Raw genomic sequence first — 72,089 nt, forward strand, 5'->3', positions numbered from 1 at the left:
GGGACCTCCCCTATCAACCAGAACCCACGGAAATTATTCAGACTATCCAATTCTGAGTCTGTTCCACTTGCTTACCTTGCCTCGCCCATTCCTTCCCTCAAAAACCGCAATAAAGTCTCCAGGCTGCAGTTCCCCTATCCGCCTGCTCATCTGGTTTTGGTGCTTCCCCGGGGGCGCGGTGTGGCCCTGTGGGGCATGCAGTACTTCCAGTGCCTCCTGTTCCCAGGGGACTATGAATATAAAAAAGTAACTTCTTCCTTCATGGCAGTGCTTTTTGTGTGTCTGTGTGTCAAACGCACCCATTCACAACAAATCTCAGCACAGTTTTAGAACATACCCTAAAAGAGCAACAGTAAATAAGGTAGACCAAATCCTCACCTCGAAGTTTATATTTTAATCTAGGGTTTCCAAGTTTGTGTGGGGAGGAGGACTATAAAGTAAATTGAGCCTGGGTATGACCAGGCCCCATTCTTTTCTTCTTCAACTGGTTATTTCGTGCTAATCTATGGAGTAAAGGTGGCCGATGAGATTTGGGGAATCAGAGAATTGAATTCTATTTCTCTTCTGCCTGGACAAAGGCCAGATTCTGTCCGGATGAGGCTCCACCTACTAATGTCTGGGCTGAAAAGGTAGGGCCAGAGTAGGATCATTGTAATTTTATTTTGCCAGATGATTAGGAGAAGGCAAGATGATTAGAAAGAGTTACTAATCCCTTTTCCAAGGGCTTCCTGCCTCACCAAACTCCCAAAACTCTCATGGGATGATGATGGAAGCAATTTTAAAAATTAAATGAAGGGTCAGTTAGATCTTACAGAGCAGTATAGAGTGGGCGAACAAAAGTACTGCCTTGATCTGACCAACACCCCTCCCAACCCTGCAGGGGGAAGAGGCCCTTATTGAGTTAGGCCTTTTGATTGGGCACCTCTTAAGGTGCTTTCCTCACTTCCTCTGTTCTCCCCAGACATCTTCCTCTTCTTGTGTCAGCTTCCCAGGCTGGTGTACCATTCTGTTCCCTCAGGAAAAGAGCTACTTTCTACCTCTCCCCAAACTGGGGTTCCTGAAATGAAGTCTGTCTTTACTTCAGCTCTGCCCTCTTGGGGCAGGTAGATTCTGAGAGCCTCTTGAGTTAGAGAGATAATAGAGGCCGATTCCTCCACCAGTCTCCCTACAGCCAGAGCTGGAGCTAATCTCCTCACCAGTTCCCTTAGAGGAGAAACATCTCAGCAAAGCAGACATTCGTTTTTTTCCACAAAGACAACACAGTCTAGCCTCACATCGGGAAGTATATTCCTCTCATTAACATGGGTTTTTGTTCTTTTCAAAGTCATAATCCTTGCTTTATTTCTCTAAGGAGCCTTTGACCACTGCCTGAGCTTGGTTTACATCATGGGTCAGGGTATCAGCTGTGAGTCACTGAGACAGCTTTCTGATCCCCAAATCTCTTGTCTAATAGAAGGGAGAACAGGAAGATGTTTGAGCTCATTCCTCCTGCTTGTGGTTTTTTTCTTGTTTCATATATTCCTCCTTTCATAATATGTCCTAAGAAGGCATAGACAATTAGGTGGAGCTAGGGGAACAGTAGTATTGGGTGAGATAAGTTTTCTACTTGTCTGTCAGGGTCCTGGAGGAAACAGCTGGTTTGCTTCAAACCAACTGTTTGAAGATAGTGTAATAAAGGGAGTATTTACAGAGGTGCAAACAGACTTAAGAAAACCCAACAAGGAACGGTGAAGACAAGGGACAAGCAACACGTGGGCCTGTATAAGCAAGTGGGCATGGTGTTACCTGACCCTGGGAGAGTTACAGCTGTGGAAGAGGGGTCACTCAAACATTGTTGTGGCAAAGGAATGCAACCACTGCAAAAACCACGGCCTGGGAAGGAGGCAGGGAGAGATAAAAAGGTTGACCTCTCTTTCTTCCTGCCCTCTAATCTCCTTCTTCAGCACGTTGGCCAAAGCCCATTGGAAGCCAATGGGCAAGGAACCTGCCAGGGCAGAAGGCAAGACAAAGAAGGATAGAGAATGGAGGGACAAACAGAGTAACCAACACACAGTCAGTATTTGAAAATTTAAATAATGGTCCACTTATCTCACAAAGCAAACCACTAGGCACAACTTACACTTTACATTAGAATAGTGGACTTCTGTATGCACCAAAAGAAATGCAACAAAACCTCATGGAAGTTCAATAGATAAATGGCATATAGGACACCTGGTTCCTAATCTCATGGTGAGTGGGGATTGGATTTTCTTTCCCTGTCCCTTCAGGTCCTATCTCCTTACTCTGCATTCTGTGTCTGCCAGGGACAAAACAAAACAATTCTATGCCAACATGTGCATGCATGAAGCATCACAGGTTTTTAGGAAGGCTATCCTCTGGTGTTCATTGCCCCACCCCACCCCCCATTTTCCCCACAAACATCAGGAATCCCTTTGATAGCATTGCTGACAGATTATCTAGTCTGACTTTGGTGACAAATTGTTTACCATCTCCCAAAGGAAACTTCTAGTATTGAACAACTCTTGTTTAAAAAAGTTGTTAAAACTAAGCCACAACAATATTTATTAAAAATGTTCCTCTTTCAAGTGACAAGTTTTATCAGTTAGGTCCTTAAAGGATGTTAAGAAACAAATGGAGACCAGGCTTGAAAATTACCTGAGCAGAAAAAACCAGTTTAGTCATACAAGCAAAGCTTAATTGAGCTCATTTTGTAAGATTAATTTGACAAAGGTCATTTCTGGCTTACGCCTCTGGAAATCATAACCAAAACTTGGACTGTTTCTCAGGATTGATAGGAAATAACCACTAATCTTTTAGTGAAAATCTAATATTAAAACCAATCACTATGAGGGGCGCCTGGGTGGCTCAGTCGTTAAGTGTGTCTGCCTTTGTCTCAGATCATGATCCCAGGATCCTGGGATTGAGCCCTGCATTGGGCTCCCTGCTCAGCTCCCTCTCCCTGCCTCTCCCCCTGCTTGTGCTCTCTCTGTCAGATAAATAAATTTAAAAATCTTAAAAAAAAATCACTGTGCAAAACGAATAGTCACTGCTTTCTCACCACATAAGCTGCTTTATAACAATACACTTGTACCCTTGAACCTCATTCCATGTTTTGGTCTGAATGCTCCTGGCTTGCACTGTCTTTTTGCTGTGTGCACAATAAATAAACTTTTACTAATGACTACTTCCATGATTCCCTGGTTTTCTATTCTTTCCGAACTTTTTACAAGAACAACTTAAAAGTTGAAATCCTTTCAGTTTAGCTTGTTAAATTCAAGATAATTCAACACCATCTGTACCATTTGGCCATGTTTTCATTCTCCTGAGATGTTTTGTTAAATGGAATCTGGAATCCCAGAGATTCTTATTTGCTGCTTCTGTGGAGCAAAATAAACTCAGGAGTGGAGAACAGGTGTTAAGGAGGTGAAGAAGTTAACTGGGGACAAGGAATAGCTACTTTAAGGGAGAAGAATAGGGACACAATGACATCGTTAAAGAAATACTAGTGGAAGATCACAAAGGAGGAGAAACAGTATAAAATTAAACAGGGTAAGTTTGCAGCACTCAGGAACCAAAAAAGTAAAACTGCAAGATTTGGTGATAGTTTCTGTTCATTCCTACGGGTTTACTTGTACCCTTTTCCACCCTGCTGTGTGTCCTGGAAGGCTGACCTATATAGACTACATCAACTACCCTCTGGCTTCTGATAAGCGTCAGCCACCTGGGACCCTGGACAGGAGATTGGAGGGAAAGAGAGTAAGACAGGAATATTCATCCTGCCTCTCATTCTTCCTCCCTGTGAGGTCGCTGCAGGCTGGCTGCAGCCCCAACTCAAGGCCAGAACCTCAGTCAGACTGCCCTCTTTACACAGTTCTCTCTCTCCAGATTCCAGTAACCCTCTTCCCTTCAGGCCTGGGCACTGCCAAACCCTTGTGGTTTCCTACACCCTGCCCACAACTTTGCAAATAGTCCTGTTCATTATTAAATTGCCCAGTTGGAATGTGCCATCTATTTCTGGCCAGGACCCTTACACACTCAGTCCGATTCATTTGAGTAACTACTATATGCCAAGGAAGAATAAAATGATAAATCAGTTAATACTCTCAAGGGGGCAGTCTGGGGAGTGGAGACATCCACAGGAACAGAAGATTATATCGCAGCTTGATAAAAATGAAGCAGAGAGGCATTGGATGGGGAGGTGGGTGAGTGGAGGCATAAAACAGAGGCAAGGGCAGATTCAGAGAGGATGTCTTGGTGGAGATGGGGTCAGGAAAATTCAGAGGCAAGGATGTGAGTAGAGGGGTCAGGAGCTAGGTGAGAAGTTTACAGCCATGAAAATCAGGGCCTGTCAGGGTGTGAAAGAATGAGAGTGGAGGGTGAGGCTCGGCCAGGCCATAGAAAGCCTTGTACTGCGGGGAGGGGTCCTTCTTTTCCATGTGCTTATTCTCCCTCTCCTTCTCTCTCCGCCAAGGAAAAAATAATGACACAGGTGAAGTCTGCAGCTTCCAACTCTTAACCCTTAATCCTGCCCTACTATCAGGGCTTGACACCTACTTCCTTGGCTTAAAACCGGTATTTTCTGTTCAGGATCACTTCCATACACCACCTGCACATCCAAAGGTCTTTCAAAATGGCAACAAGACAATATGGTGCGCCAGTCCTTGGAGATGAGCTACAGGAGAGGGCTAGAAGTGAACGTTCCCAAACGCATTCTAGATGCCCTAACAGCCAGAGCCACGTTTTCTTTAACAGCAACAGACAACAGTCTAATGGAGAAGGGTAACAGTAATGCTGGAAAGAGGGCAAAGAGTGAAGCTTCACTTCACCAAAGTGGGGCTTTGGTCCAAATTAGTTTGTGTAGGCGGGCACTTTTAAAATCCATTATTTAGGGGCGCCTGGGTGGCTCAGTTGGTTAGGCGACTGCCTTCGGCTCAGGTCATGATCCTGGAGTCCCGGGATCGAGTCCCACATCAGGCTCCCTGCTCAGCGGGGAGTCTGCTTCTCCTTCTGACCCTCCCCCCTCTCATGTACTCTATCTCTCTCTCATTCTCGCTCTCTCACATAAATAAATAAATGTTTTTTAAAAATCCATTATTTATCACACTATATAGGCAAATCTGGGGTCCAGGAGATGTCTGTCTTTCCTCTTTGAAGCACAAACTGCAAGGAGTTTCCTTGCCGGGTAGGACCTCTTTGGCACCTTCCTGGCAGGGATTGAAGACTGCCAATCCTCAGGGTTGGGACTCAGGAGGCTCCCTTAATCAAAATCAACACACAATCCTGTCCTCTCTCCTCGGTAGCCCCACTGCCTTCATCATCCCACAAAGAAGTAAAGACACGGGTGGAGTTCAAAGCAAGCGGTGGGTATGGAATCCAGCTCTCGTTCTGAACAACAAACTGGATCGGTTACCGGATGCCGGGCCAGGGGGCGGCCCCGAGCTTCCAGCCGGCTGGCGAGGAAGCCCCTCCTCCCGGGCGGAGGCAGCTCCCAGGAGTCGAAGCCCGCGTCCCGCCCCGGAGCCAGAGCCCTGAGGCCGCCGCCGCCGCCTGGCAGAGAGTTCGTGGGGCTGTCGCGGCACGGAGTATGGGGCTCTGATGGCCATGGACGGCTACAAAGGCTTTCTGGGGCTGCTGGTGTCGGCGCTGCTCGTCGGCTTCCTGTCCGTGATCTTCACCCTCATCTGGGTCCTCCACTACCGGGAGGGACTCGGCTGGGATGGGACCACGCTCGAGTTTAACTGGCACCCGGTGCTCATGGTCACTGGCTTCGTCTTCATCCAGGGCATCGGTACTGGGCACCTCCTGGGAGGCAGCGGGGAGGGACGCGCCGGCCGGGGTCCCGGACCGATCGCTCTCAGCCGAGTGGGGCCGACGTGGGCGAGCGAGGGGACGAGAGGGGCGCGCGAGGCGCGCGGGGCGGGGAGCCGCGAGCGGAGCGTGCCGGGGCGCCCAGACGGCGGAGCGCGGCGGCGGGACGGAGTCGGGGGCCGCGGGCGCGCAGACCCGTGACTCGGCCGACGTGGGCTAGCGGGCAGTGGCGGCCCTGGGGCGGCGCGCGGGGCCGGGGGATCGCCGCCAGACGCCTCGGGGCGGCGGCGGGGGGAGCGGCTGAGCACCGCTGCAGCCGGGCGGGTGGCCCGCTACGCTGGCCCCACTTGGTTAACTCTTTGCTGCGAGTGGCCGGGGCGCACTTGAGGCACTCCGGACACCAGAAGCCGGAACGGAGGAGGAAGGCTGCAGGGCCGTGCGTCCCTAGCCCCTTAGCCCCGAAAATCGCCCCCTGTGGACGGAGCCTGCGCAATCCCTGGCGCAGAGAGGCTCTTTAGGCGAGGCCTTTCTCTGAACTTTCTTCAGAGCTGCAGATTAGGAGAGAAAGGCAACGGGGAAAACGGTGGGGCGAGAATTTGTTCCTGTCCCAGCCTCAGTCCTGAGTGAAGGGGCCGCTCAGCCGGTGGCCAGGGTGAGTAAAGCATCAGCTCTTGTTTCACTCCTCCTAGAGCGTTCAGTTCAGTCCAGCCTCCAGGACTCAAAAGGGTGTTAGGCTTCCCTGCCTGGTCATTGGACAGACTTTAGCCCAACTTGTTTTTGTGGCTGGTGACCAGCGAAATTTCCCCTGCGGGCCTTCCTGTTGGGCGCTGGCCCCTGCGTTGGCCCGAGATGTCAGGTGGGGCCTGCGGCCCTCTGGCTCCCAGCGGAGCTTGTGCTTGAGACATCCCTGGGGTTTGCTGTGTCCACGTTTGGCCCGGACAAGCCAGCTCCGGGCCTGCACTCTCCGGGATGAGGCTGACCAGGAGGGAGGGTTCAGTTGACGGCAGATTTTGTTTTTGTTTTGGGATATAATCGAAGTATAACATTGTATGTTTCATGTGTAAACATGTGTGTTATATATATATATATATATATATAGGATTTATAAATCGAAATGGTCACCACAGTAACTCTAGTTAACATCCACCAGCTCACATAGCTACACATTTTTTTTCTTGTGATGAGAACTTTGGAGATGTACACTCTTAGCAATCTTTAAGTTCTACTTTCTTAGCGGCGGCTCAAATATACAATATAATATTATTAATGTAGTCACCATGCTGTACCTTACATCCCCAGGAATTATTTTATTACTGGAAGCTTGTACCTCTTGACCGCTTTCACACATTTTTGTCTGTGGGCCCCCTCCCCCCCAATCTATGGCAGGTTTTTTTTTTTTTAAGATTTTATTTATTTATTTGACAGCACAGTAGGCAGAGTGGCAGGCAGAGGGAGAGGGAGAAGCAGGCTCCCCGCTGAGCAGGGAGCCCGATGCGGGGCTCCATGCGGGGCTCGATCCCAGGACCCTGGGATCACCACCCGAGCCGAAGGCAGACGCTTAACGACTGAGCCACCCGGGCGCCCCTATGGCAGTTTTTATTGTGGTTGTGTAGTGCTGCTAAGTGTCCAGTTTCCTTCCGCTGATGTTGAGCTGGAGGAAGCTCTAGCTAGTGGCGCAAGCACCATTTATTTGTAGCCACTTTTAAAAAAGTGAAGTCAAGGCCTGGCAGATAAAGTTTTTAGAAGGCGGTAGAAAGCGGTGCGGGGGAGGGGCTCAGAAAATAATGGAGAGAAGCATGAAGGCTTCAGAAAGAGGTCCCCACCGGCTGAAACCTCTAAGCCTTGTCTCTGAGCAGGTCGCCTTTTCTCCACTAATATCTGGCTCTCCAAAACAAACAAGGGAACAAAAGAGCTCCGGCCTCGTTCCCAAAGAAAAGATTTTTGTTTCCATGTAAAGCGTGTTTGGCAGCCTTCAGCAGGTGTGGCCAGCATCCTCCCACCCTGGGATTACAGGGTCAGGCGTTGCTCATGCTTAGTTCACCTGCGGTGCGATGGGCATGGGGGTGCGAGGGCCATCAGCCAGCCAAGTTATTTTGTTATGTAAGTCCCAGTTATTTTGCCACTGACAGAAAATGAGAAAAACATACTCAAGTTCCAAAGTCGCTGTCACCAGAAATGCTCTCTCCCTCTTGGTGGAGCCCTTAAGTGTGGCCAGAGCTGTCAACATCTTCTGTTTGCTCACAATAGTAGAAACAGTCTCTTCATCTCTCCCAGCCAGCACTTCAGAGCCGCTCTTACTTTCCAGAGTCTTCTCATCATTGTGAGAGTAAGGGAAACACAGATGATATTAGTTGTTTCCTGACTGACTGACCAAAGAGGAGACAGTCACAAAACGGTCACGAAAGTTTATTGAGTGCTTTCTGTATGCCCACTAAGTGCGTTCTTTCACAGGTATTTAAGAATAAACCAAGGCTATTATTGCTATAAACAATATACTTCCCCGTCCCCTTCCAGTGGACCTGAGCAGGAACTGTCTATCTACATGAGGACACCATCTGGTGGCCCTGAAACGGTGCCCTCACTACATCCCATTACCAGGAAGACAGGCAACAGATGATTATTGAAAATAAAATTTTAGTTGGAAACTATTTGGGAATGGTTCTATTTTCACATATGGACACAGCCTGACTGGAATTGGGGAGATCTTCTCTTTTTGGTTTCTTTTCACGGTCTTGAGAGGAGCTCTGAAAAACATCTCAGGCCATCTGGCCTATTTTTTCATAATGTGACTCCTAAAAGTAAATGTGGTCCGAGAAGATATTTGGAATAAAATAAACTAATAAAATCCTTATAACTTAAAAAAATAAATAAATAAACCAAGGCACTGAGCAATTAAGTACCTTACCCATGGAAGTAGTATGTTTTCAGTGGCCTTGTTTTCAAGGTTCATTTCTCTGCCTTTATGGCAATATGCTTACTTTCCGCAAAATATCCTTAAGAGAAGCAAAAAGCTTCATCTAAAATACACCTTGAAATTCTTTATTCGTGTTAGAGTCCATTAGAGTTTTCCTAAAAGGATTTCTAGTTTCTCTAAACTTCGGGCTTTTCTTAATCTGTTCATACTCACTTTTGGGCAAAAACATGTAAATGGAGGGGCACCTGGGTGGTCAGCCCATTAAGCGTCCGACTCTTGATTACGGCTCAGGTTGTGATCTCAGGGTTATAACATCAAGCCCCATGTAGGGGAGCCTGCTTAAGATTCTCCTTCTCTTGGCTTATTCGTTAAATGTCTGCCTTCCCCTCAGGTCATGATCTCAGGGTCCTGGGATCGAGCCCCGCATTGGGCTCCCTGCTCCGCGGGAAGCCTGCTTCTCCCTCTCCTACTCCGCCTGCTTGTGTTCCTTCTCTCGCTGTGTCTCTCTGTAAAATAAATAAATAAAATCTTAAAAAAAAAAAAAAAACACCAAAAACATGTAAATGAATATTTTGGAAATTTTCATCTGTTGCTTTTATGCAAACCTTGTTTTCTTAAAGCTTAGTTACAGTATTTGTATTAGTTTTGGAATGTTTGTTCTGTCAACATTCCCCATCCTGTTTATTGTTTGGATTCCAGACTTGCAAAGCACTTTAATCAGATAATGCATTTAATTGACATAAACATAACCTTTTTCCTACAGACAGGCACACACATAGTAGTCCTGAGTTTTTACAAATCTCTGTGGGCCAGCACCTTCTCAGGTCCCGCAGCAGGAAGGCACCAGGAAGGAAACACGCATTACAGACTAGCCATGTTAAAACGGGCTTTTTTACTGTGTGTAATTGTTTCAGGAAAGAAATTTTTGGGTTTTGCTGTTTCAGATCTCTAGTAATGAACAGGATGCAATTGAGTTTGTGATGCACAAATATTTAGAGATGAAGAAGGGAAGGCTGAATTACAGTTATTACTCTAGGCATAAAATGCCTTACAAATACAAGACACAAACAGTAAACAGTACTTAAAACCATTTGAGAACAAGTGAGAGTCTTGTGAAACACCTTTGAGCAGTAAGCTCTGGAGTAAGCATAAAAATTACAAATTAAATGTCCGTGTGTGTATGGGGGCACACAGACACATGCACAGACAGTCCAGATAAATTTTGGGAAATACATGTATTCTAAAATGGAGCATAGCAGACGGTAGGATATCTAAAACTGAAATAAAATTTTAAATGAGTGGAATATCTAGTAAACGTGAATGAGGAAGAGTTTCAAGGAGAACTTTAGAAGAGGCTTTGTGCTTTTCTGAAAGGAATGTTTCCCAAGAAGTAAGTTCACTGCCAGGAAATCAGAGAAAGAGCCCTTGAAAAAAAAGGCTACAGAAAAGACTGAAACAAATAAACCCCCTCAAAATGGCAGTTGACCTTTTAAAAGGTTCAGCAAGGTGGAATGTGTTATTTGGTAAAAGGTAGAAAATTCAAGTATATAAATTTGGTGAATAGAAGTCTCAGCAATTCTATACTCCTTCCTTTTCTACATGTAGAACTCTATTTACTGTATACACTGGAGGGAGAGAAATTGAATCATCTAATGATCTCAAGTTGGCTTTGTGAGAGAATATAACTACATTTCAGTAACATTTAAAAGACTAAGAAAAAGAAATTGAGTGGTTCTTAAAAGGCAGTTGGCATATCCTATTAATGCATCTAAAAGTGACCACATTCCAAGTCCACTTAAGTGTATTTGAAAAGGCTCTTAGGGTAGAGCATGGCAAAGAAGACAGTGGAGAAAGTGCCCCAGATACCTACTCCAAAACCAGCCGTGGGGGCACCACTGATAATAAAACCTACCAATGTTAAGCAAAGGAAGGTTTTCACAAAGCATAAGGACCCAATTCAAGGCAACCCAAGACACATTTTTTGTTATAAATAAATGCACACAGATCTCTTTGTAATGTAACTAATAAAAATATTTTAGAAATGATTATTTTGCTCACTGTTGTATATCTGGCACCTAAAAAAAACACCTGGAACTGGCAGATGGTAGGCGAATAAATCGTTATTGAATGAAGGAGTGATTAGTTCTGTACCATCATTAAATTGTTAGTAACAAAATGCAGTTTTACTCATCTGTGATGATAATGATAGCATCTAAAGTAAAAGTGCCCTCCCTTACCCCTCAGTGATTATCCTGTTTAGCCAGTTTGGCAGCACTGATTTATTAGGGAAGAATGGGCATCATATTATATTGGAAATGCATCTTTACTCTAAAGGCCTTAGGCACATTCGAATGTTGCCGCCCAAGTATGAACTGTGCCTTCTCTTGCTTACATAAAGATATCAATTCTCCCTTTTTCCTTCTGCATCATTCACTTTCTCCCCACCGTTGGCTTATTTCCAACATGTTGTAATTTCTGTCATCTTAAAACCAACCACACTCTTAACATCCCCCCTTCAGCTACTGTTTCAGTTCTCTGCTTGCCTTACCACAGAACTTTCTGGAAATTTTTGTCAACACCTGAAGTATTGACAAAAAAGTATCTCCAATTCCTCTCCCTCATTCTCTCTTGAACCCCCTCCAGTCAGGCTTTCACTCCACTGCTCCACCAAAATTGCTCTTTTTTTTTTTATTAATTTTTTAAAAGATTTTATTATTTATTTGTCAGAAAGATAGAGAGCACAGCAGGGTGAGCAGGAGAGGGAGAAGCAGGCTCCCCACTGAGCAGGGAGCCCCATGTCGGACTCGATTCCAGGACACTTTGATTGTGACCTGAGCCGAAGGCAGACGCTTAACCATCTGAGCCACCAGGCGTCCCCAGAATTGCTCTTAACATAGTTACCAGTGGCAAGCACGGAGCTAATTCCAGTGGTCTATTCTCAGCCCTCCATCTTGCCTGATCAGAAAGTAGCATTTGGTGTAACTGACCTCCCTGGGACACTTCCTTCACTTGGTTTTTAAGACACCCAGTGCTCTTGGCTCTACTCTCTTCACTGGCTGTGCCTTTCAGTGTCCTTTGCTAGTTCCTCTTCATCTCCCTGATCCTTTAAATTTACAGTGCCCAAAGCTCAGTCTTCTGACCACTTCTCCTTTCTTGATGCACTCATACCCTTGGTGATCTCATCCAGTCTCATGGCTTTAAACACTATCTATTCACTGAATCTGATATTTATGTCTTTGGCGTGGACCTCTCCCCAGAACTCCAGACCCACATATTCATCTGTCTACTCAGACTCTCTGTTTGGATGTCAAATAGACATGTCCGAACCTCAACTCTCCATCTTTTTCACACCTCCAAAACCACTTGTCATACAGGTTCCCCGTCTCAGTAAATGGTAGCTTCATCCTTTTTGGACATTCATACAGTCATCCTGGATTCCTCTTTTCCTATCATACTTCTCATCCAATCCTTTAGAAAATTACATATACCCCAAACTCCGAATACAGTGTTATCCAGACTCTGACCATTGACTATTTTAGTTATTTATTCATTCATTGTCTGTCTTCTACTAGAATGTAAACTCCCTTGTCTGTTTTCTTCACTGCTATATCCATGGTGTGTAGAATGTTACCGAACATATAATCAGCATTTGGTAAATATTAATGAAATGAAATGAAATTAATGAAAGTTTGGCCAGTCCTCTAAACCAGGGGCCGTACCAACAAGGATGGCTTATGAAATAAATAGGAGAAGTGGTGTAGCACCCACCAGTGTCATCCTGTGTTCAACTAAACATTCAGATACACAAGGCTGCCAAGACCATACTGGGCACCAGTGTACTCAGAAGGATATAGGACAGGAACCAGAGCTTCCTGCCAGGGCAGCGTTTGCTATTCTTTTTCAATGGGCACCCTTTCTGCAATAGTTCACGTAGCAGCCATATATCCCTCCCTAAACCAGCCTCTCTCCAGGTGACAGTTCAGACATCAAGAGACAAGATCTGATTGGTGGGATCAGAGATTAAGGTCCTCATGCCCCACAGGAGCCAGGACCTTTTGTAATGCTCTACAGACCTGGTCTCCAGTGTCCCTGCAGGGGATATTCAGTGAGTTGAACAGTAGCCCCCAAAAAGACATGTCCAACTCCTAATCTTACGGACCTGTGAATGTGACCATAGTGTCTTTGCAGATGTAAAGTTAAGGATCTTAAGATGAGATCATCCTGATTTAGAGTGGGGCCTCAATCCAATGACTTGTGACTTTATAAAAGAAAAGAGAAGACATGAAACACAGACACAGAGAGGGGGAGGCAATGTGAAGATGGTGGCAGAGATTGGAATGATGTGTCTACAAGCCAAGGAACACCAAGAGTTGCCAGCAGCAACCAGAAGCTAGGAGAGAAATATGGACTGGATTCTGCCTCAAAGCCTCCAGAAGGAACCAGTCCTGTCAACACCTTGATTTTGGACTTCTGGCCTTCAGAACTGTGGGAGAATACATTTCTGTTGTTTGAAGCCACTCAGTCTTTGGTAATTTGTTATGGTAGACCTACGAAACCAACACAGGATATAACAGTTATCATTGCACTCTGGGAAGCCCAAAGATTGGCATTCTTATTAGGTATTTATAGATTTTTCATTGTTTCTCCCTGTTCATCAGGGGGTTATTTTCATTATAATGGTGTTGTCTAATAACATTAGTGTCAAGCCACTGGTATGTCTTTATTAGGACAGTTAACCAAAGGTCAGATCCTCATGCAGCAGAAGGGAGATGCCTTTTGTGTGTGTGTGTTGAGGGCGGAGGAGGGATTGTAAAGAATTGGAGAGGGCCTACTTTGGACAAAATAGGAAACCTCTTAGCTGCAGCGAATTGTGGCTGTTTGGGGATGCCAGCCCAAAGTGGCTAGGGCTTCCCATTATCCCAGAGAATCCAGATTTTTAAAAAACTGGTTCAATCTAAAACCAGCCACAGAACCAGAACAAAACCCCCGAACATGGTGCTGATCAAACAAAACACATCTATGGACCAAATCCAGTCCATACCTTCCAGTTTACAAGTGACTTCTGCTAGAGCTTTCTATCTTGACTTTGTGGAATTTAAAATTTTTCCCTTAAAAAGTAGAACAATCTTCTCTTTTAAGAAATTAGACTAGAAATCTTTGTTATAACTACTTTTCTTCCTGTAGAAACTTTCTTAAAAGGCCAAAATAGGCTTTGAAATAACTGTACAGACTTGGGCTGTACTTTTCTAAGTTCATTCATTCATTCAGTTTTCATATATCATCCTATTTAATTAGCATACATTTATTAAGCACTTACTGTATGTCAGACACTGTGTAAAACAAATGAGTAAAATGTAGCCTTGCCTATAAGTTGTTCCCATTTGAGTTTGTTACAGCTGAGTTATGGTTTTCTTTTAGAAAACCTGAGCCCTAAGTATTTAAAGCTGGCTAGGATTTGAAGTTCAGTGCCTAATTTTAGAGATCAAATGCCTGACCAGGGTCAGACAAAGAGGTGATGTCAGAACCAGTTATAATATTTGTAATCTGTTATAATATTGATATGAGGCATAAGAAAATACAGCTGATGTTTCTAACAATGCAGGATTTCTGGATATTTATACATGTCTAGCAATTAATCAAATTTTTCTTCACACACTATTTGGTACCATCTAGCTGCCTTTGTGATAATTTCAGTCACTTCAAAGAGATACTTAAGTGCCAGGACACTAAAACAAATCTTCCAAATCATCCAAATCCCTTCCTGCATTTTGATTCTCTAAAGGTTTTCAGTTACATGATATTCATGTGGTGAGACAGTTTGAATACACAGGCATGTTTCAAAACTTAAGATTCTTCTTTTTTTTTTTCCCCAGTGGCAGGTAGATTTTATTGGACTGGGACACACCGGGGACCCTCGCCCATGGCAGAGAGTGGGGGTCAGATTGAAGATAAAAATCTGATGGTCACTTGTGGTAGAACCACAAATTCTGACTGTGCTGGATGAAGGGGAGCAGAGGACCGGTTGGCTGGTCGCTGCCAAGCCCGACTTTCCTGTTGGCCTATCGGGAGGCGGGCGCTCAGGGGGCTCGCAGCGGGCGGTGCCAGGGGGGAAGCCCACCCGCGTCGCTGCTGTCCGGTTCTCCGCGTGCCGGGTTCACGGCGTCCCCGGCCATCCAGCCCCGGGTGCTCCGCGAGCGCAGTGCGGGCGGCCTTAACTCTCAGGCTGCGGTGCTTCAGAGTTCAGTCTCTTTGAGAGCCACTGCAGGAATCTTTACAAGATTATTTTAAAAGGGTTCTCTGCTTTTACGTTTAAACTTGAGGTCTTTGGGCGCCTGGGTGGCTCAGTCCTTAAGCGTCTGCTTTCGGCGTGGGTCATGATCTCAGTGTCCTGGGATAGAGTCCTCGGACTCCCTGCTCAGCGGGGAGTCTGCTTCTCCCTCTCCCTCTGCCACTCCCCCTGCTTGTGCTCTCTCTCTCTGTCAAATAATCTTTAAAAAAATAAAAATAAACTTGAGGTCTTTGGATACAGTCTGGTACATTTTTGGGTGCACCGAGAAATGAGTTGATAATATTGCTGAGAACGTATACTCAGGATGTCAAAATAATACTTTATTCAAAGAGTTAAGAAAAGTGTAATGGGTACCCCATATTTAAGTAGAATTTGTAAGTGTCTTAAAATTACAGTGTACTTCAAACAATAACTTACTGTTTTTTGGGGTTCACTTAAAGCTTATGTAAAGCTGTTTAGTGGGCACAAGTGTAGAGTACCTTGTTCCTTACTTGAAAGGACCATTCGGTCTTATATGAGCTAACACTTAGATCAGCAGTACAGATTGTCTTGCGTTTTTGATTCGTGCATTTTAAAAGAGGATCTGCTCATTTGCTGGGGTCTGCTCATTTGCTGGGGAATACTGAATAAATTACTGTACTTTATTAAATTTATTTATTCAACATACACTTAATGAGTTCCTCCTGTGTGCCAGGCTGTGTGCTAAATGCTGAGATATGGCAAGGAACAAAATAGACATGCTCCTACCTTCATGAATCATAAGATTTAAACACAGAAGGACTAGAGTCAAATTGTTTTCTATGTTTGGGGACATTTCTCCTTCCAAGTGCCCCTCTCTCCACATACCCTTTGACAGATTCTAAATTTGCATTGCCTCCATGTAGACAAACCTGCATATAGATAGTTCTGTAATGGTATATGGATCGAAAGCTGGTGTCAAACTAGAGATTACATCTTAGAGAGTACATATTTTCACATATTCCTGAATTGATTAGGCAGTGGGGAGCTGAGAAATTTTCTAATAAATAAATTCAAGTCACTGTATTTTCACTTTCGTTTGTCCAAAAAATAATTAAACACAGGTGTTGATTTCCTTTTTCCTTTCCTTTCCTTTCTTTCTTTCTCTTTCTTTCTTTCTTTCTTTTTCTTTCTTTCTTTCTTTCTTCCTTGCTTTCTTTTTAAGTTTATCACAACAGCATATTCCACTACCAATATTTTTTCTTTTATAAAGATTTAACATGTATTTCTCGATATATGTGTTCATGTTTTCCTTCATTTTCTGGGGGAAAATGGTCTTGCCAACTAGGGCCTCTAACAGAAAAGCCTTGTTTCAGTTACAAGTAGCTGTTTGATGCCATTTCCCCTCCTCATGGGCTCATGAGACCTTTTTCTTCCTTCTCGCTGAACCTCAGGAATGGTGTCTAGGTAAATGCCAAGCCAAAGAAGCAAGAAATATTTAAATTCCGCTCTCCAGGCAGTTTTTATAGCTGTTGAGAGTAGCTTCTTGTTTAAGAAATGTGGTTTGATTTGTTAAGATTGCCCTTTTCTCCTGAAGTCCACCATAGTTTGGTTACTTATACATTTTTAAAAACATGTAAACACCTTTGCAAATGCAGCATTTTGCAGTTATCCTTCATTTACCTAGAGAGCATTCTGATGATAGTCAACTATGTAGCAGAACTTCTATATAGCCAGGATAGGCAGAAAACTCCGTGCCTCACTCACATGAGAGCCTCTCCAATTTCCACAGGCTGCCTACTTAGTAGAGATTAATTCGATATTAGGTTTGTGAGTTTACAAAGATGTTGGTTTAACTTTAAAATAATTAGGAACCCTTTCAATCATACAGAAAGTAACATAACAGATCCCCATGTGTTCATCACCCTGATTTAACAGATGTTCCGATTTTTGCCAACATAAAGATTTATAAACTAGAACTTAAATCTGGTAGGAATAAAAGATAATACAGGATGATGGAGGGAAGGTAAGCACCCTAACCTGAGGAAGAAACTAAAAAAGGAGATTGAAGAACTCTAAACTAGACCCAGGGACTGAAAAACCTTAATTGCCTGGGCTCATGTGAATCAGAAGCAAGCCCCTCGGGCGCCTGGGTGGCTCAGTTGGTTAAGCGACTGCCTTCGGCTCAGGTCATGATCCTGGAGTCCCGGGATCGAGTCCCGCATCGGGCTCCCTGCTCAGCAGGGGGTCTGCTTCTCCCTCTGCCCTCTTCCCTCTCGTGCTCTCTGTCTCTCATTCTCTCTCTCTCAAATAAATAAATAAAATATTTAAAAAATAAAAAAAAAAAAGAAGCAAGCCCCTCTCCTGCCTGAGGCCCCTAAGGGCTTTCTCCTCTGGTAATAGGACAATATGTTTTATTGGTAACCCCAAATCCACAGTAAAAGATTGACTTGTGTTCCATTCATGCTACTCCTGCTGGAGAAGGAAAGCTAGTGTGCAACCAATCTAAAATCATTTGAGTAAATGTGAAAGGTTTAAAAATCCAGTTTTAACACTTAAAGGGGAAAGATTTTAGTTTTATCATGTTCCTCTGTGATGCCTGTATTATTTAGAAGAGTAAAAATTCTTCGCTGAACATTTTTTTAGGTAAATATTTTATTGAAGAACCACATACATGCAGAAAAATACCTAAATCATAAGTTACATGTTTTCATAACATGAACACACTCACGTACCCGATCATGAAACAACATCCCAGGCATCCGAGAATTTTCCTGGTAACCATTGTAACTTCTCTCAGTCATGACAATTACTCCTGACTTCTAATATCAGAGGTTAGTTTTGACTTTGGAAAAATTTAATATAACAGGATCCAGATTGGGGAGAAAAGCTGTTGTGATTTATTGTTCATAATTTGCTTTTCAAGCAAACATATTCCAAGTATTCCCTTTTTATATGTAGATGTTCAAGTTCCCTCATCTAAGATGAGGGCAGTGCCTCGGTGATAGGATGATGATGATGATGATGATGATGACGACGACAATAATATTAATTTTAAAACACTAAGATTAAGCAAGCTACTTAGCCTCTCTGTTCCTTAGCTTCCTCCTCTATATAATGATCATGGTAATAGTAACTGTACCTTCCTCACAGAGTTGAGGTTAAGAGTTATAATGTAAATGTAAACATGTGGAGCACTTAGCAGGATGCCTCCTATCTAGCAAGGGCTCAGCTGTGTGTGTGTGTGTGTAATAAATGAGGTTAACCCAGAAGATGGTGAGATGTATTATTAGATTTTCACATTTTCTACATTTTTATTTTCCTACTGCCTGATCACACAGATTGCAAAAGGCTCTACTGTGTGGATGAAAGGTCACAAAGTCATTGGATAAAGAGGCATTTGCTTTTCTTGATAACTAGAAAATCATATATGGTGTGCCACTGAATCAGAGGAGAAAAAGCATAAGGAGGGGAAACCATGTGTTTGAGTTGACTTCATTTTTTTTCCTAGACTTTGATCAGCGTGCAGAAAGTGTTTTATATTCATCTTAAAAATACTTATGGGTCACATACACAAATAAAACTAATGAAATCTGATTTAGGTCAGTGGATTATATTGACGTCAATTTCGTGGTTGTGATATTGTACTATGGTTATATGTAAGATGTTACCATTGGTAACACCAAATATTACCAGCTATGTGAAGAGTATATGGGCTCTCTCTGTATTATTTCTTAGAATTGCATGTAAATGTACAATTATCTCAAAATAAGAGTTAAAAAAAAAAAAAACATGCTTATGGATCTACATACTTTGAGCCCAGGGCTGTCCTAGGCTCAGGTACAAGGAAAAACAGAAAAACACCTTCCTGCCCTCAGAGAGGATAAAGTAGGGATGAGAACGGACTTTGAACTAGCTTTTAAAAGTACAGGGGCGCTCTGGTGTGAGTCCGTCCTGCGCGGCTGTTGTGTGGAACAGTAGTCGTTTATCTCCGTCCGCCTTCTCTTCCACCTAAGTGCGTGCCAGCACCCCATGGAAGATTCGATGGACATGGACATGAGCCTCCTGAGGCCCCAGAACTATCTTTTCGGTTGTGAACTAAAGGCTGACAAGGATTATCACTTTAAGGTGGATAATGATGAAAATGAGCACCAGTTATCTTTAAGAACGGTCAGTTTAGGAGCTGGTGCAAAGGATGAATTGCACATTGTTGAAGCAGAGGCAATGAATTATGAAGGCAGTCCAATTAAAGTCACACTGGCAACTTTGGAAATGTCTGTACACGGGGCGCCTGGGTGGCTCAGTTGGTTAAGCGACTGCCTTCGGCTCAGGTCATGATCCTGGAGTCCCAGGATCGAGTCCCGCATCGGGCTCCCTGCTCGGCGGGGAGTCTGCTCCTCCCTCTGGCCCTCCTCCCTCTCATGCTCTCTGTCTCTCATTCTCTCTCTCTCAAATAAATAAATAAAATCTTAAAAAAAAAAAGAAAGAAAATGTCTGTACAGCCAACGGTTTCTCTTGGGGGCTTTGAAATAACACCACCTGTGGTCTTACGGTTGAAATGTGGTTCAGGGCCTGTGCATATTAGTGGACAGCACTTAGTAGCTGTGGAGGAAGATGCAGAGTCAGAAGATGAAGAGGAAGAGGACGTGAAACTCCTTAGTATATCTGGAAAGCGTTCTGCCCCTGGAAGTGGTAGCAGGTTCCACAGAAAAAAGTAAAACTTGCTGCTGATGAAGATGACGATGATGATGACGAAGATGATGATGATGATGATTTTGATGATGAGGAAGCTGAAGAAAAGGCTCCAGTAAAGAAATCTATACGAGATACTCCAGCCAAAAATGCACAAAAATCAAACCAGAATGGAAAAGACTCAAAACCATCAATACCAAGAACAAAGGGTCAAGAATCTTTCAAAAAACAGGAAAAGACGCCCAAAACACCAAAAGGACCTAGTTCTGTAGAAGACATTAAAGCAAAAATGCAAGCAAGTATAGAAAAAGGTGTTTCTCTTCCCAAAGTGGAAGCCAAGTTCATCAATTATGTGAAGAATTGCTTCCAGATGACTGACCAAGAGGCTATTCAAGATCTCTGGCAGTGGAGGAAGTCTCTTTAAGAAAATAGTTTAAACAGTTTGTTAAAATTTTCTGTCTTATTTCATTTCTGTAACAGTTGATATCTGGCTGTCCTTTTTATAATGCAGAGTGAGAACTTTCCCTACCATGTCTGATAAATGTTGTCCAGGTTCCATTGCCAAGAATGTGTTGTCCAAAATGCCTGTTTAGTTTTTAAAGATGGAACTCCACCCTTTGCTTGGTTTTAAGTATGTATGGAATGTTATGATAGGACATAGTAGTAGTGGTGGTCAGACAAATGGAAATGGTGGGGAGACAAAAACATACATGTGAAATAAACTCAGTATTTTAATAAAGTAAAAAGAAAAAAAAGTACAGGGGCACCTGGGTGGCTCAGTCGGTTAAGCATCTGCCTTCAGCTCAGGGCATGATCTCAGAGTCCTGGGATCGAGTACCGAGTTTTGGGCTCCCTGCTCAATGGGGAGTCTGCTTCTCCCTCTCCCTCCGCCCCTTCCCCCACTCATGCTCTCTCTCTCTCTCAAATAAATAAATACAGTCTTAAAAAAAAGTTCCAGTTGACTCTGGAACAGCATGGGTTTGAACCATAGTACAGGTCCACATACAGGTGGATTTTTTTTGATAAACACACTCTACTGTAAATGTTTTTCCTTATGATTTTCTCAACATTTTCTTTTCTCTAGCTTATTTCATTCTAAGAATACAGTATATAATACATATAACATACAAAATATGTGTTAATCAACTGTTTATGTTATGGGTAAGGTTTCCAGTCAACAGTAGGCTATTAGTAATTAAATTTTGGAGGAGTCAAAAGTTATATGCAGATTTTCAACTGTGTGTAGGTCATTACCCCTAACTTTGCTCAATGGTCAAGTGGTAAACCTTGTTTAAGGATCAACTGGTCTACCTGGTTGCACTAAATGGCTTGAAAAGATTCACTGAATATAGAAATGATTATCCAAAAAGTCTCTGTGTCCTCAAGGAAATATAACCAGTCAACATTTATAAGATATCCATATATGCACTAAAATTAGTAAGTAGCAATCCCTCAGACTTTGGATTAGATGAAAAGAATGTGTCTTAATGGTGAGGGCTGTCAGGTGTTGTGAAATGGAGCCAAAGGACAGGAAAATTGGCATCTTGTGCTGAAAGCTTTAAAAAGGCTGAATTCACATCTGTCTTTGTAGGTTTATATGTGTTTCTGAGACTAGATTAGATAATCTCATACATTTTTGTGATCCTATGAAGTTCTATATTTTTAAATTATAAATGTCTTTAGTGGGAATGTGCTCTTTTTTTTTCTTACTGGAACTAACCAATATACAGGATACACTGCTGATACAATGGAATCCATCTTCCAAGGAAATATTCTTCAAACTTTTTCAACCTGCCATACATTTTCAGATCTCTAAATTTTCCCTGACATGGACCAGAGGGGTGGGAATGAGGGTGGGTAGCGGCAGGATATTGTCTTCAGAACAAAAATTAATTGCATGCTGGTTAAGGTGACCATATAATCTGTTGCTTAAACCAGGACAATTTTAAAAAAAAATGCTTTCAAAAATGTTTTTGTTGAAGTTTAATCTACATGCAAAAAAGTGTACATATAATGTGTAGCTTGATGAATCTTTCCTCAGTGAATATTTATGTAACCAGCACCCAGACTGAGAAACAGAATATTAGCAGGAAGCTAGAAATCCCTTTATGTTCCTTTCCAGTTACTATACTCTTTCCTCACAAGGGTAACAACTATCCTGACTTTTCTTATTGCAGAGATGAGTTTTGCTTGCTTTTATACTTCGTATAAATTGAATCCATACAGCATATACTTGTTTATGTCTCGTTTCTTGGCATCGACATTATAGGTTGATCCATATCGTTGGGTGAAGTTCTAGTTATAGATTATTCATTCTCTTTGTTGTATATTATTCTATGGTGTGAATATATCACAATTTATTTATTCATTCTATTAATGATGGGCATCTGGGGAGTTTCTAGTTTTTGGCCACTACAAATGGTGCTGCTAATAATATTCTAGTGCATGTCTTTTGGTGAACATATGTACATATTCCTTTGGAGCATATACGCAGGAGTAGAATTGTTGGATCATAAGTTACATGTAAGTTTAGCTTGAATAAATGCTGCTGGTTTTCCAGAGTGTTTGTTCTTATTTAATCTCCTATTGTAGAACATGAGAGCTCTGATTGCTTTACATCCTCTCCAATACTTGGCATTTTTCATGTTTAGCCATTCAGATATATGGTAGACATATTCTCATTTGATTTTAATTTGCATTCCTCTGTTGACTAATGAAGTTGATATTTTGCTTATGTTTCTCTCTCTATTTTTGGATATACTTTTTGGTAAAATACTGGGATATGTTCTTTTGTCTATTTAAAACTTGGTGCATATTTTTCTATTCCTTAATCTGTCTTTTCTTATCAAACTAAGACACACACAAAAAACAAGTCATAAGATTAATAATTTAGTTTTGGATTTGCTGAGCTTGAGATATACGGAGGCATCTATATAGCGATGTCAAGAAGTTGTTGAATTATATGGGTCTGGAGTTCAGAAGAAAGTTCTGGGCTGGAGATATGAATTTTGGAGTCCCTGCCATGTAGGTGGCATCTCAGTGAAAGAGTGAATGAGGTCACCCACAGAGAAAAAGTCTTAGAACTGAGCCTGAGAGCTACCAGGGTTTGTTCATAAGTTGGGAGTAATGAAGATGCTGGCAAAGGAGCCCAAGAATGAACTCGTGAGAGCCAGGGAAGAGGGGAGAACTGGAAGCCAAGTGAAAAGAGTTTCATGGAAGGGAGTGTTCGGTGTGTCAAAGTGTTCAACTTATGTTGATTAAAAATAACACCACATTCTGTCCCCTTTCGTCTCTTTCTAGCCATCATCGTATACAGACTGCCATGGACCTGGAAATGCAGCAAGCTCCTGATGAAGTCCATCCATGCAGGGTTACACACCGTTGCTGCCGTTCTCGTAATTATCGCTCTGGTGTCCGTTTTTGATTTCCACAATGCCTTGAGTATCCCCAACATGTACAGTCTACACAGCTGGGTTGGGCTGACGGTTGTCATACTCTACATCTTACAGGTCAGTGTCTCGGTGTATTTATAAACACATTATAAAAAGTACAACAGTTCAGATACCGTAGATGTTTTCTATACATTCATATTTCTTGGAAACCGTCTTCTCATTCCCCCACGTGGCTCTGCTCCATTTTGTTTCCATTGTAGGTATTGTTCCCTGAGGGACCACCAGAACTGCAGAATTCACAGTCTTTAAGCTTGAGTGTGAGATTTTAGATATGGACAGATCTGTGTAGGGAAACTGCCATGTGCAGTTCCATGTGCTAAATAAATAAGCATAGGCAAGAGCTACAGATTTTTTCCCCATATTCTCTATCACTTCTATTTTCTAACTTTATGAATGAAAACATGAATTTTACTTCTTTGTTAGATTTTGAAGGCTCAGTGGTTAATTTAGTTTTCCCCTTCCCTCATTTAGTAAAAACACATACTTTTGGGAGCACTGTATTTAAACATAAGCTAATGGAGTGTGATAGGGATTTGGCTGTTCGAGGTCACTGAAGTAAAAGGTTAATTTTAAAAGTCTTTTTGGTGTTAACCACTTTGTTGAAATATCTTTGTCAACTATGTCAATTCCTTTCCCTTGCTTAGTACAGTGTATATCCAGCTACCTAATTGGGATATCAGTGTAAACTTTAGTTTTCTGTGAACATAGGAGAAGAAACTGGAGTGAATCCATAAAACCCCAAGGCGCATCTTTTTTTTTTTTTTAAGATTTATTTATTTATTTGAGAGAGAGAGAGCACGTGAGCATGGGGGGGAAGGCAGAAGAAAAGGGAGAGAGATTCTCAAGCAGACTCCATGCTGAGCACAGAGCTCCACATGGGGCTCGATCTCACGACCCTGAGATCATAACCTGAGTCGAAACCAAGAGTCTGACTCTCAGCTGACTGTGCCACCCAGGCACCACCCCCAACAAGGCATATCTTAAAATATATGAATGTATGACCTCTTAGAAAAAGACCTCTTACCAGGTATCTGTCATTTCTCTTTTTAAAGAAAGGCTTTTAAAGCCTTAAGGCTTCTTGAATTCTAATTAAATAAAAGTTAATGTATGTATGGACACTATTGATTATTTAAGTTTGCATTACCATGACTGGAGGTAGGGATTAGAGAATGGAAAGGGGCCAGACAGGATGGGAGCACAGAGAAAACCCTGGATCAAACATGATCTTACTCATAAGAAGGAACAAGAAAAATATCTCAAATTGGATAGCTGAGCCTAGCTCAGACCTCCTGTCCTCAAGGCTGATTTTCCCTCAGTGTTCTCTTCTGGGGGGCAGCTTTTTTCTCCCCCAGCAGCTAGTGGGTCCTCCCAGAGAGTAGGATGGCAAGAGCAGAGGCCACTGAAATGCTTGCTGCCTGTTGCTTTGGGGACCCCCTTGGCTTCCTGGCGTCTCTTCAGAACTTTTCTCCACTCCGTGTTCTGCTTTCAGCCGTCCGTTCCCCTCACTTTGTCTCACTTCCTCTGCACCACTTCAGGATGCGGAACACAGGAGAGGGAGTGCTGTGTGAAGCATTCTGCCTATCTCCCCTAGTCCTTCATGGGAGATGGCCTTTGCCGGTGCTGAGGATGTGCAAGTTACACAGCCAGAGGCAGAGCTGGGACTCAGGCCCAAGTCCGGGGCCCTCCCCACAAGCACTTAGTTCTGCTGTTCCCACGATGTCCCCATGATCACTCAGCTAGCCTTTGAGGATCCTCAGCTGGAGGGTGTATCTCTGAGGAACAGAATGGAAACCACCCAAAAGCTATGTAGCTTCCCTGTGAGAGGGTTCTGTGGTTCTGAGTGCAGTAATTAAAACGAACTAGATAAAATACCGTTACTGAGTCATGTGATTATATAGAGCTGTCCAGATAATCCAAGATTATCTCCCAATCATAAGATCCGTAAACTAATTACATTTACAAAGTGTCTTTTGCCAGGTAACATAACATATTCATAGCTTTCAGGGATTAGGATGTGAATATCTTTGCAGGTGTAGGGGGCAGCATGATTCAGCCTCCCACAACTATGAATAAAAAATAGAAGAAATTGTAAGTGAAATGAAAATCTGGTTCTTTAAAAAAAAATAAAATAGATAAACCATTGCAAACCTGATTGAGAAAAAACAAAATATACAACCTTCAGAATAAGAAAGAAATATAATCATAGATACAAATAATATTTTGAAATTAGGACAGATTATTAAATTTTAATGTACAGTAATATGCTTAAAAATCTTTTTTTTTTTTTTTTTTTTTTTAAAATTTTTTTTTTTTTTTTTTACAGAGCGAGAATGAGAGAGAGTACATGAGAGGGGGGAGGGTCAGAGAGAGAAGCAGGCTCCTCGCCGAGCAGGGAGCCCGATGCGGGACTCGATCCCGGGACTCCAGGATCATGACCTGAGCCGAAGGCAGTCGCTTAACCAACTGAGCCACCCAGGCGCCCCTATGCTTAAAAATCTTAAAGAAAGAAAAAAGGACTATTTTCTTGCCAAATGTAAACTACCAGATTTGATCCAAGAGGAATTAGAAAACCTAAACTGGCCAATAATATTAGACGAAATTGGTAAGGTTGTTTGAAATCTATCACTAAAAAAGGCATTGGGTCCTTACTGTTTTATACCTTTGACCGTCTAGGAACAGGTACTTTCAACTATTCCAGTACACTGAGAGAAAACAAACTCTTCTTAGATGTGGCCCCGTTGTGCATTACATACTCCCACACCTAAGATGGCGGCTTGGATAACAAACACCTTTACTAACATCCAACAGCAAACACCAACTTAAACTGTGAAATACTGAAGACATTTCTATTAAATTAATAAGACATTGGTGCTTGCTTCCTTTGTCATTCAACTTTATTTTAGAGGTTTTAGCTACAAGATAATGAAAAAAATCTGTATAAATAATAGAGAATTTGTGACTTTTTTTTGGTTTGCAGATCATGTAATGTATGTCTAGTAACCCAAGAGATGGCTAGAGTAATAAGAGCATTTGGAAAGGTGGCTGGATATAAGATAGCCATTCATAATTCAATAACTTTTGCCTAAACTGGAAATAACCACTTAGAATAAGAAGTAGAATTCATTTATAATATGGATATAAAATTATAAAATACCTAGGAATAAATTGAACAATGAGGGTGTAAAACCTATATGTAGAATATGTAAGATACGGGGGCGCCTGGGTGCCTCAGATGGTTAAGTGTCTGCCTTTGGGGTCCTGGGATCGAGTCCTGCATCAGGCTCACTGCTCAGCAGGGAGTCTGCTTCTCCCTCTCTCTCTGCCCCTCCCCCTTGCTTGTGCTCTCTCTGTCTCTCTCTCAAATGAATAAATAAAATCTTAAAAAAGAAAAAAAAAGAACATGTAAAATACTATAAAATCTTATTGAGAAAACGTGGTATAATTAGAGAGATACTATGTTACTAAAAGAGAAAAATTAATATAGAAATATCTTTCCCTCTTCAACCATATTTATTTTTAATATAATTCTAATTTTAAGCCCGATGGGAGTCTTAAACTTGCAGAGCAAATATCCAAGGATAATCAAAAAAATTTTGAAAAAGAAGCAAAGGGAGACCTGCCTTATTCAAAACAAGTTATTAAAACAAAAGTAAACAAATTATAGTCATGGAAAGAACAGAGAGGACAGAAACAGTCCAAGTATGTATGAGAACTTTTTCTATGACGCTATGGTATTTCAATTTAGTGGAGAAAGAATTTTGCTTATTTAATAAATGCTACCATCATAATTGGTTATCCATTTGGAAGAAACCAAATAAATAAGCAAAAGGACTCTGTATATAACACAAAAGAAAAAAGATTCCAGATAGATTAACGTTTTAAATATTAAAAAAACAAAGCCAATGAAAAGAGAAAAAGAAAACTAAGAAGCATATAATCTGTATAATCTGAGGTTGGGGAGTCCATAGGGTTGACAGGAAATCACAAGTCATAAAGGAAAAGAAAGACATATTTAATTACATAAATTTTTTAAAAAAATTATATGGGGCAAATATACCAAAGTCAACAGAAACTGCACCAAGGGGATATGGGGAATAATCATGTCATGTGTTAAGGGTTAATGCATTTAATATATAAAACAACTCCTTTTTTTTTTTTTTTAAGATTTTATTTATTTGTCAGAGAGAGAGAGAGGGAGAGCACAAGCAGGGGGAGTGGCAGGCGGAGGGAGAAGCAGACTCCCTGCTGAGCAAGGAGCCCGATGTGGGACTCGATCCCAGGACTGGGATCATGACCTGAGCTGAAGACTCAATCGACTGAGCCACCCAGGTGTCCCTAATTTATAAAACAACCCCTAAAAATTAGTGATAAAAAGGCAACCTCATAGAAAAATAAACAGAAAATTTGAATAGGCATGTCAAAGAAGAAAAACTTAAATCACCAATAAGCATATGATAAAATGTCCAACCTCACTAAGAAGTTAGGAGAATGTGAGGACAACAATAAAATGTCATTTTCCCCCACAAGACTATCACAACAACAGTGGTGATGTTCCTTGCTGCCAAGGGTGTGAGGTAAAGGGTGCTTTCCACTTCTGCTTTTCCATTGCTGGTAGGAAAATGCATTGTTAACAAATTTTAGGGAAGTAATTTGTTACTATCTACTAAAATTTTTTTAAAAATATGGTTACCCTTAACCTAGCAATCCCACATTCTGAGAGGGCGGAAGTAAAATACTGTAACATAAGGAACTCTAAAAAGGATTTTTTAGTGCGGCACTGTTTGTGCAGGCAGGAAACGGGAAGCAATCTAAATGCCCATCAATAGGGAATGGTTAAATGTGGTAAATCGATGGTGGATATTATAAAGGTATTACAAGTAGCTCTGTCTACTGACCAAGAGTGAAATCATGATATGCTCTTCAGTATAAAAAATACTGAAGAGTAATAGGTATAGTAAAATGTCATTTTAAAAAAAGGAGAGAGAGAAAGAAAAAAAGCATATATGTGTTGATGTGTAAAGAAAGGTGTGAGAGAATATACCAAACTACTACTATTGTGGGAGTGGGTAGGATTGGTTGGGGGGTTATTTTTAAATGTATCTTGTTTGACTTGCTTAAACATGTAGCTCTTTTGTTTTAAATATAAGTAAATCATATGTTACATAAAATCATATAGTTTTTTTAAAGATTTTATTTCTTTATTTGAGAGAGAGGAAGAAAGCACAAGTTACGGGTGGGGCAGAGGGAAAGGGAGAAGCAGGCTCCCCGCGGAGCAGGGAGCACGATGCGGGGCTCGATCCCACGACCCTGGGATCATGACTTGAGCCGAAGGCAGACGCTCAACCGACTGAGCCACCCAGGCGCCCCTACATAGTTTTCTAAAACTAAACAAGCAAATGGGCGTCCCCTCACCACAGCTGGGAGTACACACATTGTGCTTGGTGCCCGCGGTTGTTCAGGAACCAGGCGAACGGTGTCCTGTCAGGGCAAGAGGACTACATTCCAGCTTTATTCCTTCGTTGCATAACGGCTGTTGTCAAGCTATTTGCATTGCTTCTCCTTAGAAGTGACGGAACAGATCACCCAGGTGTGCTCAGGAAGTAATGACACGAAAGAACATTTTCTTTCCCAGAGGAAAGAAACCAATTCCAAGCTTGCTTTCTTCGCTTTTGATAGGCGCTACGCTTCCTCCTTATGATTTACAAAGAGTCCTGCCTCCATATTCTTAGTTGTAAAAATTCATGAGCCACAAAAATCTGCTTCGACAGAGACATGCTTCTGTCAGATTTCTTAAGTCAAAAGTGCAAAGGGGAAGCAGTTTCTCTGACTCAAGAAGAGTTCTCGGTGGAGGTTCCTGGAGCTTCCACTTGCTGGCGGAGAACAGGAAGCCCCACTTTCCGGGAGCAGCAGTAGCTGCTGTCTTTGTGCCGGCTTCCATGGCCCCGGCTGCCTGCCCTTGGGTCGCCGAGCTTACCCGCGTGCGGTCCGTTCGCCGAGATTGTGAGGCTGGTTTGCACGCCCCGCCCCCCGGGAACCCTTCAAGAAGCAATTCTGCCACCGAGTATGAAGAGCGCGGGAGAGACCGTCAAGTTCGGATCCTCTTTCCTTAGCGCTGTTGGGGGTTAGCGGAGCTTCCGTGTCAGCATTTTTTCTGCCAAGTGAAGCCAGTGTCCAGGTGATTTCAGTAAGTAAGGAGCGAGGCAAGCAACAAAGGCTACAGCCAGGAAAGGCTGAAAGGTCTTCCTCCTTCCTCATGTTTACGGATGGATCGTAAAGCATTTCAAGTGTAGAATACTTTCTGACTTGTGACATCTAGCCTCTGAGGCATTTTTAAACAATAACGAACTATCAGAGGTCCAAAGTGAACTCTCACTGGGCTGTGTTCTCTGCATACCACCTATCCTTCCCTCAGCTAGGTGGCTCCTGAGATCCTTGAGCCTACCCCCCCCCCCAAAAAAAGAGGGCCCACCTTTCCTGAGTCCATAGATTAAACTGTGTAAAAATGTGTTTGGGTCTGCTTGTATCTTAAGTGCTCTCTTGACTGAGGCACTCGGACTGGGGGTTGGACCAGGCCGGATCATCTGATCTGCTGCCTGCTCCTGCCCAATTCCACAGCCCCGAAATCAGGATCACAGGAATGATTCCTCTGCAAAGCAGAGATCCTTTATTTACCCTTTTGAAGAGGAAATTAAGCTGAAATTTCTTTATGACCCTCTCCTCCCAAATTTTGCTGACATATATTTTCGTATTCTTTCTTTTCATCTCTCTGAGGCGTTCCTTCTCTCTGCTTCCAAGGCATCCTCTTAGAGTAGTTTTCAAAGTCTGGGCCAGGGAGCCCTGAACGGGGTGGCGGGGTGTGTGTGTGTGTGTGTGGCAGGCGGGGGTAACCAAGATTTTTCAGGGGGTCTTTCTGTTCAAAGCTCTTTTCATAATACTAAGATGGTATTTGTCTTTGTCTCAGTTCCTCACAAGTGTTCAGGGGACTTTTCCAGAGGCCGCATTATATGTGCTATCCTGTAAGACCAAATGTGGAGACAAATAGAGGAATCCAATTATCCACTATTGAATCAGACCTTAAAATGATTTGCAAACATGACACTCGACTCACTATTTTTTTGTTCACATAATATAGTTATTTTTCCATAAGACATGTTATTTATGTAAATATGTAGAGAATTTATTATCATTGTTAAATGAATAAGTATTTTTAGAAGTTTCAGCTTTAATTTCTACTATGGTAAATATCAATAGACGTAGCCCATATAAATAAAAGCTCTTTGGGGTTCTCAATTTAAAAAGCCCTATTGTATGTATTTAGAAGTTACAGATCATGATAAAATTAACTGCTATGCTTCCACCATCCAGCCTAATTTAGAAAACATAGAACCCCTACCCACTCCTACCTGGATCCCAGATCTCTCTACCTACCCCAACCCCTAGTGGTAACCATTCTCTGGAAGTTTTTTTGTCATTCCCTGTTTTTCTTTATAATTTTGCTGCATACTGTGAATCCCCAAATAATATGTTGTTTAGTTTTGCTTTTTTACTTTTTAAAAAATAGTCTTGTAATATTTGTATTCTATTGTAACTTTTTTTTCGTTCTACTGATTCAACCATATTGATTCCTCTAGCTGTATTCATTTTTACTTTTGTATTCCATTGTACAAATATATCATGAATTTACTTATCCATTGTCCTGCTAGTAGACATTTGGGCCATTTTCAGTTGTTTTCTGTTAAAACAATGCTATATTGAACATTTATATATAATGGCCCTCATATGCAAAGGTTACTCTGGGCATATACTTACGAGGGGAATTATATACTCAGCCTAAAAAAGAAACTGTTTTCCAAAGTGGTTGATCCCAGTGTGTTCCTGCCAGCGGTATGTAAGTGTTCCTTCCCATAAGGCACATCCTTGCTGACATGCATCCTCTTCAGACTTTTTAATCATTGCCAAACTAGTGGGTATAAAATGATGTCTTCTTGTGGTTTTAATGTTTATTGCACTGATTACTCATGTTTCTCTTCTAAGAAATACCTGTTCATATCTTTTGTCCATTTGAAAAGTGAGGGTTTTTTTTTCTTTTCCTTGAAGATATGTAGGAGTTCTGTGTCAGATTCCTTTTCATTTGCACGTATTGCTTATATATATCTTCCAGTTTGAAGCTTATATTTTCTCTTTTGTTAGTATTTTCTGATAAATGGAAATTCTCAATTTTAATGAAACAAATTAATCTTTTCCTTTAAGGTTATGATTTTTTATTTCGTTTTGGTAATTTGTTGGTGAGATCTTCCCTTCGCCTGAGGTCAAAACAAACCAGATTCTCAGGTTCTACTCCAGAATGGCTGGTTCAGAAACTCTGGGTGAGGGGCCCAGCAATATGTGCTCACAGGCCCTCCTGGGAGTTCAGAAGTATGCTGTTTGAGGCCAATTAAAAGCTTGTCTTCTTTAATCTGTTAATATAGTCAATTGTATCAGTAGATTTTTCTAATATTAAACTTGGGTGAATTAAAAACATTTTTAAATGTCTCAAGATTCTCTTTTGCTCTCTGAAATACTCAAATTCTTATCTTTTGTTGTTTTATTTGTGTGCTAACTAGACTTCTCAGAAAGGTCATTTCACAACTAATGACTTATGTTAGCAGGAGGAAATCTGACCCCCCTTTTCTTGCTCAGGTCCAGAGAGGAAGTAGTGTTTAAGAACACGGGATTTGTAATCCGGGAGATCTCAGTTTGAATCAGGTTCATCCATTTGTCACTGGTGACCTTAAGACAAATTATTGAATCTTTTTGAACCTCGTTTGCTCACCTATAAATTAAGGCTTTTGATACATCCTTCACAACATCATAATCAAAGCCAAATAATGCACGGAAATGCTCAGCCCAGGGCTTAGCATACTAGAATGGCACAAGTCAGCTATTGTTATTAGAAGTATAAATCTTATGGAAGGCTCCTTTACAACCTAAAGATGGCATTTTTAATTTTATTTCTGCTATGGATCCTAGGCACCTTCATAGTTGAGAAGATACATTTTATGTGAATGAAATTTTGTTCATTAGTCCACTTATTCAACAAAGCTAAATACCTATTGTGCATTAGATTCCTTGCTAGGCTGTAGAGGATGTGTTGTTCACAAGACAAGCATGGATCCAAAGAAACATGCTTTCTGTCCTCATGTAACTTACAAGGGAGACTGGTCTCTCTATATTTGGTAGGTAAGGTGGGTATGGAGTGTTCTGGGAGAGCTCTCGTATGGTATAGGGGATAAAGGAAGTCAGACCAAAACCTGAAGTCATGAGGTTGGTGGTCAAAGGGGCGTATAATAGAGGAATGGGATGGTTTGTGGGTAAAAGTTTGCTTTGTTTGGGAAACAAGGAGGTCAGGCTACCAGGAGTGGAGTTACGGAAGATGAATTGGAGGCTGGACAGGAGTACAGGTAGATAGACTAGCTTGAAGGCATTTACAGATGTTCAAATGAGAAACGATTGTGGCGTGGGGTGTAGGAGTAGCAGTGAGCAAAGTGGATAGTTTCTAAAGATAGTTCAAAGGTGGAATTAATGAGATTTGGAAAGTCAGTGGTAAAGGGATGAAAGTCACTTGCAGGCTCGAGCAAGTCAGGGGATGAGAAAAGGAACATTAGAGAGGGAACAAAGGGCTGAAGGAGTGTCAGATGCTATAAGAAGTCAAGGAAAATAAGGTCTGGAAACTGTCCTTTGGATTGAGTGACCTAGAAGTCACTGATGACCCTGGAGAGCAATTTTCCTGAAGGGCAGAATCCAGATTTCAATGGATTGAAGGAGTAGAAGGTGAAAAATTGGCAACTCAGTCAAGAGGTTTGGGCAAGAAGGCAAGGAGCGAGAGAGGATGGTAACTGGCCAGGGATGGGAGTCAGGGGTTTGGGTTGGTTTTTTTTTTTAACTTCTTTTCATTGTGAGAAGCTCCAGCATGTTAAAATGCACCCAAGATGGCACCAGTAGACAAGGTGAGGTTGTAAATGCTGGAGTGAATCTACAGCTATGTCTTCAGGAAGCAGGTTGCAGAGCCCAGCTGGAAAATTGAACAGCAACTCTGTTGTAATTGAAGAAAGGAGGGAATTGTTGGCTTGGGGTGCTTTTTTTGGTTTGTTTGGCTCAGTGGCAGAAAAGTGAGACTCTGTTTTCCCCACGAGGTGGTAATAAAATCATCTGCTAATAGAAGGCGCACAGGACAGCGAGCAGTTTGAGGAAAAGGGACCAGCTGGGAAATCAGACAATAGAAAGATTGTTGAGCAGTGTTGAAGTGCTCATAACTGGGCATCATAGTCATGAATTTATAGTGATGCCAGTGTCCTTGGCTGTGTGATTTACTCTGGTAGTACCGAGCCAACCAGAGGTAGCCCTGAAGATGGCTGAGCCAGTGCTGGGGTACCACCAGGTAGTTGTGATGCAAGACAGTGCAGCAAGGAGATGTGGGATATTGACAGGGGAGCGTAGTGTTCAGTTTGTGTGTCGTCTCTTTATAAGAAACTTTGGACATATTCTGGTTCGTGCTAATGAGATGTTTTAACCCCTGGAAGAAACATGCTTTTATGTTTGAAGAATGCAACTTGGAAATGGCCCAAGACAGGGCTTCTCAAAGTGTGGTCCCTAGAACACCATCATTAGCATCACCAGGGAAATTAGAAATATGGATTCTTAAGTTCCACTCCAGATCTGCTGAATCAGAAACTCTAGGGATGGGGCCCAGCAATATGTGCTTTATTTTTTTTATTTTTAATTTTTTTTAAAGATTTTATTTATTTATTTGAGACAGAGAGAATGAGAGACAGAGAGCATGAGAGGGAGGAGGGTCAGAGGGAGAAATAGACTCCCTGCCGAGCAGGGAGCCTGATGCAGGACTCGATCCCGGAACTCCAGGATCATGTCCTGAGCCGAAGGCAGTCGCTTAACCAACTGAGCCACCCAGGCGCCCAATATGTGCTTTAAATGCAGGAATGAGTGAGTATATAAAATAGCAGAAAAATGGAGAGGACCTCCATATAATAATCTGTAAATCACTTGATTGCTCATTAAATCCACCTCTACAGTTAAAAAAAGAAAAAGGAAATCATACCTAATACAAAAGCTAGCTAGGCAGATATTTCCTTGTTTCATTAATGATGTTTGCAAATAAAAGTTATTGTTAGGTCTCAAAGTTCACACATATCTTTTTTTTAAAAAACTCATTTGTTTCATAAAGTGAGATAAAACTGGAGTAGTAAAAATACATTTGTAGGTGAGCAGATAATAATTAATAATTAACTGATAAAGCCCGGTATTTAGTATAGGAACTTTAAAAGTAAACTTTTATTGTCTATTTCCAATTATAAAAGTAATATACATTAACTTTAAAATTTATAAAATACAGGGAAAAAAAAGAAAAAACAAAAATCACTGATAATGCCATAATCTAGAGGTATCATTATATTTTGGCTTATTTCCTTTAGGCTTTTATTATGCCTATGATATACATTAAAAAAAATTTTTAAGTATAATTAGGATCATACTACCCTTTCACTTTGATATCTAAATAATAATTTTTAATGAGATTATTATTTCTTGAGATTCTTTTATATTTAATGAGATTCTATTCTTCTTAAGCTCTCTTAATTAAGAACTCGATTGTGGTGAAGAACAGCTTTCTGTAGGTGATGGTTTCTAAACACTGGAGCACTTTGTTTTCCATAGTTGGCACTTAATATGTGTTTGAGGCTGAAGGTAATCGATGATTCCACTGCCTTCACTTTTAGGGATTTTCCAGACTGCAATTAACCCATATCTCTGAAACAATTTAAGTGAGTCAGAAGCAGTGAGTGATCTTCAGACTTTAACATGTATTAAGAATCACCTTGGCATTCTGTTAAAATGCAGATTCCTGGGCCCGACTCCTAGAAGTTCTGATTTAGCAGCTCTGGATGTGTGCCAGGGATCTCTTTAAAGAAAGGCCCAAGTGTTTCTGATGCAGGTCTTCTATGAACAACACTTCAAGAACCAGTGACTTAAAAGGACAAAGGGATTTTGTTTCAGTCCACTTGGTTTCAAGCTACCGTACTACCTGTAAGATGGTAAAGCTAAGATAGTAAAAAGGAAATAAAGAATGATTATTAAAAATTACAAATTTTTAAAAATTATTATAAATTTGTACCATTTGGAACACTTTTAGTCAAAGTTAAGCATTCTGCAATTTTTTTCCTTTCCTCTTAAAAGTAATTTTCTTTTGGGCGCCTGGGTGGCTCAGTCGGTTGAGCGACTGCCTTCGGCTCAGGTCATGATCCCAGGGTCCTGGGATCGAGTCCCACATCGGGCTCCCTGCTCTGCGGGTAGCCTGCTTCTCCCTCTCCCACTCCCCCTGCTTGTGTTCCCTCTCTCGCTGTGTCTCTCTCTGTCAAATAAATAAATAAAATCTTAAAAAAAAAAAAAAAAGTAATTTTCTTTTGTCAAAAAATTGGTTTTTTAATGGTGAAAGTAACATTTAAGGAGAGTTAAATCGCCTGGGGTCCTGTAAGCCAATTTCTGGTACCCTACCTGTTTCGATCGTTGAGCCCTACAGGATTACAAGAAGCACACATGATAAGTCCTGAAAGAAATAAAAGAAAACAGAATCTTAGGAATGAAGAGTCAGGAGAACAGAAATATGGAAGATACGTATTTCCATGGGCAAGTCACAGAAAAGTTGTGGTGACTTTACTTACAGAAGCGTAGATGTGCTAAATCCTTGATGGCCACTTACCTGAGCCCCCTTTTCATGGAGAAAGCACAACCTGTACGTCAGAATGCTTGCCCTTTGATACTAATACAATCACTAAATGTCACTGAAGGAGAATTAGCAACATTCTGAACCACCAAGGGGGACCCTCTGTACCATTTCTCATACATTCAGGCATTTGTGGCCTTAAGCGGACGATAAAATATGCGCACCAGCCTATCGAATGCATTTTTTAACTTCCATTCATTACCATGTCCCAGAAGCTGATTCTCAATGTGTTTTAGGGTCTCAGACCCCTTCTGCCTTCATTTTTCTGGTGTCCCCCATTAGTCCTTTGACCTCAGTCAGGAAAGATGAACAGTGATGTTGTATTTCTCCCTGTTCTCCTCTCTACTTGTTTTGTTTGGGTGGTAGGTCCAAAGTAGTTACCTGAAAAAACACCCCTTTAAATTCAGTAGCTCAGTGGTCTTCTTCATTTTCTTGAGAAGACAGTACTTAATGGGGAGGGGCTGTGGGGCAACAAAACAAACTGAAAGTGTCACCAGACTTCATTTCCATAGCAATCTTGCTCTCCTCTGCAGAGAAGCATCCTGCTATGGATTTAATTGTCAAGGAAATGGAGATAACCTCTCTGCAGAATTCATTGTTTCCTCATAAAACAAAATTGTCAACTTCTTGGCATATACTGTTTTAGGTTGAACTGACTAAACGTGTCCTATTGTATCTGGTTTTAGTGACTTGAAAATCTTTTATTTCCTCTTCTACTTGGCAATCTTCAGGAAATAGATAAAAACAAACAAGAAGGTACCAGAATGTTCACTGTAGCTTTGTTAATGATTGGAAAAAACTAGAAAGAGGAACATCCATAGAGATAGAACTGAGTAAATTACTAGAACAGTAGCCATTAAAAAGAATAAACCAGATGCACATGTTTTGACATGAAAAGATCTCCAAGATATACTATTAAGGGAAAAAAGCAAGATGTAGAACAAGTATGTATAGTAAGATGCCATTTATACTTTAAAAAGTCTCTCTTCTCACACACACACACACACACACACACACGCTTGTATAGGCATAGAGATTTTCTGGAAGGATACTTGAGAAACTGGTAATAGGTGTTGCCTTTGAGTAGTGGAACTGGAGCGGGGAAACGTACTTTTCATCTTATGCCCTTGGTTCTGTAGGAAGGTTTTCCCTTTTGCACATAATTGCTTTTATAATAATAATTTTAATATTAGTTAAAACTTAAAATTAAATGATAACCTTTGTACTGTTGATGTTCAGCTACTCCTAGGGGTTTTCATCTTTCTGCTTCCTTGGGCTCCACTTTCCCTCCGAGCACTTGTCATGCCCGTGCATGTCTATTCTGGGCTCCTCATCTTTGGAACGGTGATTGCAGCGGTACTTACGGGAGTGACTGAGAAACTGTTCTTTGCCCTGTAAGTTGCGTAGTTTTCCTAATTATAATATTTGAGCTATAAAATGTTAAATACTTGTTCATTGGAAAAATGTAATTTAAAGTAATAAAATTTTTAATATTAAAAATGTATTACATTACAAATGTAATATAGCATTAATAATGTTTGGAAGAAGGACCACAAAGTCCAAAAAATTGTATCACTCTTACAAAACAACTATTGGAGTTACCCATGCCCTTTTAATCTTTTTGATGTGCATGTTTTTATATTAATTGTGATTATGGTGTACATACATTTTTGTATCACCCCTTTTACAATTTTTAAGTGCTACAGGTGTTCCAGGTGCTATATTATTTTCATACTTACCATTTTTAACAATTTCATACTATTTCAATTGGGTTATTTTGGCATAATTTAAATTTCTCCTTAATGTCAAACTTTAAGGGAATTTATATAGAAGGTGTACCAGCGTGCATTTTTAAGCAGATAAATTCAACACTGTTTGACATGTGGCTTTATCGCCCTATTTGTAATTGGACACACTCTCTCTTTTTTGTAGGAATAGTTCTGGATACGGTACATTCCCACCAGAAGGTGTTTTCACAAATACCCTTGGCCTCCTGATTGTGGTGTATGGGGCGCTCATTTTTTGGATAGTCACCAGACCACAATGGCAACGTCCTAAAGAACCAAATTCTGTCCTGCTTCAGCCAAATGGAGGCACTCGAGAGGGAGCGGAAGGCTTAGCAGTCAACTTCAGCAATGTGGACACGTCAGATTCAAAATTAAACAGTGAAACAACAGCGAAGAAAAGAAACTTGACCGTTGATGAGGCTGGACAGAGATCCACCATGTAGAATGTTGTAGAGATGTGGCCATATAGCTTCACTTTTAAAAACCAGCTCTACAGTTTAGCTTCTCCTATTTAGCTCCAGGATGACTGAGCTCCGCAGAGTCAGTATTTCTTTTAATCATAAAGTAGGATTCCTTGGAAGAGTTTGTATTGATTGAGGCCTATGATCTTACCTGAATTGGAAAGGAGATGATCTGTGTAAATACTAGAAGATATAAATGGTGGTTATGTTAACCTTTTTTTTGTTGAGGACCAAAACATTTAGCACAGTGCCTTGCATAGAACAGATAATCAAAATGTGTCTCTCAAAACAAAACAAAACAAAAAAACACTAAAAAACCCCCCCAAAACCCAAAAATGTGTCTCTCAGTTGGTAAATTTCATCAATTGGCAGCATCTCTGGCCTCTTGTCATGCAGTCATTTCCTGTTAATTCCGGGAATCCAGTCCTAATGTTTTAGAATCAGATCTGGGGCAGCATTTATGCTACACAGATAACAAGAAGAGTACAGGAAAAATTTAGGAAAGTGACTGACTGGTTCCCTTCTCCCAGTGCCTGCCCTCTGCTCTCTCACCAACTAGTTTGGGCTCAGATTGGCCCTGGAGACCAGAGTTTATAATTAGAGCATTTTGGAGCAGTGACTGAGCCAAAAGTAGCTAACGAGATCTCTTGTCAGACCTGGAAGTTTTTCCAAATCTCATCTTCGTCCCAAAGCTTCCTTGGGGCTTGGTGTACTTTCTAAGCCAGATTCCAAAACCTGATTAGAATGGACCATGCCTGAAAGCTTACGTAGCATAAACTGCTCTCCACACCTCAAAGAGCACTTTTTCCCAAGTTTCTGTTTTTATTTTAGAAAGTACTTACATGGCACTTACTACATGCCAGACACTGTTCTAAGCACTTTATAAATATTAACTCGTTCAATCCTCAAACTTTACACGGTAGGTACTATTATTATCTCCATTTGACAGCTGGGAGATTTGAAGCTTAGAAATGTTAGTAACTTCCCCCAAGGTCATACAGCTCATCAGTGATAGAACTGAGATTTGTCATGTGGCTGTCTGATTCCTCAGTCCATGACCCTAACCACTTTACTCTGCTACATTTTCTATTATATACTGGTTTGTACCTACTCCGACTCACCCCTGGATAAATCCCAATTGCTGGAGTGCAGTGGAGTTGTTAAAGTTTACCTTCTGGCTCTCTCTTCCAAGGCAGATTCCTCAAATAACCAAGGAAAGAGGCCCACCCATACCTGGAAATAGATCATGGCGCCCCACCACTGCCAACAAGCCATGGCCCACTTTGATGCCCCTTTGATCTTAAAATTGTGTCTTGGTGACAAAGAAAGGTTTGGGCAAAAACATCTGTAACTTTCAAGATTAATCAATTATAATTTTTGTTCTTCAGCATCTTAGCTGCTGAATAGCTTTGGGTTTGGAGATAGGAGAGATTCACCTTGTGGTCTGCCCTTCCCAGTGGCAATAGCCAATATCCTTCCTGATGTTGGTGGAGTTTTAGGGGACATCTGGAGCTTTGGGTTCTCAGTATGAATTGAGACTCAGAGGTGACCTCTTTCGTGCATGGACACTTCTGTCTAGACTTGGGGCTGACTTAAATTAAAACCTAGAGTAGTGGGGCTCCTGGGTGGCTCAGTCGGCTGAGCATCTGACTCTTGGTGTCTGCTCAGGTCATGATCTCATGGATGGTGGGATGGAGCTCCACCTTGGGTTCCGTGCTCAGCGGGGAGTGTCCTTGAAGATTCTCTCCCTCTGTTCCTTCTCCCACTCATGTGCATGCACATGTGCTCTCTCTCTCTCTCAAATAAATAAATCTAAAAAAAAAAAAAACAAACCTAGAATAGTGCCTATACTGACATGATGCTTTTCATTTAGGTTTTTTTTTGTTTTGTTTTGTTTTGTTTCCCTGCGATTTTAAACTGGAGCATTTTAATGTGGGTAAAAACCTTACAGTTTGCAACAAACACACTTAACCTTTTTGGTGCTTAGTGGAGTTCCTTTTAAGTTGAGTGGTAATTACCTCCATAGATTGAATATGAGCTTCACTCCATCGTACCAGTTAAGCTTCATGGCTAACCATTGAAGATTCCCTTGCCAAAATACTCTTTTCTTCCTATTTAATTCTATTTCCGAAATTGGTAACGGTGTCATAAGTATGCCCAGTGCCCAGCCCAATGCCTGGCACATAGTAGGCACAATTAAATTCAATATGTAGCATGGGTAGAGCATGCTACAATTTTGGGGTCAAGTGGAAGGAATAATTGCACTGTCACACACAAACATATTTTTGGTAAATGGATGTTTCTTTATATAGAGGTGCCCAAAATTCCAGCAGTTTTTTTGGGGAAAAGGGCTTAGCGACAGCACCAATGATTGAAGCTGCCGTTCCATTTTACGAAGGCCAAGGAAGAGGTTACTAGTGAAAAGTTAATTATGGATTTGGCATGAGAATATTCTATTCCACTGCAAAGTATTTGAGCACCCATCATCTCAGCCCTTTACTTTCTCTCTCTTGCGGGCTAATGTGAGAGCAATCTTACGGATATTATAAGAACTTCTTTCTTCCTCAACCTTTATGAAAACAATGCATTGTAAAATATATCTAGAAAACCTTTCCGAGACACTTCTTTTAATGGGCTTTTTATTCTAATGGTAATTGTACCTTTATCTTTCAAAAGCTGGTATTTCCTACCTAAAGCCATTTCTCCCCAAAATATCTCATTAAAAAGTCCACAGGAAAAAAAAGGGAGAAGAAAGCCTTAGGTATCATTTCCAAAACAGTGATTGAAATCTTCCCAAGTAATTATAGCTTATATCATCAGCAGAGGTAGTCTGGCTTGGTTTACCCCATAATCTAATTTCAGGGGCCGTGGGTTGGGGGGAGCTTTATTTTAACACTCATCTAAATCAACACTAAAGCCTTTTCTCTGGAAGGATTTATTGAGAAACTCAAATGAATATGCTTTTTGAATTAATGTTCTCAAAGGCGTATAGCTTCCTATGCTTCTGTGTCAGACTGAATTCACCCTCCAGAACACTTTCCTTCCCTCGCCTTGTGTGGTTTCATTTAAGCCGCGCTGGTTAGAAACAGCATCTCAGACCTTACAATCAAATGACAAAGAAGGCATTGGACTTTTTCAGGAATACGGACAAGTGGTTTCTGTTTTCTAAAGGACAAAATAAAGAGAATGTCTTGTTTTTAATTAGGCTCTTTCCCCTGCTGAGTCGAAAATTGCAGTACCATACCGGTTGACCACCACTGCCAGATCTAAAAACTCAAAAGAAAGGAGTAAAGTGTTATGCTAATTTCATTGCCGTGTGACAGAATTTTTTATCTTGTTATGTCCTTTCTTAGAGAATCCTGACAGACAACTGTAACTGCTCTGTCTCAGAGCTGCACATAGGAAAGTAGAGAAAAAAGAAAACTATTATTCTTTGTCCCTTAGGAGATACCTGAAAACTTTTAAGTGGAAAAGATTACTGTGTTTAAATTTGCCTTCTTATGGAAAAACATGAAGTAGCCCAAGTATTTTATAATTTTGTAGAAAAAAATACGCATCTATTTTTTCCTTGACTTGTTTTTATATAGTAATAAAAGTTATTTTGGAAGCTATTTGTGTGTGTTAACCATTTGTCCAAGCTGGAAGGTGTAGTTATTCTTCTGCAAGTTTCTGTCCCATGGTTTTTTGTTTGTTCGTTTGGGGAAAGAAAAAAAGATTTTTAAGTTTCTCTCTCTTTTTTTTTTAAGATTTTGTTTACTTATTTGACAGAGAGAGACACAGCGAGAGAGGGAACACAAGCAGGGGGAGTGGGAGAGGGAGAAGCAGGCCCCCCGCAGAGGAGGGAGCCCGATGTGGGGCTCGATCCCAGGACCCTGGGACCATGACCCGAGCCGAAGGCAGACGCTTAACGACTGAGCCACCCAGGCGCCCTTAAGTTTCTTTACTGAAAATGCTGTCAGATTTTTTAAAATAAAGTGTACTCTGAGTACCATATTTTTCCATTGCTGGGAGAATGAGAGGATTGTTTCAAAACTGCCAGGGTATCCTCTGCACAGGAGCAGAACTAGAGCCATAGGTTTAGGCAACCAAAGCAGATGACAGTTTAAGTTGGAAAAGCATGGAAGGAGGGCCTCTTAAAAGAGCCGATTATTACAGAACTCTGTGTTTTTAGTTACTCATCCTTGAGAAACTACCGAACTCATTATGGATGAATTGTTGGATTTTTTTTCCCCAAATAACAAAAAAGGATTAGTCACGTCTAAGTAGTGCCAATACTCCTCCAATCTTAATTTAACCACCACTCATGTAGTCTTTTTTTTCACCTACTTTTTGTCTCCTGAGAAATGTTAACGGTATTTTATATTGTGTAGCTATAATAACACCATAATATTACATATACTATTATGCAATAGGGCTATAACATTGTGTGTAAATTGAATTTTTATGTTACATCATAGTTTGTCATTGATTTATATTATTAATTTCAGGGGTACTGTATTTTATTTCAAATTGACCTTAATTGGCAAGTACTTACGATACTTTATAAATATATGGCTCAAACACACTAACATGTGATTTTTTTATGTAATTTTACATATATTAGCTCATTTAATTTAATTTGCAGTTGTGCTGGACAATTACATTGTCCACCATGCCCAGCCTTCCCAACACAGCTCTGTTTTACTGACTACATATCACCTGCATTTCCTCAGCCACAGCTAATGGGATGAGAGTGGGAGATAACATGCCACTCGTATGTGGCCTCTCTATATAGCTGGCCAAGGCACTGTGAAGTGGCCTGGTATGAAATGAAAATGTTTCATTTCATTTCAGATGGAGGAATGAGCATTTCAGAGAATTTGAATTGGGAAGTACTTTAAGACCAAGTCAGGGAGAACAAAAGTTAAATGCATACCTAGAGACAGGAGCCCTGAGGAAAGCTAGACCCCAGGGATCAGGAAATTGTCTGTAAAGAGCCAAATAGGTTTTGTGGACCACATGGTTTCTGTGGCAACTACTCAACTCTGCCGTTGTAGCCAAAAGGGGCCGCAGACAATAGTAAATGAATGAGTGTGACTATGTTCCAATAAAGCTTTATTTATAAAAACAGTGGCAGGCCACATTTGTCCCATAGACCAAAGCTTGCCAATTCCTGGTCTGGACCATGAGGTAGGGCCATGATTGTTCATGACAGGCTGAAATGATAAGAAATCAAGAACTATGTGGTAAAGAGAAAATACCTATATGGTAGAGAGGAAGAATTGGCAGGTAATAATAGGAAACACAAGTGGGCAGTGGAGTATTCTTGGGGAGGATGGCCAACTCAAATTAATGGCAGATACCAGAGTGAAGATCCAGGAAATCCTGCTGAGGGTTCCTCAGGACTGCAATGGATTCAGTTCCACTGGAACTGCTCCTCTGGGCATTATGGGAGATTTCAGTCTCTTTTTTGGCCCTAAATAAAATTCAGTGAGTTAAATACCATGAATCCTGCTTTACACACAAGGACACTTAGGTTCAGAAAGGTTAAATGTTTGCCCAAGTCACCCAGCTGGTGAGCAGCAGTCAGAATATACACGCAGATCTTCTGGCTCTTAAATTTCTAATGCTTTTCACTATAAACTTGAACCAACACTTCAGTGCACTCAAAAGTTGTTACCTACAAAACTCTGTAATCCAGAAAGCAAAGACTGATATGGTAAGATAAACCACCACCTATTCATTTATGAAGTTTAACTATCTTTAGCAAAGCAAAATGGAAATTCTGGTATGCCACCACGAGAGATCATCTCCAGAATGACCGCCATCATTTCCTCTCCTGTATGCACACGATGCTCTTTATAGCAGGAGATGAAATCTATTTCCTCTTCCCTGAATCTGGGCTGGCCTTTTGGCTTCCTTTAGCCAATGGAATGCAGATGTGACATTCTGAGAATCTGAGCCCACACCTTAAGAGAACTCACATTCTATTTCCTCCTCTTGGAGTCCAGCCAGTATGCTATTGAGGAAGTCTGGACTAGGCCACCTGAAGTCCATTCAAAGAGAGACCCGGGAGAATAAGAAGTCATCTTGGATGTTCCAGCCCCAGATGAGCTCAGATGCACGAGAGGTTCCAAATGAGATCAGCAGAACTACCCAGCTGAGCTCCAGTCAACTCACAGAATCATGAGAAAAATAATAAATTACCCTTATTGTAAGCCACTGTGTTTGGGGGAGGTTTGTTATGCAGCAATGGATGTAATACAGTACTCTTATTTTAAAAACCTAATTGGGGATAGACTAAATCTAAATAGGAAGTATTTTCGGGGCAACTGGGTAGCTCAGCCAGTTAAGCGTCTGACTTCAGCTCAGGTCATCATCTCTGGATCCTGGGATCAAGACCCACCTCAGGCTCCCCGCTCAGCAGGGAGTCTGCTTGTCCCTCTCTCTCTCCTTCTGCCTCTCCCCCAGCTTGTGCTGTTTCTCTCTCAAATAAATAAACAAAATCATAGATAGATAGATAGATAGATAGATAGATAGATAGATAGATAGATGATAGAGAGAGAGAGAGAGAGAGAGATAGGAAGTACATTCCAGAATGTGTTCTGCAGGGTTTATTACATTTTCCTTAAGGATTTTTTTGTTGTTGTTTTGTTTTGCTGAAAAAAGAAGTTTGGGAAACACAGGATCAAACAAAGTTAAACAGGTTTTTTTGTTTTTGTTTTTGTTTTTTTCAAAGGGAGGACTTTACAGATCTTTTCCCCAACACCTTATTATGAATATTTTCAAGCATACAGAAAAGTTGAAAGAATTACAGAGTGAACATGTACATACCAACCACCTAGAGTCTATAATTAGCAATTTGCTATGTTTGCTTTATCACATTTCTATCTATTCATCCCTTTATTTGCCACATACTCCATCTTAAATTTTTATACATTTCAAAACATTGCAAACATCAGTAAATTGGAATGGGTAGACATTCTTAGTTTGTTCACTATCATAGAGGGAAAGCATTCAATATTTTACCATTAAATGTCATATATGACCTTCAGCAGGTTGGGAAATTTAATTTGCTGAGTTTTTTTTAAGCCATGAATTAAATGGTTACATTGTGTCAAATGATTTTTCTGCATTTACTGAAATAATCATATTGTTTTTTTCCTTAATTTTGTTAATGTGGTGAAATACATTGATTGGTTTATAAATATTGAACAAATTTTGTCCTCTTATCATATGTATTATAACTACATATGGTATAAACCCATAACATAGAGTTAAAAGTTTTGCTTTATATAGTTATATGTGATTTAAAGAAATAAAGAAGTACTGTACTCATATTGCTCAGGCTGTATTTCAAATTTTAAAAGTCTTCTCAGCAAAAAAAGAAAGAAAGGAAGAAAAAGAAAAAGAGAGAAAGAAAGAAAAGAAAGAACGAGAAAGAGAAAAGAAGTAAAAAAAATAGCCTTTTAAAATTTACCCACATATTTACCATTTCCAGTGTTCATCACTCTTCCTGAAGTCTATGTTTCCAACTGGCATCATTTACCTTCCTGTTGAAGAACTTCCCTTGGTATTTCTTTAGTGCAGGTCTGCTAATTAATGATGAAGTCTTCTTCTTTTTATTTTTCTAAAAATATCTATATAATTTTCATTTTTGAAGAATATAGTCACTGGATATAGAATTTTGGGTTGGCAGACTTTTTGGTGCAGCATGCCAAAGATATCCTTCTACTGTGTTCTGGCCTCAATAATTTATGATGCTAAAACAGTAGTCCTTTGTATTATTGTTCCCTTGTATATAAGGTGTCTTTTGTTCCTGGCTGCTTTCAAGATTTTCCCTTTATTTTTGGCTTTTAGCAGTTTAATTATGATATATCTGGGTGAGACTTTTTTTTTTTAATCTTACTTTGAGCTCATTGATTTCTTGAATCTATAAATTGATGTCTTTTATCAAATTTGAGAAATTTTTAACTATGATGTCTTCAAATAGTTTTCTGCCCCATTCTCTCTTCTCATTTTAAAATTCCACTTATAATGTGTTTGACTTTTTTATATTGTTCCCAGGTCAGGGAGACTCTGTTATTTATTTTTTTTAATTATATACATTTTTAACTATATGAAAGCTCAGGTCATTTTACATTTCTATAGATATTTTATATTCCCTTTCCTTTACTTTTAAAGAAAACTTTTAATTTTGAAATAATTACAGATTCACAGGAAGTTGCAAAGATAGTATGGAGATGTCTTGTATATTCTGATCCAGTTTGCACCAATGATTATACCTTACCTAAGTATAACAATACAAAATTGACATTGGTATAATGTATGTATATAATTCTATGATAGTTTATCATGTGTAGATTTGTGAAACCACTATCACAATCAAGATACAGAACTCTTGCATCACCACAAATATCTCTCTCATGTTACTCCTTTATATTCACACCCACCACCCCTCCCCCACACCATTTACATCCTTTTACCCTCTCCATTTAGAACATAGTTGTCTATCTATTGAGAATCACAACAAACAGTATCATAATTTTTGCTTCAACCATCAAAAAAAATTTAGAAAACCCATTAAGGAGGAAATTTATGGTATTTGCCCCAAATATTTACTTTCTCCATTGTTCTTCCCTCCTTCCTGATGTTCCAAGATTCCTTTCTATTTAGAGAACTTTTGTTAGCTATTCTTTTAGGTTAGGTCTGCTGGCAACAGATTCTCTAAGTTTTCCTTCATCTGAGAATGACTTTATTTCCTCTTCATTCTTGAATAATGTATTCAGTGAACATGGAATTATGGGTTGACAGTTTTTCTTTCAGCACTTGAAAAATATAGTTTCTGATAAGAAATTTGTGGTAATTTACATTGTTTTTCCTTTATAAGGAGGTTGTTTCCTCCTGTTGCTTTCAAGATTTTTCTTTGTCTTTTTTCTTTTAGACATTTGATTATGATGTGTCTTGTTATAGATTTCTGTGTCCATTCATTTCAAGCATATCCCTGAGCATAGTTACAATAGCTGCTTTATAATCTTTGTCTATTCAACCCAACGTCTGGATCATTTTGAGATGCGTTCCTATTGATTGTCCTTTTCTCTTGAATATGGACTACATTTAGTTTTTCTTTGTATGTCTACCAATTTTTATTGTATCCTTGAGAACTATGAAGAGAATTGAACATTGAGAATGGTTGAAGAGACTCTAGTTATGTTATATTCCTCTAAAGAATATATATTTTTTAAAGATTTATTTACTTTGAGAGAGAGCATGCATGTGGGGGGCTGGGGGAAGGGGCAAAGGAAGAGAACCTTTCAAACAGACTCCCCGCTGAGCGAGGAACCTGCATGGGGCTCAATCCCACAACCCATGAGATTGTCACCTGGGCTGAAACCAAGAGTCAGACCTCCAACCAACTCAGCCATCCAGGTGCCCCTGACTTTTTGTTTTAATAAGCAGTTAAGTTGGTTAAGACTCAATCTGTACACTCTGTTTACCCTGAAGCAAGCAGCAGCTGAAACCTCTGCTCTGTTCTTTTAGCCTTAGATGCATTGCTTACATAGTTCCAGGTTAGCCAGAGATGTGAGTAGAGTTAATGTGTGGAATGTAAGGCTCTTCTTAGAGGTTCTCTTCTTTCCAGGACTCTCCCCTTAGTTTCAAGCTGCTGTGGTCACATTGAATTTTGTTCTCTTGTTCTTCAAGCCAGTAAACTTGATCTGAGTTTTATTTTTTGTATTTATTTTATTTTTTTAAAAAGATTTATTTATTTGACAGAGAGAGACACAGCAAGAGAGGGAACACAAGCAGGGGGAGTGGGAGAGGGAGAAGCAGGCTTCCCGTGGAGCAGGGAGCCTGATACGGGGCTCAATCCCAGGACTCTGGGATCATGACCTGAGCAGAAGGCAGACGCTTAACAACTGAGCCACCCAGGCGCCCCTTGATCTGAGTTTTAGAGGAGATGTTGAATTTAGCAAGGTGTTGTTTAGGTCTGCTTTACCAGATCCTGACCATCTTGTCATCTATTTTAGGGCACAGATTAGTCCTAAGCCTAGCAGGGAACCACTACCTCCCTGGCTCCTGCTTCTTCACTTTTGCCATTCCTTGGTCTGAGTGAAGTGTTTCTCCTCACAGCGTTGGAAGAACCCTATTCTTGCCCCTAACTCTTTTTATCAGACTGTATCTATTGCTCATTATCTCTTCCTCCCTGATTTCTGTTAAGTGTTGGGGGGTTGGGATTTGTACTCCTAGGCTTATGGTAGGGCCACGTAGATATATATCGAATGTCTATGAAAGGTTGATCAACAAGATAAGCAGGCTGTGATAGCAAGAGGGATAGTCCGTGGTGGATAAGAGTAAGGAGCATGGGGAGCAGAACAGGTGAGAACTGCTGCCCCCACTGTGGCTGGACAGTAGGGACCGCTGATTGGCCTTAGGCCGAATTGAATTTCCCTTCCTGGATCACTGGCATTTTTTCTTAATCTCTTCACTCCCTAGTTCCTCAGTGCCCTCACCTTACTATTCTTCTTTCAACAAAAGCCATTCGCATTAATGTGCATGGCAAGATGGAAACTAAGGAGGGCACCTCTAATTTGAAGGAATTTTCTTGGGACCACTTGGAGAGCGTGATATGTGCCCACAGAAGACTAGTGTCTGCCTCCACCTGGAAAACAGGTGGAGAGAAAAAAAAAAGGAGGGGGCTAGAGAGACAGGCTAGCTAGCTGTTCAAATGGCAGGGGGATTGACAGAGAGGCTACTGCTGTGCTGGGTTAGGCCCGCAGCTCCAGAGGCTGTTGGGCAACTAGGGCATCTCCAGTCTACAGGGCATTTGCTCTGTCCTTAGCCAGCACCTAGAAGTCTGGTGATGCCTATGGCATTTCTCCTTTAAGAGGATCTTTTGCCTTTCTAGGTAGTCCTTAGACTAGAGCTAAGATGACTTCTTGCTCTGTACCTCCCCTGGGTCCATATCTTTTCTTACAGAGATGTGGACTTTCTTCCATGACAATTTGCTGCACAGAGGACAGTCTTGGTCCCCAGAGAATAAATCTTTAATTATAGAATGTTAGGCTTTAGGCAGCTAGAAAAGAGGAGAAGAGAATATAAGCTGAAAAGGGCCCTTCTCACTCACCAGGGAGGTATGACCCGTAAGGCTACCCATTTTAAGGACGGGCAGATTTGGATGGAGAAGATGCTGTATAAGTGAGCTGTATTAGCTCCCACAATCTGCCTGCCTCTGTCCTTGTTGGAGATAGCCCAACATTCTAATGCAGATTGCAAATCTGGATGAGAGGGTATGCATGTTTTTTCAAAAAAAGACAAAGAACACCTATAAAATTACCTAAGTTTTCTTATTCAGATCTTAATATAGTTAGGGAGTCAGCTACCATCACTTTCCTCCTGTGAGGGGGGAAAAGAGTGAGCTTCACAGAGTGAAAAGAGGAAGTTCATGAGTGATTGATGAGTGCTCCACTAGGGGGGGATTTTTGGAGGTGGAGGAGGTTTTCTGATTGACTTTCAATTACATTTGGCCATCTTTGATTGGTTCAGTGTCTACTGATTTCCAGGCTGAGTGGAGTCATGTGGGTTTTCAGTCTCAACTAGAAGAACATCTGACCCTCAGCCTCAGGGTCAGAATCTTACATAAGCATTTGCTCCATTTGGGCAATGTTATGGTTGAAATTTAACCTGAAGCCCAGTCCAAATAAATGTTTTACATGTACTACTATCTATTCATATGAATCTATCTATTCGTAAGCCTCCAGCTTAGTACCTGCACACACAGATAAGCAGGCTGGAGTCCAGGGGCCACTCACCGTTCTTTCCTTTTCCACTGTGGCCCAGCTGGAGGGACATGGAGAGAAGTGGAAGCATCCTTGTCTCTCCCAGCTTGACCCAGGTCCCTCCCTCTTCTATCAGAACTCCTATTTCCCCTCATGTGCCTAGCAGACTATGGAAGATTCTGGGCCCTGTGAACTCACCTGGAACACTCAAATGGAGGAAGGAAAGCAAAAGAGGGCCAAGGAAAGGGAAGTATCAACTTTCAAGTGTGACTTTATTCACCAGAGAGGGAGCAAAAGTACAAGTCAAGGGTGTGCAGAAGTATGGAGTGGTGATTATGATTCAGGTCCCATGGGATGGAAAGTCATCCCCTCCTCACTTCGCCTTCTACCTCCATGCCCATTCTCTCTTTCTCTCTGAATCTCTCTCTCTCTTTCACACACACACACACCCCTCCCTCCCTAACACACGATTTGTCAGTTTAAAGCAGCATGCAAAACTGGATATGTGTTTCTTTGCTTCATTAAAAAGATTTTTTTTAATTCTATTTCTACCCTGCAAGATTATATTAAATTTATAAAGTTGTTCTCCTCACCTCCATTCAATTCCCTGGTTCCTGACCTTACCAAGTACAAATATTTGATTGATTTGGAGAAGGAGACCCACAAGATTTATGAAAATCTGTGTTCCCTCAAGACTAGGAAAAGGGCACTGAGGTCAGATGGTCAAGTTCTGTTTTCCTCCAAAGCTCTGGTGGATCCTTGTTCCCAGAGGCAGCCCAGTGTACACAGCCATCCTCTCTTTCTCTTATATCCAGGGCACTGGGTTGTGGGCGAGGTGCAACAGGAGACTGAAAATCACTACTATCTTTATGGCGAATCATCTTTAAAGATTTCTTGTCTTTGGAAAAAATGTCCAATAGAAAGAGAATGGACAAATACAATGTCATACTATTAAAAAACTATCGCCAAAAATTACACCACAGGTGAGTATTTAACAATATAGAGAACTGTTCATTAAATATTAATAAAGAAAATAAACAGCATATAAACAACTTGTAAATGTTAATGTTCATAATATATATGGTTATATAGTTCTCATTGAGACAGAGTAGGATAATGGGCATTTTAAATATCCCTCTTTTCATTTTATCTGCATTTTCTATAATCAACATGTATTATATCTGTACTAAGAAAATATCACAAATACTTTAAAATATGTATTATCAGAAGTCCATGGGGCACCTGTGCAGCTCAGTGAGTTAAGCCTTCAACTCAGGTCATGATCCCAGGTTCATGGGACCAAGACCCACATAGGGTTCCCTGCTCAGTGGGGAGTCTGCTTCTCCTGCTCCCCCTGCTTGTGCTCTCTCTCCCTCTCTGCCAAATAAATAAATAAAATCTTTAAAACAAAAAGGAAATCCATCTGCCTGTTTGGCATCATCCAAATCTTTGTTTTGTCTAATTTAAAAAGAAAAGATAATATTTTTAAAACAAAAGTAAGTGCTTTGTCAACTCCAGGAAAGCAGAACCAAAGCATTTGCCAGAGCCCAACCTGGTCAGACACCAGACCAGGCTGGGGACCCACTTGCTTTTGCAGCACTGATGATCCTCAGGTCCCCAGAGGCATCAACATCCCCAAGTCTTCCAAAGGTAATGTAAATTACTGTAAACTGGTCTGTATCAAATCATCCGAACTGGATAAAACAGAAAGATCTGGATTCTTATAGAACTCTGTCATGGTCCAGGAATGTAACCTTGGACAAGCCACTTGATCTCTCCATCCTCTGCAAAAACAGGCCCTTCTTACTCACTCACCAATGATTCATGGAGGCACTCCTGTGTGCATAGGCACTATTCATTAGCACTGCCTTAGGCTCATGCTAGAATGCTACAAATCTATGTTATTTTATAGACTTGCCCCCAATTTAATTTATACCACCACTGCCATACTTCAACGCAGAATTATCCAGAATTTTCAAGGCTTGAGAGTGGAGCAGAACTATTGTAATCTAAGTATTGAGACTTCCAGAAATAAGAGAAAATTAGTGTGGGCTTTTTAAAGGTGACAGAGGAGGCAAGACTGGGGTAAGGGATAAACTGAATGAAGAGTTAGAGAGGGACCAGATCGGAATCCACTTGGCTTAGAACAACTTGGAAGGAGGGGGCAAAGGGGATAATCCCCAGCAAAAGCAATGGGGAAAATTAAAGATCATGTTGATAAATTCCTAAGCATAATAGTCTAAATGCCTTATTTTCCCTCAATGTACCATTCATTATTCTTTTCAGGCAAGAACAATCTGAACCAAACAATGTTCCTGTGTTTTCTATTATTGCAAGAGAGGGAGAGATCGAGCCAAACATCTTTGTCCTTGAATATTTAGTAAAATCCATGGTAAGATCATGTCTTTTAACAAATATGGGAAACATGGGCCAAAATCAATAGAGACTGGTGTTTTGTTCCAGAAAAACTACACAGAATAAACATGGCCATAAAGGACATAATAGTGTCAGGAAAAGCTATTTTTATACTTCTCAGAAGATATTTAGATACATTGCTAGGCACAGCATTTTGTTTTGGTTTTGGTATATCATAATTTGATTGTTTTTCCTCATTGCACAGCAACATGCTTACCAAGAAAATTCAAAGGGCCACCAGTAGTAAACAACTAGAAAACAAACTAGTTGAAAAATGCTCACATAAGGACGTGTACTCACACTCAGATGCAAACTCACACAGACATGGATAAATGTAAGAAAAAGATAAAGGGGTGCCTGGGTGGCTCAGTTGGTTAAGTGTCTGCCTTCAGCTCAGGTCATGATCCCAGGGTCCTGGGATGGAGTCCTACATCCTGCTCCCTGCTCAGCGGGGAGTCTGCGTCTCCCTCTCCATCTACCCCTCCCCCCTGCTCATGCTCTCTCTCTCTCATGTTCGCTCTCTCTCAAATAAATAAATAAATTAATTAATTAAATAAGAAAGAAAAAGAAATAGGGGCGCCTGGATGACTCAGTTGGTTAAGCGTCCAACTCTTGATTTTGGCTGAGGTCATGATCTCAGTCAGCATCATGAGATCGAGCCGTACATTGGGCTCTGCGCTGAGTGTGGAGTCTGCTTGAGATTCTCTCTTTCCTTCTCCCTCTGCGCCTCCCCTTGCTCTCTCTCTTTCTCTCTCTCCCTCTCAAATAAATAAATAAATCTTTAAAAAAGAAGAAAAAGAAATATGAGATAATCAATAAGGAAAACTGACCGCTAATCAGAAATTTAACTATGAGAACAAAAATTCCTTTGGGCAAAATGTGGTGAGCACATTCCCTCTTTATGAGACTCCAAAGAGCCCACCCAATGTCATGGGAAACAAACTAGTTGAAACAATGTCATGTTATTTTAAAGAACTCCACCGTGCTCAGTTATCTTAGCCAAATATGGGGGTAGTAAAGTAGAAGTGCATTGTGTGTCAAAGTAGACAGCGGTCAAGGGGTAAATCAAACCTAGTTAGAGGCTCTGAGGTCAGGACTGAAGATGTTCCCGGCCAGTATGACAGTTTGATTCATTAAAAGAACACTAACAGCAAACGAAACTCATTTTTCATTATACAAAAAAGTAATAATGTTCTATGATTCATAACTATATATTTCCTTTACTTGTGTTAAAAAGCTAAGAAAGCTCAATTGAGATTATTAATGTTTACTCTTTGGAATCCAGAAATGTGCCATTTGATGATTTTTCAGCTATTACATGCACGCCCAGGTGCTCTGTATAGATTCTAACATTATTGGAGTATTTTGTATGTGCAAAGGCCTGCTAGAAAACTTCTGCCCTTACCTCCCTCTCCTTCACACACATACATCTCTGCTTTCCTAAGTAAAAGGCTGTAGCATTATGCTTTATAGATTGTACATTACATATTATGCAACGAGATATATGAAGTACACTTGATCCCAAGCCTTATCCCTCACTGATTGTAAGATCTTCAGCAAGTCCATTTCTGAATTACAGCTTCTACATCTGTAGAATGGAGCTAAGAATACCTTTTTATTGGTGGTTTTATAAACAGGTTCTTTAATTTTTTGACACTCCTCCCATCCTCCCATCGAAAGGTAGAATCCAATTCCCTCCCTTAAACATGTCCCAGACTTCGTGACTCATGTCTAAAGAATGGAATGTGGCAGAAATAATACCGTGTGACTTCTGAGACTAAGTTTTCCCTGGCTCTCTCCCTTGGAATGATTGCTCTTGGAACCCAACCACTTCACCATTTGGTGGAAAAGCCAAGCTGCCACAAGGAAAGATCCCACATAAGTATTCCAACAACAGTTCCAGATGAACTCCCAGATGACAACCAACATCAGCTACCAGACACGTGAATGAGTTTTCAGATTGTTCTATCCCCCAGTCTTTGAGCCACCCCAGCTGACCCTGAGCACAGCAGAAACTGTCTCCTCCAAGTTCTCCCAAAATTATGGAGTAATGAGCAAATAGATACTGTTACTAGTTTAAGCCATTACGTTTTTGGGTGGTTTGTTGTGGAGCAACAAATAATTGGAACAGATTTTGGTACCATGACAAAACTGAAAACATGTAGCAATGACTTCAGGACTGGTCAGACTGCAGAATTTGGGAAGGTCTTCAAGAAATTGTTAGTGGAAGCTTAATGGCTATTTTTTTTTTTTAAGATTTATTTATTTATTTTAGAGAGTAGTGGGGGAAGGGGCAGAGGGAGAAGGAGAGAGAGAGAATCTCAAGCAGGCTCCATAGCCAATGCAGAGCCCACACGGGGCTCCATCTCACCTCCGTGAGATCATGACCTGAGCTGAAATCAAGAATTGGACGCTTAACTGACTGAGACACCCAGGCGCTCCAGCTTCATGGCTTTTGAAGAGGTTACTGGTGAGGGTTGACAGGAAAGTAAGGAAAATGTTATTGGGAGCTGTCATAAAGTGGTAGAAAGTTCAGCAACACTGTCGATCTGTGGTAATATGGAAAACAGAAAATATACACATTAACAGAATGACCTAAGGAGACTTTCCTGAAGAGTATTACAGGGGCTGCCTGGTTTTTCCCTGGCTACAGCAAAATGCAAGAGGAGAGAGATAAGAAAGAACTGTTGCATACAAAGGACCCAGGAACTGCCGGGTTAGAAAATAACAGTTTCTCTTTTCCCACCTCTCCAAATGGCAGATGAAAGGGCTTCCAGGTAAAGATCAGATTCAGAGTGATCTCAGGAAACCACAGTTCAAAGGTGAGGCCACCAGTGTGACTAACACTAGCAAGTGTTGGCAAAGATTTCAGGTGTTGCTTTGTCGACGTTTGCAAGTGGAGGAAAAGGCCCACAAATGGAAAGGGGGTTACCAGACAGCAGCTTTGGAGAATCTAAGGTAAAGAATGGCTAAGCGAGATTTATGGGAGTAGCTTTTGCCTGAGTTGCTGATACATTGATTCATAAGAAGCCTACAACTTTTTTTTTTTTTTTTAATTACAATCGTTCTAGACTGAGAGGGACAGTCTGGCTATTGGATCCCCAGACTTCTAAGGTCTGAGAGCCACCTAAAGAACTATGAGCGGTAAACTTGGGCTCTTTTAGTGGAGAAGGAAGACTGGCTCCAAGGATGGAACCAGGGGTGCAGTGGGCGGAGCCAAAAGCTACTTCCAGGAAGTAGCGCTGGGTCCTAATTGAGGAATTGGCGAATTGAGCTCAGGTGGGATTTGGAGCTCTTGCGTATCAGGGATGGCTGTATGCCTCCTGTTTTTCTTTTTTGAACAGAAGTGTGTATAGTGCTTATCCTGGGCGTGTCCCACCACTGTATATTAGACGTGGTTGGCAGCTGGCTTGTCTCTTGCTTCATTGGCCTTCAGATTGAGAGGAGCTGCATCTGGAGCAGAGTACCCAAGGAGCCTCTGCTCCACCTGCACCTGATTTATGTGTGCAGATCATGACCCTCAAGCTTGAGTGTGAGGCTACAGCAGGTGCAGCGTTTAAGTGGTCTAGGTATGGGGTGTGTGTGCGTGTGTGCGTGTGTTGGGTGATGAGTGTATTTTGCATGTAGGGGAAAATGTAAATTATTTATGTACAGTGGGTAGTTGTGATCATCTTAAAACATATCCATAAATTATTTCAAATTCTTCCCAACAAAAAATAGAGCCTAATTTCCCTTTCTTTGAATCATAGTTGGCTTCAGTGACTTGCTTCTAACAAATAGAATATGGCAGAAGTGATACTGTGTTACTTCTCAGACAAGATTACAAAACGAGAGACAGCTTTCACCTTGTTTTCTTTTTCTTGGGATGTTTGCCTTTGGAACCCAGCTGCCATTTTAGTAGGAAGCCAACAGCCACATGAAAAGGCCATGAATAGGTGTTTGGCCCCAGCTCTAGCTGAGGTCCCGGCTCACAGTCAGCATGAACCAGCAAACTGTGAGTAAACGAGTTTCCTGAGGGCCTCAGCCATCAGTCTCAAGCCACCCCAGATGATAGGGGTGCCATATCCCTACTGGGGGCAAAGGGAGCAAAGACAAACTGTCCTTGCTCAGCCCTGCTCAAATTACAATTCATGTGAGAAATAAATGCAGTCATTGTTTTAAGACACTAAGCTTTGGGGTGGTTTGTGAAGCAGCAGGTACTGATTTGCAAATCTCTACGAGAAATATCCACATATCTAAGCAAAACCTTGTAACAGTTACAACATTTTATGCATGATAAATTACAGTTGCTTTATGGTCCCTGGCTTTATCACTGCCTAACTCTGGGGCCTTCAGTAGACCAGTCTTCTGAGTTTCATTTTCTGTGATTGTAAGATATAAAAATACTTGTCTTTTAAAAAACCATTTATGAAGATTATATAGCAACAAGGAAAATGATGATATATTGTAGGTTATAAAACTGGATTCAAATGATTACAACTGTAAAAATGTGCAGATGAGAAATAGATTAGATTAGTGGGCTTAAAATAATTTTCCAAATTTCTGTGAGATTATTTACTTTAGTAATCAAAAAAACGTTAAGTGCTTAAAAAAATCCCATTGCGAATTCCCAGCCCAAACTTGGGGAATGGGTTGGGTTATTTCTTCTCACTGACCTCCCTGCTGGTTAAATCATGTAAAGTAAGTGGCTTGGAAGAGGAATGGGGACAAAATAACATCCTGTTACTTGGAGTTTGGAGGGCAATCAAGGATATATTCCAGAACTCAGATTTCCTGCCTCTCTGGCCAGTGCACCATTCCCTTACACTGTAGGCTCTTAATACTAGTTAGTTTTTTACCTATATGGGTTAAGCATGAAAACCAATGCCACATTAAATATTCATCTTTTAAATAAGCAGCAATCCCAGCTATCTGAGCTCAGAAGCCATGGAATCCAATGGTCAGGGGCATGGGTTGGAAACCTGCCCCCCCCCCTCCCCAAGTACCGTTTGGGGTCTTTGCAGATGTAAGTAAGGATCTCGAGTGGAGATCATCCTGGATTACACAGATGGGTCCTAAATCCAATGATAAGTGTTCTTATAAGAGAGGAAGGCAGCAGAAGACCATGTGAGGATGGAAGTAGAGATTGGGGTTATGTAGCCACAAACTAAGGAATGTCTGGAGCCATCAGAAGGTGGAAGAGGCAAAGAAGCGTTTCTCCTTTAGGGCCCCAGGGGGAACACAGCCCTGTGGGCACCTTGATTTCAGGCTTCTAGCCCTCAGAACTGTGAGAGAATACATTTCTGTTGTTTTAAGCCACCGCGTGTGGGCTAATTTGTTATGGCGGCTCTAGCAGACTAGTGGAATGGGTGAATCTCACAACCACAACATTGAACGAAAAAAATACTGAGGATACAGGGAAAAATGGTATTTAAATAAAGTTTTAAAAACATGAAAACTGATACTTTATATTACATTAATATATTATATATTAATATATTATATATTAATAAAAACATAAAGAAACAAATGGGAATGATAAACACCAAATTTAGGAAGTGGGAACTGTGAAGGAAAAGGAGGGAACACAGTGGGGGTACACAGAGGGCTCCAGCTGTATTGATAATACTGTGTTTCTTAAGCTGAGTGAAGAGGTCAAGCATGATCAATATCATATTTTAATTTTTTAATTTAATTTTTTATATTAATGGGTCTTGCTTTTTGTTTGTTTTAAGATTTTATTTATTTATTTGACAGAGAGAGACACAGCGAGAGAGGGAACACAAGCAGAGGGAGTGGGAGAGGGAGAAGCAGGCTTCCCACGGAGCAGGGAGCCCGATGCGGGGCTCGATCCCAGGACCCTGGGATCATGAGCTGAGCTGAAGGCAGACCCTTAACGACTGAGCCACCCAGGCGCCCCTCAATATCATATTTTTAATACCATTGTGTAGGACTAAACTATTTCATAATAAATTTAAAATCATGTTTAAAAGGAAAAAAGGAGAAGGACAAGAAGGAAGGTTGATAGCACCTTGAGGGCGGGAGCTTCTTTCTTGGGTAATGCGTGACCTTTCAAATGTCAGCCAGAACAACATGATTTGGTGCATGTGTTGTCTCCTGATACTTAATAAGCAGATGAAAATCACTTTGTTAGTATTCAGAGTTCTGATGTCATTTATAAATAATTCCAATAGTAACCTTTTTCATTGGAAAAACACCTGTATAGTGCTGACTCTGATTACTCCCTGTGGATATTGCTTAGCTAAAAATTAATATATCATACTTTCTAGAATGACAGACTGTGGGCTGGAATAAGGGAAAACAGTAATTTATAAGATGGAGTAATTACTGGACGATCCAGGTACTATTTACTGACTTTCTTCTTTGTTCTCAAGCCAGCAAAATTATTGAGTCCACAATCCCAGAGTCCTTTATTAGCCTTAATCTTAGGTTGTCTATCAAAAACAATACTGTCGTGGATTAATAAACACCACAAACCCATAATAAGCGGCACAGGCCTTTCGTCCTCCGCGGCAGTAAGTGAGCTCAGCTGAAGCATTATCAAAGTGTGACTGACTAGCTGGGCTGCCAAGCCCTTGCTCCCTTAGTATGGCTGAAGCGCCTCCCTGGCTGCGCTCTCTGGAATATCCACAAGGTGGCAGCAACTCCTCGGCAGCCAACCAGGGGCTCCATGGGCAACTGCGGCCGCCATTGACTTCCTCCTCACCAACAGGGCGGTTGTGGTTTCAAAGTCAGATTTGGTTGTTTCTTTTAGAGCTGGGATTTAGAGCAGTCTCACATTTCTTCCTTCGTTTTTTTCGGTACACTAGGTGAAATACTTTATTATTTTTAAAACATGCCTATTTTCCAAATTTACTAGGCCTGTGAATAATTTTAAATAAGACATTTATGTTGTGAAGGCACAGGGGAAGTCAACATCTACAATAACCAAAGAAACAGATAATCTTTCAAACAATTTGCATTTTATAAAGGGCGGAATCATGATAGCAGGTAAAATATGGCTGGTACCAGGGGTCTCTTCCTGTAGGGCACTTTCGCCAAAATCCAGACTCAGCTGGAAAATGTCACATCAAGTCTCTAGTCTGCTTACTCTGTCTTACAGTGCCCAGATTCAGAAGCTCTGAGCCCTTGAGCACCTAGGCCCCTAAAAGGATGATTAGATAATAGTGGTCCTCAGAAATTTCTGAGCTGACACTGCCTTTTTTTTTTTTTTTCTTTTTTTAAGTTGGCTCCACACCCAGCATGGAGCCCCACAGGGGGATGAACTCAAGACCCTGAGATAAGATTTGAGCTGAGATCAAGAGTCAGATGCTTAACTGACTGAGCCACCCAGGTGCCCCACCTAATTTTCAGTATAAGGAAGACTCTCTCACATTCCTCAGATATAAACATTCTAAGCATGCTTGGGATGTATAAAGAAAAAGAACCGTGAACTAGGAAAATGCCTTCTCTCAACTGTTCATAAATGTAGAACACTAGAAACAATGTGGTGAGAGAATGAACACTGGCTTTGGCATCTGGGAACACAGATTTGAGCCCTTTGCCTAAGGAACTGTGGGATCTGGGATATCTCTTCTGTGTAATGGATTTAATAATATCTCTCTGCCTGACCTCCTGGGTCTGTGAGACTCACACAGAACACATAATCTAGATGCTCAATAAATGTTTGTTGAATATAGTTGAAATCAGTATAAATGATGGTGACGGGAATTTGAAAGATGTATTTTAATAAACAACCCAAAATACATAACTGTAGGGTTTTATAACTAAAACATAATGTAGTAATGGTTTTCAGAAATGAACAATGAATATCCTTCCACCCATCCTGAGTAGTGGTTTTCAGTTCTGGGAAGATTTTCAAAATTCCCAGTGCCCAGGGGTTTTTGTGTTGTTTGGTTTGTGTTAATTGGTTGGTTGGTTAAGCCCTCTGGGTGATGATAACAAACAGCCAGGATTGAGAACCACTGCTCTAGGGCAAAAGTAAGTTAGTGCCATTACTGAGTATTGGTTATAATTGAATCAGAGTAGAAATGAGTTTCTAGTTTAAAAAAAAGTCTACTATTTCTGGCCAGAAATACAGGGCTATGTCTGGATCGCTTTTCTTTGTTATGACACTCTTCAGTTTTTCTCTTTGTACAAAAGAAAAATTGCTTGATGCAGAAAATGTGAAAAACATGATGAAAATAAAACAACAAAAAAAGCACTGTACATCTGTAGCCCCCGGAAACACCGGGGCATGCCCTTGCAGTGTCTTTTTTCTTGTGTATATTTCTAGAATGAAAATGGAATCAGGCCACGTTTTGTAGCCGGTTTGTTTACTTGGGAATATGATGTGGACATCTTCCCATACCAATGAACTTTCTTCCAGGACATGCTTTTAATGGCTACTTTGAGGCTATTAGATACGTCATCATTTCTTTATTTTCTTGTTATCTAAGTTTAGATTGTTTTCAGTTATTCTGTTCTTATAAAGATATTACGATAAATTCCTGTAATACAGTTTTTGCACAAAGCTCTGATAACTCCTTTGAATAATGGCCCCACCTTTTATATTTACTCCTGATCAGTTTGAGCAGGCTTTAGATGAATCACAAACAGGAAGATGAACTTCTCAGAAGTCCTGATGCCAATGACCTACCTCCACATTCCAGAAGTAGCTCCAGAACAGCTGAATCTGTTAGCCAATACTGTCAGGTAGGAGAGCTCAAAATTAGCCGAATATTCACTAGATTAGTGGTGCTCAAAGTTCAATGTATGTATGAATCTTGTCAAATGCAGAGCTTGTCAAATGCTGATCTGGGGTGGAGGCTGAGGTTCTGGTTTTCCATCTGGCTCCCAGGTGATGCTGATGCTGCTGGTCAGTGGACCACACTTGAGCAGGAAGGACCAAGATTATATTCCCATTAGACCAAGTATATCTATGTCTCATCTTTGCGTTTCCTAATTGTATAAAACACAATGACGTCCACAAATAAAGGGGCAGAGTTGAAATGACTATCTATTTTCAATAATGTGTTTATTCAAGCCAGTTCATTTGGACCTTGCTTTTGGAAGAAAAATTTAGCTCTTTATTTTTAGCATTCTCTCTAATTTCCAGAGGACCATAGGCAGCTTTTCTTTCCATATTAGTAATTCTCTAAAAGAGAAAAATCAAGGATTTACATCTGAGACTGATGCTATATCATGGATCCCCAAATGTGAATGAAGCAGCTTGCCCTTTCCTCCATTCATTATTGGAATCTTTCAACTATCACCGGTGGCCTATTGGAAATCTGAATTGTGAAGAACACGCTTAGTGATTGGTGGGATTTTCCAGGAAATATCACATTTTTTTTTTTTACCAGGAAAAAATAAATAAACAAATACTTCACCGTTTTTGTTTTAACAAGGTAAGGTAACCCACCATATACTTTGAATATTGACAATTGGCATTTAAACAACTTCTATTACAAAAGAACAATGCATGTTCATTGTAGGAAATTTGGACGCGTTAGAGGGTAGAAAAAAGAATTAAATGCCATCACCCAGAGATAATTATCATTGTTGATAATCTACTACAGGGATGCCTGGGTGGCACAGTTGGTTAAGCATCCGACTCTTGGTTTTGGCTCAGGTCCTGATCTCAGGATCATGAGATCTAGCCCTGTGTGGGGCTCTGTGCTCAGGGCAGAGTCTACTTAGGATTCTCTCCCCCTCTCCCTACCCCTCCCGCTCATCCTTGTGCGCTCTCTCTCTCAAATAAATAAATAAATCTTAAAAAAATCTATTACAAGCATCCCCATGTACCTCAGCAATTTAGGAAAATCCTCATCCCCTCTTTGGTTCATAAAATCCACTTCCAGACACAAATCTCATGCAATTTTTCTGCTCCTTATCCTAGGAAGTAGGCATAGTAAATCCAACACACCCTTAAGAACTATTTCTTTTTCACATCCTTTGTCAGTCATATTAAATTGTTTTATTGGGGGAAAATTATTAAATCACCTAAACTTTTATAATATTTATTCACATAGTAATATTATTCTACTTGTTTTTATAAGTGGATATTTAATTATTTAATGGTTTCTAGGTTGTTTTTTTTTTAACATCAGTTTAGCAACCCTTCCTTACCGAGTCAACAGCCCACAATATGACAAGCTAATTAAATTAATTAACCCGTGCATGTCAGCTCACATACTGTGTTCAGTCAGTTAAAATACCACAGATACTGTAGAATAATTATTAGACCCATGATTTGATCAGTGTTTCAGACTTTCTAATAGGTCCACATACAGATATTTCGTATATACTTTATTATGTTGTCACCACAGCAACTCTGTGAAATGTTAGTTTTATCTCTGTTTTATAAGTGACAGAATTGAGGTGCGAAGATGTTAAGTGATTTACTAAAAATCTCACATTCAGGGAGTGGTGAAACAGTGAAAATGGTACCTTTTAAAATTTTCTACTACTGACTCATTTTTGTTCTTAATTTCTCCATTAAAATGTTCAGAATAAAAACGTCTTCATTTAAAAATATAAGATACAAAGATGCAGATGTTTATGCTTCTTCCTACGCTGTAAAAATTCCTTTATCTCTGAAAATAAAGGTATAAGATACATACGGGAACCCTGCACTATCTTTTCAGTTTTTCTGTAAATCTAAAACTACTCTTGAAAAGTTTATTTAAATGGGGGTGCCTGGGTGTCTCAGTCAGTTAAACTTCTGCCTTCGGTTCAGGTCATGATCTCAGGGGCATTTAGGTCATGAATTCGGGGTCCTGGGATTGAGCACCGCATGGGGCTCCCTGCTTGGTGGGGAGTCGGCTTCTCTCTCTGCCCCTCCCCCCTCGTTTTCTCTTTCTCTGTCTCAAATAAATAAATAAAATCTTTTTTAAAAAGTCTATTTAAAAGTATAAAAAGATAATCTTATAAAATGACATACATCAAAAAAATTTTACATACACCTTGTCAAAATATCTTTTATGTAAATAGTTGTTAACTAATTTCCACTTCTGCCTTCACAGCCTTATAATCCTGTGGTGTCCTACAACCACAGACCTCTGGTCCTCTTGATATTCAAGACGGCTGAGACCATCCAGCCCAGAGACACACCCCACAGAATCTAGAGTCTCTCAGTACAGTGGAGTATCTTTTCTAGTGTGGCCAAAGACACATTTCTCATCTAGGTTTCTAATTCTTTCCATCCCAGGAACATGCTGGCGTCCATAAATTAAATTTCACCCTTTGGAAGATGAGCATTGCTTGGGGTGATTGCCTCAGCACCCTGGCTGCCCTTCAGGGCCAGTTCAACATGGATGTGTCCCCTCACTGTCCAGGAGCCCACAACCCCACCATAGGCTTTTCTGGAACTGCACAACCACGACTGGCTGACAAGTCTTCCTGTAGAGTGATAGCACAGGATCAGGTCAGTTTGCCTGCCTGATGGCGTTATACTAAAAGTCACCTTTCTTTTAGGAGTAAACAGAATTTAAGTGTTATCAACCCCTTTTTGTTAAAAAAGACTCATCTTTGCCTACTCTTTTCCTTTCCATCTTTTGCTTCCAACAATGGATCTGCCAGAGAGTTTCTTGGAGCTTTGGGAAATTGAATTTGGAGGAAAGACTGAGAATGAGAAGCGCTCAGGCTGGTGGTGGTAGAAAAATTGAACCTTTGATTTTTAGGTGGGCATGCAGCCTTCCAGAACCTCTAGCTCCCTTGCAGCTAGGCATGGCCATATGATGTGGCCATATGGCTAAATTCTGGCCAATGGGCCGTGAGCCAAAATAATGTGTGCAACTTCTGGGTTATGCCTCTAAGAGGAAGGGGTGTGACTTCCTTCTCTCCCTCTTTCTGCTAGCAGGAATATGGGTGTGGGAAGGGAACATCCTGGTCATGAAGATGAGAGCCATATTCAAGCGATAATAGAGCAACAAGAGAGAAAAAAACCTGGGCCCTTGACTACCTTACAAAAGAAAGCCACCAAACTTTCACATGGGAGAGAAATAATCTTCCAACTGATTAGAGCCATTGCATGCCATTCTTACCTACTTGAGTGGATTTCCTCCCAATGTCAATATCTGTGTCAGCCCCTGGAGTACCTTTCAGGCGCTGGGCCCTCCCAGCAACCCCTACTCCACTATGATTAACTAGGCCTGGTTTAGGATACTGCGAAATATAATTTGTTCAGTATTTTCTCTACTCTCTCTTTCTCATGTGGTTTGTAGATATGCTCTCTGTGAAAAGCATTACACCATGTTCTTTTCCTCATTCTGTTCTTTGCTTGAAGCTTTCAATCAATCAATCTTTCTTACTCTCTCTAAGGCTCTGATACTAAGCTCACCACTTTTGTGCTGTTGGCATTTATTAAGGCTGTACATTCTGTGGTTCTGCGGCTCATTCCCAGCTGACTTGTTGCACAGTAGAGTGGGGCAATTTATCGCCTTCAGAAAATTTTATCTGCACTTACGTAGGAAAAGGACAGGCTCTCTCACGTAAAACCGCTGGGAAGATTACTTTTCCAAGGAAAACAAACACATTCTCACTGTTCTATCTCTCAACACAGCCCCTCTTGCAAGAACTGGATCTCGACCAGATCCAGAGACTGAAATCAGCTCCACCCCGTCCCTGCAGGAAAGCTAGCAACTGTGGGGGATGGAGGGTCATTCACGCCAGCCAGAGAAAATTGCATCTTGAGACAGAACAATTGGTAGTCCAGGCAAGCTGTTGGCGCCAGAAAGATGTTGCAAGAATTACAGTGGCCTCTTTATTGGAAAGAAGAACGTGGCCCTGAGAAACCCAGGAGCAAGTTATATTTGGAGAGCTAGGCTGGTAGTTGGTATTAGAGAGGTCTGTCAGCAGAGAGCAGGACTCTAGGCATCAGGCACAAGCTTAATGACAGGACTTTGGGCCCTAGAGTGGTGATTCCCAACTAGAGGTGATTTTGTCTCTCCGGGGAACACGTGGCAATGTTTGGAGACATTTGTAGTTGTTATAATTGAGGGGTGCTAATGGCATCTAATGAGTAGAGCCCAGGGATGCTGGCAAGCCTTCTATAATGCGTACAGCAGCCCCTGCACACAGACAGACACAATAAAAAATTGTCCAGCACAAAGTGTCAGTGGTGCCAATGCTGAGACACCCTGTCCTAGAGGGACTAATCTTAAAAGGGCAGAACCCCCATCTCTGGGATGTTGGGGGTCCTGAACAGCCTGCCAAGGTGCAGGCTCAAGAACAGGAAAGTAAGACCTGGCCCTGATACCAAAGTTAGGCTGTAGGTCAGACAGGCAGGACCGAATCTCATTATCAGAACTGACATAGAATGTCATGGCCAGACTAGGAGCAAAGTACATTCGTACCAAATCCCTAGGGGATCCCACTAGCACAGCTTAAACCCCTCGAGAGAACTAGGAGGATTGTTTTACAGCAGGATTCTTAACCTAGTTCCACAAACTTTTGGAGGCAGGGAAAGATCCATGCATATAGATAAGGGGATCTTGACCTTCCTCAAATTATATGCAAAATTATGTGTTTTTGCATTTTGCTGGAGTAAGGATGCAAAGCATCCTTTGGGATCTAAACATGGGCAGAAGACCCAGAAAAGGTCAAAACCCACTGTTGATGGCCTGGGACATCAAGTTGAGCCTGCAGGAGAGGAACACAAGGTCTTAAGGAAGAGGAAAGATGAAAAACTAATGAAAACATCTAGCAGTAATTACACACAGCATCTGGCTCCTGTTCTGCTGCCTAACCCAGATCGTTTAATCTTCGTAATAATCTTACGAAGCACATACTTTTTCAATCCCATTTCATAGATGAAGAAACTAGGGCTAGACTTTCTTTGAGACAATGCTTCCTAACTTTCCTCACAGCATGGCACACGCACACACACACACATACACACACGGGCTATGATATAGAAAAACTGTTAGAATTAATAACAGACTTTAGTAAGCTGGCCATAAATCAGATCAATAAACTACAATTGCAAATCTATACTTTGGCAACAAATATTTAGAAAACACAATTAGAAGAAAGATGCCGATTGCAATGATGACAAATTATGAGGCACTTTGGAATAAATCCAACAAAACATATGCAAGATCTTTATGGAGAAATCAAAAAGTTTAGTAATATATATCAAAGGCACAGTGGGGTAAAGGGACAAGGATGCCTAAGACCAGAGGCAACTTGGCCAGAGCAGCCCCACGTCTGCTTCTCACCTGCCTGCCTTGGCCTCTTCGGGGCTGAGGGCTTAAAATCTCTAAAACCCATTCAGAACCCGTCAGTTTGCTTCCATGGCACACCAGATAGAAAACCCTGCTATTACCATTAAAGAAATTGAGTTATAAATCTTCCAACAAAGAAAACACTAGGCCCAGCTATTTCTAATGGCAAGAACAGCCAAACATTCAAGAGACAATTTCAATCATACATGAAATCTTGCAGAATAGGAAAAGCGGGAATAGAGTCCAACTCATTATCTGAAGCTAGCGCAACCTTCATTCTAAAACCAGGCAAAAACTGGGAAAAGAAACTTTCAGGCCAATCTAAGGTCAATAGACAAAACATAATTGCAAATCTACAATTCAGCGACACCTACACAGAAAGGAACAATGCTAATTACAATGGCAACAAAAAATATAAGGCGCCTTGGAATAGATCTGACAAAAGGTGTGCAAGTCCTTGATGGAAAAAAATCATAAAACTTCAGTAAAGGACTGGGTGGCTCAATTAGTTAAGCTAAGCTTCTGCCTTCGGCTCAAGTCATGATCCTGGGGTCCTGGGATCGAGCCCCCCATCGGGCTCCCTGCTCAGTGGGGAGTCTGCTTCTCCCTCTCCCTCCCCACCTCATGCTGTCTCTCAAATAAATAAATAAAATCTTTTTTTAAAACTTCAGTAAAAGACATTAAAGATGTCAACAATATTTCCCTAAAATGACCTATAGATTTAATGATATTCTGTTCATGGAAGTTGATAAGCTGGTCCTAAAATATCAGTGAACAAAGAAACAAGAATGGCCGAAACAATCCTGGAGATGGACGAATAGAAGGAATAACCGAAATACCAACCATTAAGATTTATTATAAGGTCTTTAGTAATTTGGGACGTGGTATCAGTTCAGAGATAGATCAATGGACCAAAACAGAGTCAAGAGTAAGATCCATGAATAGATGAATATACGGAAAACTTATCTATGGCATTGCAGATTAGGAGGACAGACCCTTCAGTACTAATTGATGAGTCATAAGAGGGAAAGAGTTAAGTGAATTCCTACCTCACACTATACACAAAAATCCATTCTAGATGGATAAAAGACTTAAAGGCAAAACTTTAAAATTTTAGAAGAATACGTAGAATATTATGTTTCTAATTATGAGGTAACAAAGGATTTCTTGACACAAAACCGGCAGCATAAATTCAACTACACTAAAATAATAAAACTGCTGCTCCTCAAAAGATATCAAGAGAGTGAAAACAGAAGCCAAAAACTGGAGGAGGAGACACTCAGGTTTAGTAACCAGACATACGCACTCCTTTGAATTGATAAGAAAAAGATGACAACCTACTATACAGATGAACAAATAGCAACAGCCTTGAACAGAAGAACACATCTAGGTGGTAAACAAACGTATGAAAATACGCTTACCCTCCTTAGCTGCTAGAGGATTACAATGAGTTCCTGTTTTATACTCATCAGATTGGCAAATATGAAAAAGTCTGACATTAGTAAGTGTTGGTGAGAATTTGTAGTAATGGTAACTATCATATACTGTTAGATGGTAATCTGTAACTATCCAGGAAAGCTGAACACGTACATTAACCCTCCCACCAAGCAGTTTCTCTTCTGGTGTGGTAAGCAGACTTTCGGGATGGCCCCTTATGAGCGCCACCTCTTAGTTTCCATGCCTGTGGGTAATTCCCTCCCCTTGAGCTGGGCTGCACCAACAGCATACAGCAGAACTGACGGGGCGCCACCTCTGAGACAAGGTTTCAAAAAACTGACTTCTGCCCAACTCTCATTCTGTCTCTTCTTGCTTACCTCTGAGAAGCAAGCTGTAGCTGTGGAGAGAGACCCACAAGGCAAGGAATGAGGACCAGAGAGGACAACCAGAGAGGAACTGAAGCTCTGAGGCCAACAGTCCAGGAGGAACGGACTCTTGCCAACAGCCCAGGAGGAATGGACTCTTGCGAACAACCAAGTAAGTGAGCCTGGAGCAGATTCTTCCCCTGAAGATGACTGTAGCACTTGCCCACATCTCGATAGCAGCCTTGGTAGAGCTCAGGGTCAGAGGACCCAGAGGAGCCGCATCTGGATTGCTGATCCAGGGATCCCGGAAACTGTGAGATAATAACTGTGTTATGTTAAGCTGTTAAATCTGGGGGTGATTTTTTATGCAGCAGTAAATAACTAGTACGTCTGAATACAAGCACATCAGTACATGGAGTCTGGGGTACAGGTGAGCCCAGGAGGTTGATCCTTCAATCACTGGGGCTGCCAAGAGCAAGTAGGTCGAGGCGGGGCTGGGATCAATAGAGTTCAAGAGCAGACTCATCTGTTTACCCGAGTGTGCCATACAACATTATGGGGTTTTTCTGTATGTGTGTGCCATTATGTGAAAAAAGTAGGAAAGCATTAGGCTATAAAATAATCTCTCTTTCTTGTGAAGAGTGTTTGGTAATTGATATTTTCTGGGACAATGTCCTCAATGGTTCATCACCTGAGAACTTGCTAAAAATGCAAACTTTCAGACTGCATCTCAGATCTATGAAATCAGGGACTCTTGTTGGGTGGGGGCAGCAATCTGTGTTTTTAAAGGCTTTCCAGATGATTGGGTACAGGTGAAAGTTTGAAAAGAATTGTTCTAAGAATTTGTGCATTTCATCTGTTTTCAAATTTATTGACAAAGGTGTTCCACTATTCTCCTAAGTCCTTTTAGCATCTAAGTTATGTAGTCTTTTCATGCTATGTTGTTGGTGTTTTCTCCTCATTCTTGGTCAAGCTCTCTGAGGGTTTGTCACTACTCTTACTCTTTTCAAAAGGTGTACTTTGCTGTTTATTTTCTGTTTCATTAATTTTTTCGCTTATTATTTCCATCCTTCTACTTTCTTTAGGTTTATTTGTTATTCCGTTCCTGTTAACCAAATATTTGGGAGCACTTTTAACCAAATATTTGTCTTAGATTTATTAGGGAGTAGATAACACAGATGGTATAAATTCTGGCCCCAAACGTGTTGTAACAAGTTTGTGGTTAGATATTCTCCAAGTATTTTCCCCCATTTTTTCTTTTTATTTAGATCTAAAGATGACAGGTAAATTCCCCTCACTGTCTCTCTCTGTAGGGTGTTCCACTCTCACCACCACCCCCCAGTTCAACCATCTTGAATGGACCTAGTATAACCTTTCTAGAATTCTGGCTTCATGTGGAAAATTTCCAGGCCGTCCTCTCAGCACTTACAGGCCTTGTGTTTTTGTCTATCCTCTTCAGCATACAGCTACCAAAGTTAACTAGAAACCTCTGGCAAACACCAGCATCAGATAGGCCTACCTCTCGGGACTTTTACTTTTTTATTACCTGTGGCAGGGATATTCTTCCTTTTCCCAATAGGCCAGCCAAGTATTTTAAAAGGTATTTAAGAGTATGTTTTGGGGCCCCTGGGTGGCTCAGTCATTAAGCGTCTGCCTTCGGCTCAGGTCATGATCCCAGGGTCCTGGGATCGAGCCCCACATTGGGCTCCCTGCTCCGTGGGAAGCCTGCTTCTCCCTCTCCCACTCCCCCTGCTTGTGTTCCCTCTCTCGCTATGTCTCTCTCTGTCAAATAAATAAATAAAATATATTTTTAAAAAAGTATGGTTCGGGGTGCCTGGGTGGCTCAGTCAGTTAAGCGTCTGCCTTCGGCTCAGATCATGATCCCAGGGTCCTGGGATCGAGCCCCACATCGGGCTCCCTGCTCAGTGGGGAGTCTGCTTCTCCCTCTCTCTCTGCTGCTCCCCCTGCTTGCTCTCTCTGTCAAATAAATAAAAAATGAATAAATAAATAAAAGTATGTTTCATCCAGAATTTTAAATTCCATATTGGAAGACATTCTCTGGACATCTAGTCTTCCACAGAACTAGAAATAGAAGGTATCCTATTTATAACATAAACATCTTCTTTGTCTTTTCCTTACTTTCTCAGTTAAATACTCATTTCATTTTTAAAAGCTTTCTTATTTTTTTATATTTTAAGCTATAAATTTCCTTCTGAACGCTGCTTTACCCCACAATAATGATCTAGATAAAATTTTGTTACTATGCAATATTACTATTGCGTAGGTGCAGTGCAAAATGATCTTTATGTATATTCCCAATAATCTTCACCAACACCCAATGAGATATGTATTATTATCATTTATCATTTTATCAAGGAGGGAATTGAAGTAAAGAAAAAGTAAGTAATTTCCCTAGGATCATTAAAGATAGGTAGCATGTAGGGAAGCTAAGATTCCAACCCAAGTTTGCCTGAATTCAAAATGAGTTCTTTCAACTAATTCAATCTATTTTCTGGAAAATAAAAAAAAAAAAAAGAGGGGAATATTTGAGATGAGAGCGAAAAGGAAAAAATGACATCATTTGATTTTAGTGTTAGAGTAAAAAGTACCTCACAATTTGAACTAAGGGAAGGTGCAGGTTGTTAAGGGAATAATAACAATCCAACCCAAACTCAGAGAACATGTTGCAAACTGAGGACGTGTCGCAAGCAGTAACAGGTGTGCACAAACACCGTCTGGGCTCCCAGGTGCTCTGACAGAAACTCGTCTTTCCCAGCCATCCAAATTGTTATTAATTTGCACCTCCTTGGCAATATCTCAATTTATGAAAAAACCAACTTGCAATCCAAACGGCCATATTTGTAATATATAGAACCATCACTGACCAAATTATTTTTAGCCCCAAACAAAATGGTCTCTTCTACTAATCCCAGACCTTGGCTCCAAGCCAACTGGCTTCTTGCTTTTATTATTTGCAACAGAATCCAGGATTCAGAGCGAATAAAAGAGCTGAACAAGAATATAACTCCCGGTAATATTGTCTCTGCACCTCGTGCACTTATCCTTTTTGTCTCTCCCCAGGGGAAAAGCAGTTATTCTTACTTATGCTCAATCCAGTTGTTCCCCACAGCGGCCATGTAAATCTTGGCACCGAGTATGCAGCAGAATAAAAAGTCAAGGCGGTGGGAGGTGCTCACACGACAGGAACGGGCAGCCGCAAAGCCCCAAACTGTTCCATCCATTTTCTGCTAAAAATAAAGGGTTCTATTCATCAAAAGCTTTTATATATTCTTATGATTTTTCTTACCAAAAAAAAAGCCAACATGATATGCAGGCAAAGAATAACAACTCCCAGTTCACAAACCATGCCATCCTTTCATTTCCCAGAGTAAGCAAATAATCCAGAGAGAGGACAAGTGGGAGAGGTTGGCATTTGCCGTATTCGCCAGACAAAAAACGTCTTCTGCTAAAAGGGGTCTGAACTCAAATTAGACATCGAAAGTGTTCAGTTTGAGGGAAACGGTCCCCTTTCTGCGCACCCATTTAACCAAATGAATTACCCAGAGCCTGCACGGAGAGATGTTATAGCTTTGTTTTAATGCGGCTTCTAAATATTCGAGGTTTCTTATCATTTCTTCCCAGCCAAGGAGAACTGATTAGTTTGAATTTACCAAAATTGAAAGGTTATTTAGGCCTTATTTTTTTTACTGTCTCCCATTTCCTTTCAATCTTTAAGAACGATCTTTCTGTTTTAAGTCCAAATTATTGTATGC

At 40.9% G+C, this 72,089-nt stretch overlaps 1 protein-coding gene and 1 pseudogene across 1 annotated transcript; both read left to right on the forward strand.

Moving 5' to 3' along the window:
• The first annotated feature begins 5,541 nt into the window (after nucleotides 1-5,541).
• LOC110592082 (plasma membrane ascorbate-dependent reductase CYBRD1) lies at nucleotides 5,542-39,816 on the forward strand. The gene is made up of 4 exons (XM_021703044.1): nucleotides 5,542-5,788; nucleotides 22,962-23,170; nucleotides 37,128-37,282; nucleotides 37,821-39,816. The coding sequence occupies exons 1-4, from the start codon at nucleotides 5,596-5,598 to the stop codon at nucleotides 38,116-38,118; spliced, it is 855 nt and encodes a 284-aa protein (XP_021558719.1). The 5' UTR covers nucleotides 5,542-5,595; the 3' UTR covers nucleotides 38,119-39,816.
• Nucleotides 18,691-20,438, forward strand: LOC110592081 (annotated as a pseudogene).
• Nucleotides 39,817-72,089: the final 32,273 nt, after the last annotated feature.

Source organism: Neomonachus schauinslandi, chromosome 3, assembly GCF_002201575.2.
Source record: "Neomonachus schauinslandi chromosome 3, ASM220157v2, whole genome shotgun sequence".
NCBI classification, from domain to species: Eukaryota; Metazoa; Chordata; class Mammalia; order Carnivora; family Phocidae; genus Neomonachus; species Neomonachus schauinslandi.

Coding starts and splice junctions, on each gene's coding strand:
- LOC110592082 (XM_021703044.1), top strand. CDS start 5,596: ATGGCCATGGACGGCTACAAAGGCTTTCTGGGGCTGCTGGTGTCGGCG. Junction 23,171..37,127: donor TCATACTCTACATCTTACAG/GTCAGTGTCTCG, acceptor GTTGATGTTCAG/CTACTCCTAGGGGTTTTCAT. Junction 37,283..37,820: donor GAGAAACTGTTCTTTGCCCT/GTAAGTTGCGTA, acceptor TCTTTTTTGTAG/GAATAGTTCTGGATACGGTA.